The sequence below is a fragment of the Solanum verrucosum genome, unplaced genomic scaffold (genome assembly GCF_900185275.1).
Source record: "Solanum verrucosum unplaced genomic scaffold, falcon-dt-bn FXZP01000113.1, whole genome shotgun sequence".
NCBI lineage: Eukaryota > Viridiplantae > Streptophyta > Magnoliopsida > Solanales > Solanaceae > Solanum > Solanum verrucosum.
In genome coordinates this window covers 1,011,818-1,083,906 of record NW_026020105.1, presented here as the reverse complement: position 1 = coordinate 1,083,906, position 72,089 = coordinate 1,011,818, and the positions used below count along the sequence as shown (strand labels likewise).

The 72,089-nt window shown below is 35.7% G+C and overlaps 2 protein-coding genes across 2 annotated transcripts; both read right to left on the bottom strand.

Annotated features, from left to right (window-relative positions):
* Positions 1–33,556: 33,556 nt before the first annotated feature.
* Positions 33,557–38,481, bottom strand: LOC125825254 (la-related protein 1C-like). The gene is made up of 6 exons (XM_049504601.1): positions 37,797–38,481; positions 37,017–37,599; positions 36,793–36,931; positions 36,599–36,689; positions 34,850–34,921; positions 33,557–34,084 (listed from the first exon to the last, which is right to left on the bottom strand). Exons 1-6 carry the CDS (start codon positions 38,343–38,345, stop codon positions 33,788–33,790), a joined length of 1,731 nt encoding a protein of 576 aa, XP_049360558.1. The 5' UTR covers positions 38,346–38,481; the 3' UTR covers positions 33,557–33,787.
* Positions 38,482–42,605: 4,124 nt separating this feature from the next.
* LOC125825258 (la-related protein 1C-like) lies at positions 42,606–51,344 on the bottom strand. Its single transcript, XM_049504608.1, has 6 exons — positions 50,632–51,344; positions 49,867–50,446; positions 49,637–49,781; positions 49,443–49,533; positions 45,517–45,588; positions 42,606–43,222 (listed from the first exon to the last, which is right to left on the bottom strand). Exons 1-6 carry the CDS (start codon positions 51,022–51,024, stop codon positions 42,998–43,000), a joined length of 1,506 nt encoding a protein of 501 aa, XP_049360565.1. The 5' UTR covers positions 51,025–51,344; the 3' UTR covers positions 42,606–42,997.
* Between the last annotated feature and the right edge of the window lie 20,745 nt (positions 51,345–72,089).

Below are 72,089 nucleotides of genomic sequence, written 5' to 3'. Positions count from 1 at the left end.
ACATTTTGAAAGTTAAGGTGTCTTTATGCAAATACGGGACAACTTTGATTGTGGCTTTATATCTTTTCTCCTTTGTAAACTAATATTTTCTCTGAGAACATATCTTTCGGGACAAGTCCATTCCAATATTATTTATACCAAAAAATAAAATAAAATAAAATTACAACCAAATAACTAATTAATTAATTGAAACTTGTACTGAAATTTCATGTAATTAAACAATGCCATCATTATTTATGTAAATTATTATTTTTCATACATCAAATCAAACTAGTCCATAAATTCTTGTACGACTCACAACATGACAACAAGTCGTAATTATAAGTCCACAGAGAAAACTGGACGTGTCGATGTGGGAAAATGGGCAATGTTGAGAAGAAGACGTTCCACCTTCTTGCATTATCCATAAAGTTGGATTTCAAAGGTTGAGCTACTTAATAACAAGAAAAGAAAGTTATTTCCTTCTTAAAGTAGGCCTACCAAAAATATACTATACTCCCTCTGTTCCTAATTACTTGTTTATATTTTCCTTTTAAATTGTCACTAATTACTTGTCCAAGAATAATTTTTTTTTACTTATTATACCCTCAATTAATTACTTTGAAAAAGATAAAACTTTTTAAAAATCTTAAGTTTTTAATTCATCCACTTCATAATTAATAAGGGTAAAATAATAAACTTACTATGTCAATTATTATTTTCTTAATAGACGTATCATTTTAAAAATGGATAAGTAATTAAGGACGGAAGGAGTATGACATAGTAAAAACAATACAAGATATATAACAAGAGACGGCCAAATAAGTGGGACATATTGATCATGTACAAATAAATTAATTTATAGAAGAAAAGAAGTTGCTACAAGGTTTTTCAGAAATTACAGATTTACCTGCTTAAGTTACTTTGCAGATTGTTTGCTTAAGCTACTTACAACTTACAAGTTATATGTTTTATTATTAATTTGAAGAAGCTACTTAAAATTTATATGCTTGATTTCTAAAAAAAACTATGTATTTAATGAATGAATATCCACGATATGGAGTATTTATGAAGAGGCATTTATTTTTGTAATTTTCTCAATTATTGGCGCTACATGAATTGAACTGATCATTACTGTTTAGAAATTGTCCTTAAAAGGTCCATAATGTAGCTGGACTAGTATATTTTGTCTTCTTTCACAATTAGATGTATCGAAACGCAACAATCACTAGACTAGAAAGGACTTGCCTCCTCTAATTTTTATTTTTTTCCCTTTGGTGTGCGGAGTCTACACTAGAATTCCGATTATATTTGGATCATGCACTGTAAAATTTATTTGAGGGGAGCACATATAATAAGATTTTTTTTATATTCGAGACTCAAATTTAAAATATCTAACTAAAAATAAGGTGATTCAACCACTACACCACAATCGATGTTGCTGACGAGCCCTCCTCTCCTTAAAAGCAGATACTCTACCTTATTTCTTGGCTGCTTGTAAAAGCAAGTGACAAATCAATACCCAAAAAGTTTCTTTTATGTGTGTGGTAGGATGGGAAATGGCTTTCTTCAAGTTCTATATTATAGTTGGAGGAATTTTTTAGAATTGATTACGTATTTAGAATTGATTTCATTATCAGTATTTTTATCAAATTGTCTCTTACAAAATTTAAGTTCTATATTCATCTTATATGTAATTTCCTTAGTAGCACTCGTAGTACAATTTTTTTCTTAAAAAATAATATATATAAATTTTAAAAAATTTAAAAATAGGGCCCCCAAAAATATAATGCCCAAGTAATGACTTTAGAGGTCGTTTGGTAGGCCGCATTAAAACAAATAGTCCATGTATTATGTATGGTAATATTTAGTACTATATTTGGTAGGAATTCGGGTCAATGTATAACTAATTCATGGCTTAGTTATACCTCCTACATCGTATTATAGGATGTATTACTAATACCTTCTATTTGGAGGTATTAATAATACCTAGGATATAATAGCATGGAATAAGTCTATGTAAAGACAAAAATATCCCTCAAATTATTTTAATTATTTTGTTTGTTTTCTTGATTTATGTTTTATATTTGTACTAATAAATTTATTTAAATAAATTAGCTTACAAATTATTTAGAGAGAGTTGTTTGATACTAAATAAATCCAACACAAATTAATACAATATTTGAAATGTGAGTTGTTTAACATTAACTAATTATTTGTGTTTTGAACAATTTATAAAATTGCATACATATTAAAACTACAACTTGCAATTTGCATGTGTAAATGTAGATGATTTATTCAATTTTACTATTGTTTACCGTCTTTTCAATTTTAAAAGTTGATAGTTTATCTTTTATAAATTGAAAATTGACATTTTGTAAGTGATCATTTTACTAATATACAATTATTCATCCTCAAATAATTTTAAGTGGAAAATAAAGGTAAACATGACAACAAAATTGTTTTTCTCATAGCTAGTTAGAAGGCCATAAAAAATAATATGTGTCCGGTAATTATTTACCTTAACCCAATTACATAATAATTCAAGGGTATAATTGGAAAGAAATTTTTTATAAAGTTTTAATCCAAACACAAGATGAGGTGGAAAATAATGAACCAACACTGGATAAAAATAAACCCTGCATTATTAATTCCTGCACTATCAATTCCTGTATTACTAATCCAAACATTACTAATCCATGCATTATTAAACTTTGTACCAAACGACCCCTTAGCGGTCTAGCGGTCAAGACGGTGTTGACAATATAGAGGAGAGTTTGGGGTAGTGGAGGCAGCGGGTGAAATGGTATTAAGAAGAGGAGATAATGATATTAAAAGGTTATTAATGCAACTCATTTTCTATACTTTCACAAGAATAGTTATTTACCTCCTTTTTATTATTAAAAAAAAACCTTTTTTATTGATCAAATATAAAAAAAATTAAACAATTTTCAAAACACACTCATAGTATATATGAATGGGACATTGAAAGCTACACTATTTTCTACTAGTAGTATTCATATGTTTCAATTTATGTGATTAGAGTATTTACTTTTAAATCTTTCAAAAAAGAATAATATCATTTTCTATATTTTAGAAAGCAACTTTAAATTTTCATGTATCATTAATGAGACGATTTGCTATCACCAAAATATATAAAATTTATTGAAATCACAAATTTCAAAATTTTAATTTCTTTCGTAAATTTCAAATCTAATCAAATAATATTTATATAGAATTGGGACCCAAGGAATATGAATTTTTCACCTCTAAATTATGTAGTTTTCTCGTTTATTTTGCATAGACAGGAAAAGTAACTTGGTACTTGAAATGTGCTACTTTCTTCTATTTCAATTTATTTAAATGTCACTTTCTTCTTCTTCTTCTTCTTATCAATTTTTTAATGCCAATTTTTACATGATACGCATGTTTGAGATTAGAAAAATTATATTTTTTTAATTTAAAATCAGAAGATTCAATTTCTTTTATTATTTTCTAAAACTCCATACTAAATTAGAATATAATAAATAAATTAAAACAGAACAAGTAATAGAAGGGACTAAGTGCACATAAATCACAATAGAGAACAGAGTAATGGCTGATTTCTAAGTAACTATTGAAACTTTTAACACCCACAGATTTCTAAGTAGTCCAAACGTACTAAATGTGTTAAAGATGTCGAAGTCAAATTGCAAAGATTCTTCAAAACTTATGAGTGAATAAACTAAAAAACTCTTAGATTATTATTTTATGAGTTCTATGCATTGATTATTGGGTGTTTCTATTATCTCATGGATTATAATTTTTTTAGATTAAAGAAATGTTATGCAATCTGTGTTCTAAATAATACTGGTGATAACAAAAAAAAACTTTGCGAAAACAGTAAATTTCCAAAGTTTAAATCACCCAGTCAAGAACAAAAATTAATTAACAAAAAAATTAAAATCTGTAAAACGTACCAGAATTTGTATGAAACAGAATGGAAATAAAATCGAGCTCACTGAATGCACAGTGACCCATTAAGAAAATTATTCCCCTCTAGTATTCGAGGTTTGAATCGGAATATATCCTCCCAGTTTAGAACGATCTTAATCTTCAGGGTATTGATACCCAAAACTCTGGTGTCAGCGAGCCACTCAACGGCAGTAAACTACACAAATAAAATGTGTGCAAAAGAAGAAGAAGAAGAAGAAGTCAGAAATTTCGTAAGTGAAAAGTCTAAAGATTCACAAGTATTTATAGCCAAGAAGCACTGGTTCGGAAATGTTGCAACCTTTCAGAAATCACACGGTCATTCATGAAAGTGTGCAACCTTTCAAAACAGTCATCTCCAACGGCAGGAAATTGAAATAAAATGGGAAAGTGTTTTAAATAAAACGGGTTGCGCGGATCTGAGTCGGGTCGGAACATTTCGACTAATTAAAATGTTTTGGACATTTAATTTAATTAATTAATAAATAATTAAAACAAACTTTGTCCAAAAAATAATCTCTCGATCATTTTCCAAAGCCAAAGTCGTGCCGAGCGAGCGACGACGCGTGGGGGATCCCTCTTTCCAACCCTTTTAACAACTAATAGAAGTGTTTCTCTATTGAAAAACTTCAATTTTTCTTTCCACCACCAATGATGTAACACCCTGTATCCGAAACATACCAAAAATGCAGATTTTGAGAAGTTGCAGGTGCAACCCACGGTTGCCATCCACGGACCGTAGGTCAGACCACGTCCCGTGCTAGTGGTCTGTGGTTCACCACTGCAACCCCTCCCCAACCCAGCTAAAAAAATTGGCTAAGTCTCGACCCACGGTCCGTAGGTCAGACCATGGTCTGTGGTCTGTGTCCGTGGATCAAGATTCCCTTACCCAGCCTCTGACACAAACTACGGTCGACCAGCACGGATCGTCATTCGATCCACGATCCATAGGTCTGACCATAGATGAGGGTCAGTAGTAAGTTAGGGGAGAATTGTTTAGTGGGTCAACTTCAGATGGTCATAACTCTTAGCAAAAAAAGAATTATGTGTCTCATGCCCTATGATATGATAGATAATTGAATCCTCTTTCCAACGCCATCGAGTTTGCTAAAATTCGACCTCAGAGTAAAAAGTTATGCTTGTTTTAGTGAAGCCCTGTCAGGCAGAGTTGATCGACGACCCCAATCCACGGACCGTAGATTGACCTACGGCCCATAGGTCCCATCCGTCGATCACTCCGACAGCAATTAAGTCAGGGGTCTTTTGGTCTTTTTCTATTTCGTTGGACCCTAAGATACGTCGTTTAGACCCTAATTAATCATGAGGTTTTAGTCAGTTTAAGATTAGAAACATAACTAGAACTTATCTAAGACAAATCATTAATCAAAACTTAGAAAAAATTAGAGCGTAAGAGGAGAAAAGAGGTCAAGAACCCTAATTCAAGAACGCAACAAGTTTCCTTCAGTTCCAGCTCCGAAATTGAAAGATTTCTCCGTGGAATTCATCACCAGATATGTGGGATTTCACTAGTGGGTTCCTTTCGCCCATTAGGTCCCTAGAATTCAGTCAGATTCTTGATTCCATGATTACGAACAGACCTAGGGTTTCTAGAATTTCAACAGATCATCATGAATTAGTTATTTAAATGTTCCAAATCAGATTATCATGTTATTTCTCAGTTTATTGCATGAATTTCAGAACCCTAGCTATGTATTTCTTTAGTTCTTGAATTACACATGCTAGGTCAGATATTTCAGTATTCATTTATACATGCCTCAGTTTATGAATGCATCATTGTCAGATTAATTATTGCATTCTCAGTTTTGCATGTTTAATTTTGAGCTATCCAGTATTACAGAAATTCAGTCATAATGTATTAATCACTTAATCTATTGAGAGTAGCATAATACCGAGTTGGACTAGGGTTCAGCGTACCCATATAGTCCAAGAACTACGAGCCACGTAGGTGTAAGTCCCCTCTGTGGGCAACATCAGTTTAGTGATCACGCCAGTTATGCCCCTATACCTTTGGCCGGATATAATGGGTCCTCTAGATGGGGCGTATACATCGGACTCCACATTTAGCTCATGTGGTTTTATTGTCGGTTATTAGTAGCTCCCACAGTTCAGTCAGACTTTATTGCATTGACCACATTTACAGTTCATTCAGTATTCAGTCAACATGTTATAAATTGGTCATTGCATTCAGTTAGCTCAGTATTCAGTATCTATATCATGTCCAGATTATTTCATTGCTTTATTGCTTTTTTCAGTTATATGTTATTTCAGCATTACTCTATCTTGCATGCTCAATACCTTTCAAGTACTGACGCATACCTGTGCTACATTTTCTCGTGATGTAGGTTCAGGTTCTCAGCATCCAGATCACGCTTAGATCGGTTCCCAATCTCCAGTTCAACAACATCAATGGTGAGTCCTCATTATTTGAGAACAATATTCTTGTTATCTTTCAGTTTTCAGTCTTTTAGTTTCAGATTTTCTAGACTTAGCTAGGGCATGTCCCAACACTTCTAGTCAGTTTAGAGGTTTATTTCAGACATAGTTTGATTCAGCTTAGTATTGAGTTAATATTTTCTTTGTCTTAAACTCATCAGTTTTTATTTATCTCAGTTATAGTATATGGGTATTCCCCATCTTTTCATTTTTATTTATGATTTAGCTTCCACATTAGTTTATTATCTTTAGTATGCTTATGATCATGCCAGCAAGGTTAACTTGGGATCACTTGTGGTCCTAGGTCTCGTGTCCGCGTCTCGTGGGTAGCTCCAGGTGTGACAAACTTGGTATCATAACATTAGGTTTAAGTGTCCTAGGATCACTGAAAAGCCACATTAGGTAGAGTCCTTTTCATGGATGTGTAGTGCGCACCACATCTAATGAGGGGGACGCTACAAAGTGTTTTAGGAAATCTTCATTTCATTGTTACTCTTATCGTGCGTAAGGTATGATCTAAATTATATTCTAACTCGACGTTCTACATTTCAATGATCATGCCTCCTCGTAGAGATAACGCCAGGAATGCGAATGTCAGGAACGTAAACGCAGCTCCTCCAGTTGTAGATCAAGAATTATCAAATGTTGAATTCAGGAATGTCATTCAGATGTTGGCTCAGAGTGTCGCTAACTAGAACAATTAGCGGGTTCAAGCTCCTGTGAATGCAAATGGTGGATCAACAACAACAAGGGTCCGTGACTTTGTTAGGATGAATCCGCTTGAGTTCTTAGGATCGCAGACTGGTGAGGATCCCCATAATTTCTTGGATGAGATCAAGAAGAACTTTGAAGTGATGTAGGTAACTAGGAATGATCAGGTTTAGTTAGCATCTTACCAACTTAAGGATGTGACTCATATCTGGTATACTCAGTGGAAGGAGAACAGGGCACAAATGCAACTCCTATTACTTGGGATTGTTAAAGTGAAACCTTTCTGGACAGGTTTTTCCCCATAGAGTTGAGAAAAGCAAGGGCCCAGGAATTTATGAACTTGAGGCAGGGTAACATGACTGTCCAAGAGTATGGGCTCAAGTTTAACCAACTCTCCAGGTAAGCTCCTCACATGGTTGCTGATTCAGGGCTCAGATAAATAAGTTTATGTATGGAGTGTCAGACTTAGTGAAGACCGAGTGCAGGAATGCTCTGTTGTTGGGAGACATGAACATATCTAGGGTCATGACTCATGCTCAGCAGGTTGAGGGTGATAAGCTTATGGAACAGGCTAAGGAGACTAAGAAAGTAAGAACAGGTAACTACGAGTATTCCCAACAAAAATTGGGTGGTGGAAATCGCTCGCAGTTTCAGCATAAGTCTTCGACTCCAGTACCTTTATCAGCTAGTGTTCCATCCCCCAGGTTCTGTAACGATCAGAAAGGTAGGCGTCAGGCTCTAAGTCTCAAGGTAGTGTTTCAGGCACCAAAACCTACCCAAATTACCCGAAATGTAGTAAGAACTATCCGGGAGAGTGCCGAAGAATCCTTTGGGTGTGGTCTGTCTGGTCATAGATTGAAGGATTGTCCTTCTTGACAGGGTCAAGGAGGAAATAATGGTAGAGCTCAGTCTATAACTTCAGCAGCACCAGCAGGTCGCCCGACTCAGCAGGATAACTCATCTGGTACAGGTGGCGGACAGCGCCAAAACAGGCTCTTTGCTCTTCAAGCTCGTCAAGATTAGGAAGATGCTCATGATGTAATCACCGGTACGTTACGAGTCTTTGATCTTGATGTTTATGCATTGTTAGATCCAGGGGCTACTTTGTCTTTTGTAACTCCTTACATAGCAGTCCAATTCAGTGTTAGCCCAGAAACTCTTTCAGGACCCTTTTCAGTCTCTACTCCAGTCGGTGACCCAATTATAGTTAGACGGGTATACAGAAATTGCGATGTCATAATCTCTCAGAAAGTCACCTCAGCAGATCTTGTAGAGTTAGAAATGGTAGACTTCGATATCATTCTAGGCATGGATTGGTTACATTCTTGTTATGCCTTAATTGATTGTAGAACTAGGATTGTTCGTTTTTCAGTTTCCAGACGAACCAATCTTAGAATGGAAGGGTAGTAGCTTAGCGCCTATAGATCGATTCATTTCTTACCTTAAGGCCTGAAAGATGATCTTTAAGGGTTATCTCTATCATCTAGTTCGGGTTAAGGATTCTAGTTCTGAATCCCCAACTCTTGAGTCAGTCCTTGTAGTCAATGAGTGTCCAGAAGTGTTTACAGATGATCTTCCCAGAGTTTCTCCCGAAAGGGAAATTGACTTTGGGATTAATCTCCTTCCAGATACCCAGCCTATCTCTATTCCTCCATACAGAATGGTCCAGCTGAGCTTAAGGAATTGAAAGAGCAGCTGAAAGAACTTCTAGATAAGGACTTCATCAGACCTAGTATTTCGCCATAGGGTGCACCAATGTTGTTCGTAATGAAGAAAGATGGTTCTCTCAGAATGTGCATTGACTATAGACAGTTGAACAAAGTCACAATCAAGAATAAGTATCCCATCCCCAGGATTGATGACTTGTTCGACCAACTTCAGGGTGCTAGTCATTTCTCAAAGATAGACCTCAGATCAGGTTATCATCAGCTTAGAGTCAGAGATAGTGACATTCCAAAGACAGCCTTCAAACTTGGTATGGTCATTACAAATTTGTAGTTATGTCTTTGGACTAACCAATGCTCCTACAGCTTTCATGGATTTGATGAACAGAGGGTTCAAGCAGTACTTGGACTTGTTCATTATCGTCTTTATTGGTGATATTCTCATTTACTCTAGGAATGAGGAAGAACATGCAAGTCATTTGAGAGTTGTTCTGCAAACTCTCAAAGATCCCTAGTTATTTGCAAAATTTAACAAGTGCGAGTTTTGGTTACAATCAGCTGCTTTCCTTAGGCATATTGTGTCTAGTGAAGGAATTCAAGTAGATTCCAAGAAGATAGAAGGAGTGAAACAATGGCCTAGAACTACCTCAGCTATAGATATCAGAAGTTTCTTAGGTCTAGCGGGCTATTATAGACGGTTCGTGGAAGGATTTTCATCCATAGCCTCACCATTGACTAGGTTGACTCAGAAAAAGGTTAAGTTCCAGTGGTCAGATGATTGTGAGAAAAGCTTCGCAGAATTGAAAACTAGGTTGACTACAGCTCCTGTCTTGACTCTACCAGATGGTTCAGATGGTTAAGTGATCTATTGTGATGCATTCAGGGTCGGCCTAGGTTGTGTGTTGATGCAGCGAGGTAAGGTTATAACTTATGCTTCTAGATAGCTTAAGGTACATGAGAAAAATTATCTGACTTATGACCCCGAGCTTGCAGCAGTGGTGTTTGCACTCAAGATTTGAAGGCACTACTTATATTGTGTTCATGTAGATGTGTTCACAGACCATAAGAGCCTCCAGTATGTATTCACCTAGAAAGAGTTGAATCTTTGCCAGAGAAGGTGGTTTGAGTTCCTCAAAGATTATGATATGAGCGTGCATTACCATCCAAGTAAGGCGAATGTAATAGCAGATGCTCTTAGCGGATTATCCATGCGTAGTGTAGCACATGCTGAGGAAGAAAGAAGAGAGGTAGCAAAGGATGTTCACAGACTTGCTCGCCTAGGAGTTCGTCTTATGAGCATATCACGTGGTGGTGTAACGGTTCAAAATGGGGCAGAATCCTTTTTGGTAGTAAAGGTTAAGAAAAAGCAAGATAGTGATCCAATCTTGCTTGAGCTTAAGGGTGCAGTCCACAATCAGAGAGTGGAGGTTTTCTCCCAAGGGGGATATGGTGTACTTTGCTATCAGGGTAGATTGTGTGTTCCTGATGTGGGTGAATTGAGACAACATATTCTCGCAGAAGCCCACAATTCCAAATATTCTATTCATCCAGGCGCCACTAAGATGTACCGCAATCTACGGGAAGTCTATTCGCGGAATGGTATGAAAAGAGATATAGCAGATTTTGTGGGTAGGTGCCCCAATTGCCAGCAAGTCAAGGTAGAACATCAGAAACCAGGAGGTATGACTCAAGAGATTGACATTCCTACTTGGAAGTGGGAAGTGATCAACGTGGACTTCATCACAGGTTTACCTCATACTCGCAGACAACATGACTCAATTGTGTGATTGTTGATAAGGTTACTAAGTCTTCTCGCTTTTTGGCGGTCAAGACTACAAATTCGGCGGAGGATTACGCCAAGCTTTACATTAATGAGATTGTGAGGTTGCATGGGGTTCCTTTGTCTATCATCTCAGATAGAGGTCCTCAATTTACCTCCCATTTCTGGAAGCCATTTCAGAAAGGTCTTGGTACTCAGGTTAACCTTAGCACAACATTTCATCCATAGACAGATGGTCAGGCAGAGTGTACCATTCAGACCTTAGAGGACATGTTGAGATCTTGTGTGATCGACTTCAAGGGTAGTTGAGACGATCACCTTCCTCTTATTGAGTTCACCTACAACAATAGTTACCATTCCAGCATTCATATGGCCCCTTATGAGGCATTGTATAGGCGTAGATGTAGATCTCCAGTTGGTTGGTTTGAAGTAGGTGAAACAGCCTTCATAGGATCAGATTCAGTCCTTGATGCTATGGAGAAAGTGCAACTCATTAGAGATAGACTTAAGACTGCCCAGAGTCGCCAGAAGTCTTATGCAGCTGTGAGAAGAAGGGAACTAAAGTTCCAAGTTGATGATTGGGTTTTCATGAAAGTGTCACCTATGAAGGGGGTGATGAGATTTGGCAAGAAAGGAAAGCTTAGTCCCAGATATGTAGGTCTTTACCGGATCTTGAAAAGGATTGGTAGAGTGACTTATGAGTTAGAGTTGCCAGCAGATTTGGCAGCAGTGCATCCAGTCTTTCACATTTCACTTTTGAAGAAGTGTGTGGGTGATCCAGCATCCGTAGTGCCATTAGAGACTGTGGCTGTAAAATATAGCCTTTCTTATGAGGATGTACCAGTTGAGATTCTTGATCGTCAAGTTAGAAGGTTGAGAAACAAGGAAGTCGCTTCAGTCAAGGTTTGGTGGAGGAGTCAGTCCGTAGATGGAGCTACTTGGGAAGTAGAAGCGGCCATGAAAGCCAAGTATCATCACCTCTTTCCTTCTGATTTCACTCTAGCTTGAGGTAATAGTTCCTTTTCAGTTTATCAGTCATTCATGTGTAAATTTAGTCTTAGAATCATGTTCCTTCAGTTTGTACTTACATTCTCAGCCTATTTGCATCTTCTTGGAACTCAGTTCAGACAACAATTCAATTCTCAGTGTTTACTAGTAGGGATTACAACCCTTTCCCTCCATTTCAGGTAGTTTAGTCTTCATTCGAGGATGAATGGTCCCAAGGGGGAGATATTGTAACACCCCACATTCGAAACAGACCAAAAATGCAGATTTTGAGAATTTGTTGGTGCAACGCACGGTTGCCATACACAGACCATATGTCAGACAACGGCCTGTGCTAGTGGTCCGTGGTTCACCACTGCAACCCCTCCCCAACCCAGCTCAGAAAATTGACTAAGTCTCGACCCTCGGACAGGCCCACGGTCCGTAGGTCAGACCATGGTCCGTGGATCAAGACTTCTTTACCCAGCCTCTGACCACGGTCCGTAGGTCAGACCATGGTCCATGGTCTGTGTCCGTGGATCAAGACTCCTTTACCTAACCTCTGACCACGGTCTGTAGGTCTGACCGTAGATGAGGGTCATCAGTCAGTTAGGGGAGAATTGTTGAGTGGGTCAACTTCAGATGGTCATAACTCTTATCACAAAAGGAATTATGTGTCCTATGGCCATTTATATGATAGATAATTGAATTCTCTTTACAACGCCACCGAGTTTGCTAAAATCGACCTCCGAGTAAAAAGTTATGCTTGTTTTAGTGAAACCCTGTCAGGCAAAGTTGATCGACGATCCCAATCTACAGACCGTAGATTGACCTACGGCCCGTAGGTCCCGTCCTTCGATCACTCCGACAACAATTAAGTCAGGGGTCTTTTGATCTTTTCCTATTTCATTGTACCCCTAAGATACGTCGTTTAAACTCTAAATCATGAGGTTTTAGTCAGTTTAAGCCTAGAAACATAATTAGAACTTATCTAAGTCAAATCATTAATCAAAACTTAGAAAAAATTAGAGCGTAAAAGGAGAAAAGAGGTCAAGAACCCTAGTTCAAGAACGCAACAAGTTTCCTTCAGTTCCAGCCTCGAAATAGAAAGATTTCTCCGTGGAATTCATCACCAGATATGTGGGATTTCACTAGGGGATCCTTTCGCTCATTAGGTCCCTAGAATTCAGTCAGATTCTTGATTCCATGATTACGAACAGACCTAGGGTTTCTAGAATTTCAACAGATCATCATGAATTAGTTATTTAAATGTTCCAAATTAGATTATCATGTTATTTCTTAATTTATTGCATGAATTTCAGAACCCTAGCTATGTATTTCTTTAGTTCTTGAATTACACATGCTAGGTCAGATATTTCAGTATTCAGTTATACATGCCTCAGTTTATAAATGCATCATTATCAGATTAATTGTTGCATTCTTAGTTTTGCATGTTCAGTTTTTGAGATATCCAGTATTACAGAAATTCAGTCATAATGTATTAATCACTTAATCTATTGGGAGTAGCGTAATACCGAGATAGACTAGGGTTCAGCGTACCCATATAGTCCCAGAACTATGAGCCACGTAGGTGTAAGTCCCATATGTGGGCAACATCAGTTTAGTGATCACGTCAGTCATACCTCTATACCTTTGGCCGGGTATATTGGGGTTCTCTCGATGGGGCGTATACATCGGACTCCACATTTAACTCATGTGGTTTTATTGTCGGTTATTAGTAGCTCCCACAGTTCAGTTAGACTTTATTGCATTAACCACATTTACAGTTCATTCAGTATTTAGTCAGCATGTTATAAATTAGTCATTGTATTCAGTTAGCTCAATATTCAGTATCTATATTATGTCTAGATTATTTCATTGCTTTATTTTTCTTTGTTCAGTTATCTGTTATTTCAGCTTTACTCTATCCTGCATACTCAGTACCTTTCAAGTACTAACACATACGTGCGCTACATCTTCTCGTGATGTAGGTTGAGGTTCTCAACATCCAGATCATGCTTAGATCGGTTCCCGATCTCCAGTTCAACAACATCAGTGGTGAGTCCTCATTCTTCGTGGACAATAGTCATGTTATCTTTCAGTTTTCAGTCTTTTAGTTTCAGATTTTCTAGACTTAGCTAGGGCATGTCCCAGCACTTCTTGTCAGTTTAAAGGCTTATTTCAGACATAGTTAGATTCAACTTAATATTGATTTAATATTTTCTTTGTTTTAAACTCATCAGTTATAGTATATGGGTATTCCCCATCTTTTTATTTTTATTTATGATTTAGCTTCCGCATCAGTTTATTATCTTTAGTATGCTCATGATTATGCCAGCAGGGTTAGCTTGGGATCGCTTGTGATCCTAAGTCCCGTGTCCGCGTCTCGGGGGTAGCTCGAGGCATGACAAATGAGAGAGAAATGTTTTTTTTACTATTGCATAAGAGAGCTTTTCAAGTTCCTCTCTTTTCATCTTCCCTCCATTTACCATTGACTCTTGCTATATACCCAACAATCCCCCACATGAATGGGGAATTGTTATAACATAAAGGAATGCTCGGACGAGTGTGTACTTTATAAGCAAGGATATATTGTATCTGGATAAGTAGGTTTCCCATTGAACTTTTCGTAGTGAACATATGTCGGATATACTCGGTCAATCGGTAGATGCGATATCTTTGAACCGTCGAGCTTTGGTGTATACCTAGACAACCATATGTCACAAAATTAACCCTTTACCATTTATGGTTCTTACGATTGTGTTCGTTTCAGCCATGAACACCTCCTGGTTTCATGAGTGTATAGAGAATAGGCTTTTGACAACAATTCTCTTTGAAGCGGCTTACACTTCACACTCACATAGTTGATTTCTAACCGTGTCATCGCGTAGATACACTATTTGGTCAAATCTGCCAAACTTAGCAAATCATTAAAAACTTTAAGATTTATTAACTCATTAACAAGCCTTAATTTTTTAACCTCGCTCCTAAACATTGTCTTCATCATGAGAAAGGATTGAGTTGATTGACAATATAGAACCATCAGTCACAAATTTGTTTTTCTCTTTGAACTTAGCTCTTGGGATCTCCAGTCTGCTAGGTAGAGTTATCGCCATAATGACTTGTCCTAAGTCGTAAACCCATTCCCTTAGATGATCTTCCAACTGCCTCTCTCACTGGGCCTTTCGTTAGTGGATCTGATACATTATCTCTTGACTTCACATAATCAATTGTGATAATTCCATTAGAGGGCAGTTGTCTTACGGTATTATGTTTCCATCGTTTATGACGAGACTTTCCGTTGTACATAACACTCTTTGCGCTACCTATTATTGTTTGACTATCACAATGTATGCATATAGGTCCCCACAGGTTTGGGCCATAATGGAATGTCCTCTAAGAAATTTCGAAGCCATTCAGCTTCTTCATCGGCCCTATTTAAGGCAATGAATTCAGATTCCATTGTAGAGCGACCAATACTTGTTTGTTTGGACACTTTCGAAGAGACTTCTCATTCCCAAGTGTAAACACATAACCACTTGTGGATTTTGCTTCATTTGATCCGGTGATTCAATTTGCAACACTATATCCTTCAATCACAGTATGATATTTATTATAAGGCAAGGCATAATGTTGTGTATGTTTCAAATACCCCAAAAAACGTTTCATTGCCATCCAGTGAGTTTGATTAGAATCACTTATGAACCGACTCAATTTGTTGATAGCACATGTTATATCTGGTCACGTACAATTCATAATGTACATCAAACTTCCTTGGAGTTTTGACATCGTTGAAATTCAAGTACTTGAACTTGTCCAATACTTTTTCAATATAATGAGATTGAGATAATGCTAGTCCTTAAGGAGTTTTGAGAATTCGGATCCTTAAGATCAAATCAGTAACTCCTAAGTCCTTCATATTGAACTTGTTAGACAGTATGCGCTTAGTAGCATTTATATCGTCAATATCTTTACTCATTATTAACATGTCATCAACATACATACAAACAATGACTTCATAATTCGAATGTTTTTAATGTAAACACATTTATCACATTCATTAATTTTGAATCCATTTGCCAATATTATTTGGTCAAATTTAGCGTGACATTGTTTGGGTGCTTGTTTGAGCCCATAAAACGACTTAACAAGCCTACACATCTTCTCTTCTTTACTAGGAACTACAAATCCTTCAGGTTGTTCCATGTAAATTTCTTCCTCAACTCTCCATTTAAAAAGACTGTCTTAACATCCATTTGGTAGATTTTAAGATCATGCACTGTCGCTAGTGCTATTGACATCCTAATTGATGTTATCCTTGTTACTGAAGAGTATGTAACAAAGTAGTCCTGACATTCTTTTTGTCTGTATTCTTTGACTACAAGTCTAGCCTTATATTTGTCAATAGTCTCATCGGTTTTTATTTTCCTTTTAAAGATCCACTTTGATCCTAAAAGTTTATTTCCTCAAGGAAGATCAGTCAATTCCCAAGTATGGCTACTCAAAATTGATTCGATCTCACTATTGACTGTCTTTGTCCAATAAGTTGACTCAGATGAAGACATCGTTGCTTTAAATGTTTGAGGCTCATTTTCAAACAAGAATGCCACAATATCTGGTTCGAAAGAAGTGGATTTCTGTTGACGATTACTATGCCTAGGATCATCGTTCGGAAGTGTATTTTTTGTTGATTCTTCTCGTGGTTGTTTAGGTCTTTCACTTGTGAACCAAAAATCGACGGGTCTTACTGTTCACAACATATTCAATAAATACACAATCCACTATTTTAGGTCCAATTTTTACCCTCTTAGGTATAGGAACCTCTACCTTGGCTAGACATCCCCACACTTTGAAATATTTCAAGTTGGATTTCATTCCTTTCCATAACTCATATTGAATCTATTGTGTTTTGCTATGGGGTACCCTATTGAGTATCTTGTTAGCCGTAAGGATGACTTCCCCCCACGGGTTTCACGGTGAATCAAAACTGACTATCAAAGCATTCATCATTTCCTTTAATGTTCTGTTCTTCCGTTCTGCTAATCCATTTGATTGTGGTGTATAAGGTACATTAGTTTGATGAATAATACCATATTCCAAACATATCTCTGCAAAAGGAGATTTGTATTCTCCATCCCTATCACTCCAATCATTTTAATCTTTTGATTTAATTAATTCTCCACTTCATTTTTGTATTGCTTTAATGCATCAATTGCTTCATCCTTACTGTTAAGCAAATATACATAATAAAATCGAGTGCAATCTTCAATAAATGTTATAAAATATTTTTTCTCACAGGGAGATCGTATTGACTTCATATTGCATATATCTGTGTGAATTAAGTCTAAAGGTTTTGAATTCCTGTCAACAAACTTATAAGGATGTTTAACAAACTTACATTCAACACAAATTTCACATTTTGATTTATCACATTTGAAGTTAGGCAATACTTCTAAAGTAATTAATGACTTTGTAATTTACATATCCCAAATGGCCATGCCATAAATCATTTGACTTCAATAAGTAATCATAAGCAGAATTCTTATTAATATTGTCAACAACCATTACATTCAGTTTGAAAAGGCCCTCAGTGGGGCAGAAACTAGATTCTTCCTAATAGTAGGGACATTCATAACATTGTTCAAAGTCAACACCTTGTCGGATGTCATTTTCAACATTACTTTCCCAGTTCCTGCAATTATTGTTGTTGTTGTGTTCCCCATGAACAAATCTTCATCGAACTCAGCAAGATTATATATTGCAAAGACTTTTTTTGCAGAGTAAATATGTCGAGTGGCACCTGAGTCGTGAAACCAATCCTTGGGATTTCCAACTAAGTGGCTCCGAGATCATTGCACAGAGGTCATCTACATCTTCCATCTCTTCCACGATGTTTGCTTGACTTTTTGCCTTTGTCCTTGTCCTTTCTTAGAGTACGACAGTAAGAAGACTTGTGACCAGCCTTACCACAGTTGTAACAATTGCCCTTGAATTTCTTCTTGGCCTGTTCTGACTTCTGTCTGTTGAACTTCTTTCTCTTCTTGCCTTTGGTGTGGGATTCTTCAACAATATTAACTCTCATTATTGTCGAACTCCCACGAGACTTCTTTTCGGCGTTCTTGTTATGTTCCTCGATTTTGAGCCGAATTACAAGATCTTCAAGCTTCATTTCCTTGCTTTTGTGCTTTAAATAATTCTTGAAGTCATTCCACAAGGTAACTTCTCAATCACTACAGCCACTTGAAAAGCTTCATTAACTACCATGTCCTCAGCAATTAGATCCAACAGTTTTACTATTTGACATTTTATAGTTTAAAAACTTTGTGATCATAAACTTTTTCAAGCATGCATCATTTGTCTTATATTTCTTCTCAAGTGCATTCCACAATTCTTTCGAAGTTGTCATTGCATTGTAGACATTATATAAGCCGTCCTCTAAAGCACTCAAAATGTAGCCCTTACATAGGATGTCTGCCTGTAACCATGAATTTTTCTCTGTTTGTCATATCAGCAACATGCACTAGAGTTTCTTCATTGGTAAATTTCTGCAGACCCAAGAGTGGTAAGCTAGAAAATACCCGTTGCTACCATCCTTTGAAGTTCACACCAGAGAATTTTCTTGATTACTCTGCTGGTGGTACAACAGTTCGGATTGGTACATCAACAACCATCGAAGTTGTAGCTTGTCAATTGCCATTTTTGATAAATAAAAATCGATACAACTGATTCAGTAAGTAATAAATTAAATTGCAAACTTAATAGGAGTATAAAACCACGAAGGTCTTTGTCTCCACCAGAAACACATATTAACAATAAAAAAAACCCTTAAGATTGTTATGCAATTTGTATTCTAAACAATACTGGTGATAACAAAAAAAAACTTTGCAGAAACAGTAAATTTCCAAAGTTTAAATCACCCAATCAAGAACAAAAATTAATTAACAAAAAACTAAAATCTGTAAAACGCACCAAAATCTGTATGAAACAGAATGAAAAGAAAATCGAGCACACTGAATGCACAATGTCCCCTCAAGGAAATTATTCTCATCTAGTATTCGAGGTTTGAATTTGAATATATCCTCCCAGGATAGAACGATCTTAATCACCAGTGTATTGATACCCAAAACTATGATGTCAGCGAGCCACTCAATGACAGTAAAGTACACAAATAAAATTTGTGCAGAAGAAGTAGTTAGAAATTTTGTAAGTGAAAAGTCTGAAGATTCACAGGTATTTATAGCCAAGAAGCACTGGTTCCGACAGGTTGCAACCTTTCACAAACCACATGACCATTCATGAAAGTTTGCAACCTTTCAAACGGTCATGACTGCTCTTAAAAGTTGCAACCTTTCAGAACAGTCATCTCTAACAGCGGGAAATTTAAATAAAATGATAAAGTGTTTTAAATAAAACGAGTCTCGCGGATTCGAGTCGGGTCGGGACGTTTCTGCTAATTAAAATGTTTTGTCCATTTAATTTAATTTAATTTAATTAATTAATTAATAATTAACTAAATAATTAAAACAAACTTTGTCCAAAAAATAATCTCTCGATCATTTTCCAAAGTTGAAGTTGAGCCGAGCGAGCGACAATGACGACGACGCGAGGGGGGTCCTTCTTTCCAACCATTTTTACAACTAATAGAAGTGTTTCTCTATTTAAACACTTCAATTTTTCTTTCCACCACCAATGAGGGAGAAATGTCTTTTTTACTAAAGCATAAGAGAACTTTTCAAGTTCCTCTCTTCTAGTCTTCCCTCCATTTTTCATTAATTCTTGTTACATACCCAACAAGAAACTCTATTAAATATGTAATCAAATATTTGGAATAATTTGATGAGATTGTGCGCGAGTGTGAGACAAAAAATTATATCTTAAAAATGAATTCAACTAGCATAATAGGGGGAGGAAGTGGAGGATTACGTAAAAATCCAATAATTTCAGTATGAACTTCACGAAAGGGTGATATTTTAGAGGTGGGGTGGGTAGGAAGAGTATAGCCTATTCAATCGATGTTTTCTACATGTATCGCTCCTTTGAAATTCTTTTAGGGTATTATAAAAGCATGATGTTTACACAACACTTTAGATTCCTTCAAAAGGTATTTTTATGAATTTATAGTAGCTCAAAGGTGTTTCTATGAACACTTTGTTGGAAATCTTACGAAAACTACCTTCATCACAAACACTTGTACGTAATTCACCAAAGCTTATACTTCACCACGAACTCTTATAGGAATTTCTCATAGCTTGAGGCGTGTCGAAAGACACTGTCCTTAAAGATATTTCACCCGGTATAAATGTGTCCCCCAAGATTCAACAAGCTCTTCTTCTAGTATAAACTAGGAGCTAGAAACTAACAAAGATTTATTTAAAAGAAAACCCAACACTCAAGGAATTGAAGAAGAAGAATTTTGTTACTTACTAGTGATATTGTGTTCTTCTCTACTCTCAAATTAAGTAGTAACACATATAGAATATATATATATGGGAATCACTTCACAAAAAGAACAAGAAATTAATCCCTTCAACGTATAGTTTTCAACAAATATAAGAGTATTATATAGCTCATAAATATGATGATTAAATTAAAAGTAAGGTATTGTCATAATAAGGAATAATAACTCATTAAAGGCTAAATAAGAATGAATTAGGAAGATGTTACTATTTATAGTAACGTTTGAATATTATTGTCATACAATAAAGAGTCATTAACAAAGAGATTAAGAAATGAATCTTAGATAATAATATGAATATTTATTTTTGAGATACTAGAATTAGTTTTCCAACACACTTTGGGTCGTTCAATAGCTGATTTGAAGATGAGTTATACAGGTGTTAATTTTTGCACAAGTAATATGTTTAATAGCTAATAAAGAGGTAAATTATTCATTTATAAAATTAATTTTATGTTTGGCGTGCTATTTAAAACTCGCATAACTAATATATGTATAAGTTATGACAGAAATATGCATTAGTTTATACGCGATGAAAGGTGAAATAATTAAGACATTAATAACTAATTCCTATACAACTAATACATATATAAATTAATGCATACATTCCTTCTTAACTGATCTCTACATTACTATGTATATATGCATAATTATTACCAGCGTCCAAACAACAACTTAAGGATCTGTTGGTAACTAATCTGAATGTGAGTTATGTAGGTATTAAATTCTACATAAATAATACCACATTTGGTAACTAGTTAGTAGCTAAACTATTCATATATAAAATTAATACGGTGTTTGGTTTCTAAGTAAAATCCCCACATATTAATACATGCATAAATTATAAGAGAATATATGTATTGTTTTATTCAAATAACTAATATATCAATAACTAAATTTTGCATAATTAATACTTACATGACATAATACATAAATTCCTACCTAACTTATCGTTGCATTATTGATACCTACATTAACTCTAACTAATTACCAAACCACTCCTTGATAATTATATATGAAACTCACAAAACAATTACTCCATCCGTCTCATATTAGATGAGCATCTTACTAAAAATGTTTGTCCCATATTACTTGAGCACTTACTAAATTAGGATAGAATTAATTAATTTTTTTCCCATTTTACCTCTACAATTAATATGACCTTTGGAAGTTTAAACAAATTTTAAAGACCCAACATTTCTTCCAATGTTAAAACAAAGGGTAAAATGGTAAAGTCTTCCGATATATTAATGATTTCTTAATCACCGTGTAAAATTGAAAGTGCCCATCTAATATAAGACGGAGGGAGTAATAACTTAAATTTTTATCAACTTATTCACTCAAAAGTCTCAAACTTTTCAGTTTTTCTAATACAAAAATAAAGAAAAAGAAGTAGTTATCGGAGTTTGAACTAAAAAACCAACGGGCAAAAGCACAATAATATCCACTTGATAGACAAATGTTGAACAAAGAAGAAATTAAAGAGTATACATAGAGACAAATGAAAATGTCCATATTTAATTTTCAAGAAAGAAGAGACACCCAATTTGTAAGTTAAAAGTATGCTACAATACCATTCCCCTACCACCAACTAGGGGTGTGCATTCGGTTTTTTGGTTTGGTTTTACACTATTCGGTTTGGATTTTCGGTTTTTGGTTTTGTAAAAGTGTAACCCAATCCGATCCAAAATAAATTTGGTTTGGTTTGGTTTTCCTCTATTCGGTTCGGCTTTTTTCGGTTTGGTTATTCGGTTATGTCAATAATTAATAACATATATAACCAAAGTAATAATATTTAATCCCTTAAATATATTTTCTAATATAAATCATAAGTAAAACTCAAAACACAATACTTATAAGTATACCTATTATAGATGTAATTCAAACATAAAATATAAACGTAATCATCATGAAAGACAATAACCAAAAAGGGACAAAAGTGGTTAACTCCAACTTAATTCTAAGCCTAAACATTATATATATATATAATTCGGTTTTTTTCGGTTTTTCAGTTTTTATTTTTAAAATCCAAAACCAAACCAAAAAACCAAACAAAGTAATTTATTAATCCAAAACCAATCCGAAAAACCAAAAACCCAATCCAAATAAAAATTCGGTTTGATTTGGTTTGGTTATTCGGTTTAATCCGAATAATGCACACCCCTACCACCAACCACCGTTTAATAGGGTGTACAAGAATAACATTGAATAAAATATAATATATTGAGATTAATTATATTAATATTCTATTTATTCTATTTTATGTGACAATAATTCACTTGACACAATATTAAAAAAAATATGAAATTTATGATCTAAACAATTCTAAAATATTTTTGTGAACAATCTTAAGTAAATAGATTCCTATAAAAATCTATATATAAATAACATAAGTTCTGAGTTGGGTAAAGGAAATGTAAAAAATAGGAAAAATTACCTAAGTACACTACTTATTTAACCATATTTTCTAAAATTTTCTATCATTTGAAAAAATTACAAAAATTCCTACTCTCTCAAATTCTCGAATACATCACTTACGCGATGTATTCGGACGTTGAATGTCACGACCCAGACCGTCGTGATTGCCACCCACACTAACACTCCGGTGGGAGAACCATTACTACAACCCAACCAAGCAAATAATCTAAAAACTAAGGCATTTAAATCAAACACTAAGGAAAATAAAAATAGAGTTCTCATAAACTCTAACAAAAGTCTAACAATAATAACTAACAATGCGGAAGAATAACCTAGAACCTGAAAGTCAATGTACCAAAACATTCTAACAATTAACCAAGTCTAAACAAGAAAGGGATACAACCCCAACTAATTAACTAATCAACTACCTAAAACAAATGTCTAAGTCCGAAAATGGTGGACATAGACGAAAGAGAATTCCATGGCATCCCGGAAGAATTGGCTCACCCTTGAATTCGAATGATCATTGATCTTCTAAGCAAGGTCTGTCAATAGCCTCTTGAAGATTCCATGTACTCAACAAAAATAAGAGCAAGTGCAGAATCAGTAGACAATCACAGTGTATTGGTAGAATCATGCGGCTATCCCACTAGTGCAACATAAACAAGTCAAATAACATTATAATCACATGCATATATATCAACAAATACAATATTATCAACATTCACGAACAACTTCACATTTATATGTCAAATCATTGGTTCTCTCATGGAACCCAAACCCAAACAGTTAGCATGCCGGAACGTGGCAACCGATCCCATATTTATTCCGGAACGAGGCAATTGATCCCATAGTTATACCGGAACGTGGCAACCGATCCAAGTTAGTTATGTCGGAACGTGGCAACCGATCCCATTCACACACCATAATCACAATCACAAGTATATCATCAAGATCATACATTTAAGTCATGATTTCATGGCATTCATCAATTCTCTATCTCATTTACAACAAGTGTGATCAACACTGCAACATTCATTCATATACAAGTATCATAATGAAGTAAGAACAAACATACATCAAACAATCATAGAATCACAACCATCACCTACCTCGAAATATGCTTAAAACCCTAAGAAACTTGATTCTTCCCTTTCCGGATTCGTTCCGCTTGTTCTTAGTCAACAAACAATCAATATAATATGGGAATAAATAAACAATCACTAATTACCCGAATTACTAAGAATTCTATGAATCCTAGATCAAACCCATGATCCCAATTATCCAATTTAGGATAGTTTCCACCATAGAATCTATAAAAAAAACCTCCCCCATCAATATTCACCCATTCTATTACGTTCTACGGATCAAAAAAAGGATTCGGGGAGTGAAAAGCTTACTTTTAGCCTCAAGAATGGTGAAAAATGAGTATGAGTCGCCTGGGGGTCGTTCCTTAGCTCTAAAAGTCGAAAAGTACATAATGAAGTCGTTCAGGGGTTTATTAACGACTTTAATTTGCATCGGGCCCGCCACATCGGCCACCACCCTGTCACAGCGGCGACGCCAGAGCGATAAAAATCCCCGCCAAAGCGAAACAGAGAGCTATTTTAAGAACTCCAAAGTTCTCATTTCACAACACACCTCTAACCCACGACGCTCAATAAATACCTTTTACGCTAAGATCGATTTCGGGAGTTCTACTCACCCGAATTCAATTTTGTAAAGTCTTACGGATTCCTTAACGAGTTATCTAACTACTCATGTAATCAAAACCATAAATGATTCACCCGATTGTTACCAGATTTCCCTACATCTCAATGACTCCGATTTCGTCCAAATCTGGACAAGGTTGGAAAAATCCAAATACTACAAAAAAAGTTTTCTTGCCCCAAATTTTCCACCGTTGGCTTTTCTATAATGACGGGAACATGTCGTTACAATAGATATCAATTTACCCATCACTCGTCCCCGAGTGACAAACTTAGGAAAAAATAGGCTAAGCAAGGGATAGAGTAGTACCTGAATTGACAAACAACTGGGGATAGTTGTCTCGCATGTCCTCTCGATTTCCCAAGTAGCTTCCTCAATTGGACGATGCTTCCATTGAACTTTCACTAACTTAATCTCCTTGGTCCTCAACTTGCGCACACCATGATCAAGAATTGCAATCGGTTCCTCCATATATTGGAGGTCATTGTCTAGCACAATTGAGTCTCACTTAATGATATAATCCCTGTCACCATGATACCTCTTAAACATGGATATATGAAATATCGGATGAACACTCGATAAATTAGGAGGTAAAGCCAATCTATATGCTACCGGTCCCACACATTCAAAAATTTAAAATAGACCAATGTATCTAGGACGTCGACTTAGCTTACCCTTCTTACCAAATATCATCACCCCTTTCATAGGTGATAACTTAAGAAGAACATTTTCACTGGATTAAAACGCCATGTCTCTTACCTTATGATCCGCGTACCTTTTTTGTCTACTATGGGCTGCTAGAAGCTTAGCTTGAATACTCTTAACCTTATCTTGAGCATCCTTCACCAAATCAACCCCCAATGGCTTCACATCTCTAGTCTCAAACCATCCTATGGGTGATCTACATCCCCTCCCATAGAGTGCTTCGAATGGTGCCATATCAATACTGGAGTGATAACTATTATTATAGGAGAATTCACACAAAGGTAAGAACTTATCCCAATGCCCTCCAAAATCAATCACACATGCCCTCAACATGTCTTCTAATACTTGAATAGTCCTCTTCGACTGCCCGCTTGTCTGTGGATGGAAAGTTGTACTGAAAGTGAGTTGTGTGCCCAATTCATCATGTAATTTCCTCCAAAACTTGGATGTGAATTGGGTACCACGGTCTAAGATGATAGAAAGGGGCACCATATGCAACCTCACTATCTCATTCACATACACCTTAGCCAATTGTTCAGCATTATAAATTATTCTTATCGGAATAAAATGGGTTGACTTAGTCAATCTATCAACCACAACCGAAATAGAATCAAACTTCCCCAAAGTCTTGGGAAGACCAACCACAAAATCCATGGCTATTCTTTCCCTTTTCCATTCCGAAATTGGCATTCTTTGACAATTTTGACACTTTGCCACAAACTCCGCTATGTCTTTCTTCATGCCCAACCACCAACAAATTCGCTTCAGATCTCTATACATCTTGGTGACCCCCGGATGAATAGAATATAGTGAACCATGACACTCTGCCAACAATTTCTCAATCAAGTCATTACTCTAGGAACACATATTCACCCTTTGAAATTGAGCACACCATCCGTATCGAGAATGATCTTTTGTGCCTTACCAATCGCAGTCTTCTTTCTAAGTTCCTGCAAATTCTCATCTTCAAATTGCTTGGCTTTGATCTCTTCCATAAAAGTGGCCCTTACCTCAATACTAGCTAACACCTCACCTCTTTCTGAGATGCCCAATTGCATGAACTTAGACTCTAAGGTCTAAATTTCTTTAGCCAAAGGTCGCTTGGCTACACTTAAGCATACTTACCGCTTTTCGACTCAAAACGTCTGCCATTACATTAGCCTTGCCCGGATAGTATTGAATGGTCACATCATAATCTTTAAGTAACTCCATCCACCTTCGATGTCTCAAATTCAGAACATTTTGAGTGAAAATATGTTGCAAACTACGATGATCAGTAAACACTTCACACTTAACACCATAGAGGTAATGCCGCCATATCTTAAGAGCAAACACTACCGCTGCTAACTCTAAATCATGTGTCAGATAATTTCTCTCATGCACCTTCAATTGACGCGACGCATAGGCTATAACATTTTTATCCTTCATTAACACCGCGCCCAACCCATAATGAGAAGCATCACAATAAACTATAAAATCCTTACCTTCCACCGGTAATGCTAGAATATGAGCGGTGGTCAAGAGAGTTCTGAGCTTTCGAAAGCTCTCCTCACATTTTTCAGTCCATTCAAATAGTATCTCCTTTTTTGTTAGATTAGTCAAGTGTGTGGCGATAGAAGCAAAGTTCTTCACAAAACGACGATAATAGCTAGCGAGCCTAACAAAACTCATAACTTTTGTCACAAAGCTAGGCCTAACCCAATTCTTAATCGCCTCTATCTTTTGGGGATCTACCATTACCCATTCTTTTGAAATTACATGCCCCAAAAATGCAATCGATTTCAACCAAAATTCACACTTAGAAAATTTAGCATAAAGTTTTTGCTTCCTAAGAACACCCAAAATATTAATAAGATGGTTGACATGCTCTTTCTCACTTTTCGAATAGACCAAAATATCATCAATAAAGACTATAATGAACGAATCAAGAAATGGTTTGAACATCTCATTCATCAAACTCATCAAAGTTGCAGGCGCATTGGTCAAACCAAAAGACATAACAAAAAACTCATAGTGCCCATAGCGAGTTCTAAACGCCGTTTTGGGCACATCCTCAGGCCTAATTTTCAATTAATGGTAACCGGATCTTAGATCAATCTTAGAGAAAATTGATGCACCTTGCAATTGGTCAAAAATATCATATATTCGAGGCAAAGGATACTTATTTTGAATAGTGAGCTTATTCAATTGCCGATAATATATACACATTCTCATACTACCATCATTTATCTTAACAAACAAAACGGGGGCACCCCATGGGGAAACACTAGGACGAATAAATTCTTTATCAAGAAGTTCTTGGATTTGAGTCTTAAGCTCTCTTAATTTTGTCGGAATCATGTGATAGGGAGGGATAGAAATAGAGCGCGTACCAGGCTCTAAATCAATGCAAAAATCTATATCTCTATCCGAAGGCATATCAGGCAAATCATTAAGAAATACTTTCCTGAACTCAGACACCACATGAATATACTCAATGGATGGAGCCTCAATCTCAACATCTCTAATATGAGCCAAATAACCCTGCTTTACCAGTTTACTAGCCCGAATGGAGGATATAATCTTAGCTTGCTTAGGCTTGTACACCCCTTCCCACTTTTATTTTTCCCTTCCCAGAATTTCTAGAGTTACAGACTTAGTATTACAATTAAGCACAACATAATAGGGGGACAACCAAGTCATGCCTAAGATTATATCAAAGTCAATCATATCCAAAATCACTAAATCAGCCCAAGTCTGAAATCCCATAAACAAAAAAGGACAAGCACGATAAACATGGGTAACTATGACTGACTCTCCAACTGGGGTAGAAACACGAATAGGGGCATCAAGAATATCACAAATCATAGTAAACTCTAAGGAAAATTGCACAAATACATATGAGTAAGTAGAACCCGGATCAAACAACACATTAGCCATCCGATCACAGACAAGAATAGTACATGTGATCACCGCATAAGACGCCTCCGCCTCATTCTTTCCCATAACACTGAACCCTATCATCATGACGAGCCACTTCCCTGCCTGGTTGCGTGTTACCCCTACCTCCGTTACCATTACCATTTCCTCTACCTTCACGACCTCATTGATTATTTCCCTGCCCACCTTGTGGACGCCGTCAACCATTATTACCATTCTTTGTGGGTACCACTGCTCTAGATTGTTGTTATGCGGAATCTAACACACGTGGTGGGGACAATCTCTCCTCATATGCCCAGGTTCTCCACAGTTGTAACAAGTACGATCAAAAGATGGTATGCCGCCCGTCGAAGGCGCGACTCACTGGCTATTCTGAAAATTATGAGATGGAGTTTCTGAGTAACTACTTATAGAGGCGGGCATAGCGGACTAAATTGGCTTGGCTGTGAGCGTTGGTCTTCCAGACCCCTTGGAATAAGAACCTTGAAAGTTACCCGAGTTCTTTGCCCTTTTTGCCCACGCCTTAGCTTAACTGTCACGCTTCACCCCCTCCACTTTCTTAACATAACATGTTACCTCATTGAAGCTCCTCCCTGCAGAAGTCATATGAACATATAATACTTGCAACTCAGAATTCAATCCTCTAATAAATAACTGAATGATCTCCTCCTCTGTAGTCACCAACTGCGTAGCATATCTAGACAAATCATAGAACTTGGCCTCATAAGCAGCCACAGTCATACCACCTTGCTCCAAAGCAATAAACTTATCTTTCTTGCGATCCCTCAAAGTCCTAGGCACATATTTCTCTAGAAACAGAGCATGAAATTGGGTCCAAGTAAGTGGAGGTAAAGCAGAAGATCTACATTCCATATAAACTCTCCACCACTGCTCAGCCTCACCTTAAAGTTAGAAAGAGACAAACTCAACCCCATGCTGATGAACAATACCCAAATTATGAAGCCTCTCATAGCAATCCAGAATGAACTCATAAGCATCCTCATTCTCAGAACCAAGAAACACATGAGGCTTTAGCTTCAGAAACTTAGTCAACATTTCATGCTCATTACCAGTCATAACAAAACCCAACAAAGGACGGAAGAAAGCATCATTACCCCTAGTCCCACCCACCTTGGGCGCAGTGCTAGTAACAGGAGGATTAGTAGGAGCTTGAGTTGCTTGAGCAGAAAGAAGCACTCCATGACCAACCAATCCCTTTAAGAACGACATGATCTATTGAGCTAACACTGGATCGAAAGGAGGAACACATGTAGTCTCAGCCTGCACCTCTCCCTCTTGTCCCAAATCCTCAACATCAACATCAATATTCTCATATATCTCTTCATAATGGACATGAGGGTTCTCATTCATAAGAGCATTCTCATCAAGAGCTCTATTTCCAGCAGGTTCTACTCTTCCATGGCCTCTACCCCTATCTCTTTCTTTACCCCTGCCTCGACCGCAACCTCTCGCTGTAGATTCCTCGACCAGAGCATTGACGGGAGCTACGAGCCTAACGTCGTTGAATCTAGTATTAACCATCTGCGAACAGAAGAGTGAAGGAGGTTAGATACTAATTTGAATCGCCAGATACTAATTGGAATAAAATCATAGCACGAAAGGAGACAAGAGAAAAATAGAGATTTCCTAAAGTCTTATTGCCTCTCGAAGAAAAGTAAAGGGGTCCCTGTACCGTTCTGTGAGACTCTACTAGACTCGTTTTGGTACATCGAGATCAACGACCCTAGGCTCTGATACCAACTTTGTCACGACCCAGACCGTCGTGATTGGCACCCACACTAACACTCCGGTGGGAGAACCACTACTACAACCCAACCAAGCAAATAATCTAAAAACTAAGGCATTTAAATCAAATACTAAGGAAAATAAAAATAGAGTTCTCATAAACTCTAACAAAAGTCTAACAATAATAACTAACAATGCGGAAGAATAACCTAGAACCTGAAAGTCAATGTACCAAAACATTCTAACAATGAACCAAGTCTAAACAAGAAAGTGATACAACCCCAACTAATGAGCTAATCAACTAGCTAAAATAAATGTCTAAGTCCGAAAATGGTGGACATAGACGAAAGAGTATTCCATGGCAGCCCGAAAGAATAGGTTCACCCTTGAATTCGAATGATCACTGATCTTCTAAGCGAGGTCTGTCAATAGCCGCTTGATGATGCCCCATACTCAACAAAAATAAAAGCAAGTGCAGAATCAGTACACAACCACAGTGTACTGGTAGAATCACGCAGTTATCCTACTAGTGCAACATAAACAAGTCAAACAACATTATAATCACATGCATATATATCAACAAATACAATATTATCAGCATTCACGAACAACGAACAACGAACATTTATATGTCAAATCATTAGTCCTCTTATGGAACCCAAACCCAAACAGTTAGCATGCCGGAACGTGGCAACCGATCCCATATTTATGCTGGAACGTGGCAACCGATCCCAAAGTTATGCCGAAACTTGGCAACCGATTCAAGTTAGTTATGTCGGAACGTGGCAACCGATCACATTCACACACCATAATCACAATCACAAGTATATCATCAAGATCATACATTTAAGTCATGATTTCATGGCATTCATCAATTCTCTATCTCATTTACAACAAGTGTAATCAACACTGCAACATTCATACATATACAAGTATCATAATGAAGCAAAAACAAGCATACATCACACAATCATAAAATTACAACCATCACCTACCTTGAAATAAGCTTGAAACCCTAAGAAACTTGATTCTTCCCTTTCCGGATTCGTTCCGCTTGTTCTTGGTCTACAAACAATCAATATAATACGGGAATCAATAAACAATCACTAATTACCAGAATTACTAACAATTCTATGAATCCTAGATCAAACCCATGATCTCAATTATCCAATTTAAGGTTGTTTCCACCATAAAATCTATATAAAAAAAAAACCCCATCAATATTCACCCATTCTATTACGTTTTATGGATCGAAAAATGGATTCGGAGAGTGAAAAGTTTACCTTTAGCCTCAAGAATGGTGAAAAACGAGTATAAGTCGACTAGGGGTCGTTCCTTTAGCTCTAAAAGTCAAAAAGTGCATAATGAGGTCGTTTAAGGGTTTAATAACCACTTTAATTCGCGTCAGGCCCGCCACAGTGGCGACGCCAGAGCAGCAAAAATCCCCGCCAAAGCGAAACATAAAGTTATTTCAAGAACTCCAAAATTCTCATTTCATAACACACCTCTAACCCACGACGCTCAGTAAATACCATTTACGTTAAGATCGATTCCGGGAGTTCTACTCGCCCGAATTCAATTCCGTAAAGTCGTACGGATTCCTTAACGAGTTATCTAACTACTCATGTAATCACAATCATAAATGATTCACCCGATTGTTACCAGATTTCCCTACACCTCAATGACTCCGATTTCGTCCAAATCTGGACAAGGTTGGAAAAATCCAAATACTACAAAAAAAGTTTTCCGGCCCCAAATTTTCCCCCGTTGGCTTTTCTATAACGACGGGAACAGGTCGTTACATTGAGTGATGCATTCGAAACTGAGACGTGATGTATTCAAAACCGAGACACAATGTATCAAGATATTTTGAGATGTATCTGGATTTCATCAAATTTAAGAGATTTTTGTAATTTAGAAAAGAAAAAAGATAAAAATATAATTAGTTCTTAACACTATGAAATTCGTTTTAAAAATCCCCAAAAAAGTAGGAAGTGGCCTTTGTTATTGGTCAAGATGAAATCAAGGCATATCGACAATGGAATGAGTGTGGTCATGACTCATGAGATGAGTGAATGGAAATAAAAATGAAAATGATGGCTACTCTGTTGTGAATAGAAGAAGCACTACTAAAATTAGTGTAAAAATCGAGGATCGAAATTAATGGAATTCCTCAAATATTTTTAAAGAATAACTAACGTCAAATTGATGGATTGTACATCATTAGTTTGATTTGGGTCGGTGCCTAAAAATTGATGAATAAAATCGGTTAAAATTGAGAGACAACTGAAGGAGTATGTCACTTTTAATAAATTAAAAAGTAACATAGAACTTTTTAAAAAAAATCGAAGGATAATGTTAGTTTTTCAGAAATATATATAAAGAAAATGTAATTACTAGGAATAAAATCCAAGTATTTACTATGACATTGAACAATTCTCTGCTACTAAACTACACATACTCTTTAATTGAATATTTTTATTATTTTTGTTTTAATTTTTGAATGCAATTATGCGCTTCAAAAACTTATGGAGTCTTTAGGTTTAAGTAAAAAATAATAAAATTTGAGGGACTCTCATTGATTTTCTTTCAAAATAAAATTTAAATCTTTTTTATAATTTTTGTGCAGGAAAACAAATCGACAAGGGTTCATCGATTTTCATCAAAAAATAACAAAACCCACGAATTTGGTCGGTTTTTCAACTGCACCTATTGATTATAGGTTTGCAAATGGTACAGTTTAAGAGGTTATTTTATGATATTTATACCTTATCGGTGTTTTCAGTTATTTTATGATATTACCATATCGTTGTTTTTTTGGTTATTTTATATAACCAAATTAGACTTTTGAAAATCGCTCCATGATTTTTGTTTTTCTTCAATATCGGTATGGACGGTTAATTTCGATATTTCTAATATATATATATATATATATATTTATAAGTTAAAATATGCTATCATATCTACCTGTATATGATTTTGGAAAAAAAATTCCAGATATTTGTATAATTCTGTTGTTTTATAAGTGAAGAAAACAAGAATAAAGATCCATCTCATTGTATTATGATAGTGTAAAACAATATTAAGCAAAGACAACATAATTTAGATCACACGTACAAAAAGAAATCAATCAAACTGAAACTCAAAAACGGAGTCTACTTAAGTATTCAATAAAAGAAATTTAAATCATAAGAGAGAAACAATATAATTAACACTCAAAGTCCTAACACCTTCTAACTTGTAGCTTGTTAGAAGGTGTTAGGACTTTGAGTGTTAATTATATTGTCACTTCCATTATCTTTAAGTCTAAATCAATGATTTTAACAATTTGTTATTTTAAATCATATATTAGTTGATACAACTCAATATTTTTTTATTAAATTTTATAAAATATAAACCTAGCTAATTATTCGGCACAATCATAAATTTATATAAAAATAGTCTATTTTATTAAAAGAAACCTAAAAATCAGTTCGGAGCGATTTGATTCAGTCAACTTTTAAAAAAACCATTGGGCAGCGATGAAATTCGATCTCAGTACCATTTCCCATTTCCCCTTCGCTGATCACACAAAGACATTCATTAACCAACCAAAACCTTTTTACATGTTTTAACTTGTATACCTACTACTATCAGGTAAATAACAGATACATCAATAACATATCCCCAATGCACACAAGTATTTCTCATTACAAAGAAAAGAAACCAATACATCACAACCAAACATAAAGATTGCTTATTAAGTTTTGCAAGGGCAACAAATGCCTCTTTTTTGAAAAGGTATAATAATAAATATAAGAAAAGAGTCAATGGTGGTGCTATGTTTGAAACAAATAGAAAGAAAATAACAAGATAAATGTGCCCACGAGCATTCACAGCACAACAGCAGATCATTCATTCTCTCTGCTTCTCAGGAAGAAAAAAAATAATCAGAAGCCAGCAATTCCATAACCTTTACCTCCGCCAAAGATATGTAACCTAGGCCCCAAAGGCTTTGGTTTTAAAAATAATGCTGAGAGGCTGCATGGGGAAGTAGAATCAAAATTCCCCGTGCCTGTATTAATAAATAACCACGACAGACAAACAACGTAACATAAAGGAAAAGAAAATACTTATCCCAACAAAATCAAGCTGCCAGCTCAAAAGACAGTATAATCCTGTTCTCTTTTATTCCCTGTCTAATTCCTTCATGAGACGCCATTGTCAACAGCAACAGTAAAGACTAAACTCATTGATGGCTCTAAGAAGCACAATAGCCACCAACCCTGGGGCCACAAAACAGTTAACTCTTTAACTTGGATTTCCAACCGGCATTGGCTGCCAATGTTGACCACCAGCTTGTCCGGCCATCTCATTGCCAAACTGCTCAGATGGAGTACTTAATTCAGCAGATGATGATCTACTAAGATGTGCTTCGGCATTTCCATGTCTTACAGTCTTATCATCAAATGCAACACGTTGGAAATTTTCTACAAGTAAATCAGGAGTAGACTTTTGTAGAGATTGAGGATTTGACACGGTTGAATTTTGAACCGATGGCGGCAGGAGCCAATGAAACCATTCATTTCTCCGCCTTAACTTTTCACCCTGCAACACCAGGAATAAATATTTTCGAAACTGTAACAGTTTTTGAGGCAAATACTATACAAATACTCTTAAAAGTGCTCCTAGTTATGAAACACTAAATGCCTAAATAGGCCCATGCAAGAGTAGACGCAAATACTACCAAAGTATTTTCATGGTTGGGCCATCAAGCAATTTCCTAGTTCTGAACATCTCAATCAGCTCAGGACATCAGCAAACAAACACTATATAATTCAAACAGCAGCAACTGTGAACGTAGGACACATTAACAAGGATGAATTACAAATCATAATTTTGTTTCTAGAAGACCAACGTCAAAGAACATGGTGGGCAATGCATAAGGCTATTGAATTCTTAAAAATCATTTACAAGGGTAACAGACTCTAGGTGTACACAAGACTCCGTGCTCACATCTCTAACGTCTTCAACAAGTGCTCCATTATTTAGCAACACAAGCACTTCGCCAAAAACTCAAATAACACATAGTGAACCCTTTCTTTTTGGCCAGAGAAAGTAGAGACTAAGGGGTCGTTTGGTTGGGAACAAGTTTATCCTGGGATGACTTATCCCACCATGTATATGGGATAGCTTATCCCACCACTATGGTCTAAATGGTGGGATAAGTTATGCCAAACATGGCAACCAAACAAGACACAAAAATTTTATCCCATCACTATTTTCTTATCCCATGACTATTTATTTTTATCCCTCACACCAAGCGACCCCTAAAAGTCTAAAGAGACCACAAACCACATATAGAAAGGATACCTGCACTTCTACAACAGTAGAGAACCTCACAGCATTCAGTATCAATTGTATATTATCTGTCAATTCCATTACCTGCAAAAATGAAAAAAGTGGTTCTTATCTTAAAACTGTTCGACGTATTTAATTGCATAAAATGAAATGTGGAACCATAAATCGATATAAGAGTATTTTTCGGTCTTCATTTTTTTTTTATTACATTCAACTAATTTCATTTAGACTCCGTATTGTTCACAAAATTTCAGGTTTTCTTTTTCATCTCTGTTTACTCGACAATCTCCACAAGCACAAATTCCGCTTCTTATATGACCAAAATTTCTTTCACAAACCACCTATGCCCTCTATTAGAATAGGAATTCATTAAAAAAATGATTTTATTGTATAGTGTACAACCGGTATGTACAGAAATTTGGCAGGCCAAAATAGGCCAAGTTTATCACAGCAAACAAAGTTACCACAAAAAGAATGCTAAAGGCATGCATGTAAGTGAGGTTACTCTGAGATATACAGAAGAACCATTGATCTAAAAGGATATCTACAGACTTCTCCATCCACCTTCAACTCGGCCCCGAAAGTATAATCATCCAACGTATGTCACTGTGATGCAGCAAAAATTTCAAAGAACTATCACAAACAACATAATTATACAGATAGAACACCAGCTGTTGATCTCCATTTTCATCAAGTCCTCAATACATCTCTTCACTTCCCACATATTTAGACAACCCTTCATATGATTCTAAGCTGTCAATATCTTTGAGGTAAGATTGCCTTTTTAAGTTAATACTCCTTGGACAACAACAATTCAACAAAAGCAGGCTGGACCCTACAACCTACTGTGGCCAGATCACCTTGTAGCAGGGAACATTCACATATTGCACTCATTACCATCCCATCAAACAGGCACTCACTTCACATTGCACAGTTATAACATTATACATAGAAGTTAGAACATTGGTTAATCCAGCAATTTGATGTACAAACAGTCATTTCTTGTGCTGACATGACTTTCTGCTCATGATGCATAAGCATTTCAATCTAGTGAGTAGTGACTCCAACTCCAAATAATTACAATGAGCATTAATACTTGGAAAGAATATCTGGACAAAGCCCAACATGACATAAATTATACCATAGAATGATCAAATCCACTCATTTGCTTACAACTACCTGGTCATATCATGGAACTGTAGAAGAAAGAGGGACAAGATCATGCAACTCTACAAGCGTTCCACCCCGACTAGTTCGGATAATGCAGGATTTTTTCCTAAGGAAGGAGTTAATTTTACCTTTTTTCCTCCAGTAAAACTTGTAACAGAGAAAAGGCAACAACGATAAGAGAGATAGAGAATTAGAGACCGGGAGACCTCCAGTTGAAATGAACTACTAACTACCATGGCTCTCTCCCACTGATTTTTTTAATAAGAGTATGGATCTCTCTCACGGATTTTTATGCCCAAATCTTGAAAATAACCCTAAGAACCTCAAAAACAAGTTGTTACAGAAGACTAAGGAGACTCACCCTTGGCACCAGAAAAAAAGTACAAACAGAGAAGGAAACTCCAAAGGATCAAGTACAAAAACATCATATCAGGATGTCTGTCCATTAACCATGCTCAGCAACACTATTAACAATACCAGCAATAACGTGAATTAATATGTGGGGATGCTTTTTCAAAAGCATGAGCTACTAATACACCTGAAAATATTAGCCATGAACTAAGGGTCAAGAGAACACTCCAACCAACTCACTTTCTTGAAGCCTGCGATTAGTGTAACCGGAACCCATCCATGTTCATCCATGTTCTGTCGCAAGAATGTGTCCTTAATTAAATTCTCATTACTGCAACAAAATTTAGGGACAAGACGACTTTAGAATACCAATACAGTTAAGGCAGCCACTAAATAAGAGCAATTACAAGCAAATAGAACAAAGATGTATCTACCTGAAATAATAATCCATCTGGTTCACTATTCTAGTATGCAACTGGGTATCTGGAACATGAAAGAAGGGCACAGGAGAAAACATAGGCCCTCTGAATGAATCAGGGAATGGACCTGGCAAATAAAATACCGATGGAACTTCTGCATATTGGTTAAAGTATCAGTAGGGACACAAAATGGGGTTTAATAACTCAGAAAAAAGATCTCGATAAGTAAAACATCTCACTAGAGTAAACCATGGGAGGTCGATAGGGCTGCACAGGAATGGGCGTTGGTATAAAAGGTGGAGACGTATGAGGTGGGGCCCCCATATATGGCCTAGCTGGACCTCTGTGCGGCTGCATGTGTGCATCCCTATTCACCCAACCTCTGTGAGGTTTCAAATCCTGATTTCGACGTTCCTGATCACGCCTACCCCCGTAACCATTCTGATATGTGCCATCTCCACGGGGAAGTGGACCAACATTGCCCCTCCTATTTGCATTTCGTTGATGTTGGTGGTCAATTCCACCATGTGATTGAGCTCCAAATCCTCCCCATTGTCCACCATCCCTATGACTATAATCCCTTGAAGAAGACTCAACACCAGAATTACCTGTCTTCCCAGAATTATTAAGGACTGTTTCCACCTCAAAACCTTGGGCCTGCTGTGGAGAAAAGACACCATTCGCTGATGCATTATGGTTTGAATTACCACCACCGCGCTTCATAGACCTTTGGCGGCTGGGTACAACATGGTTCAGCATTGTATCAGGGTTTACATTGTTAGTATTAGCTTGCCTATGAGAAGCTGATGCCATCCCGGGGTCCTAGTATGTGCAAGCATAACCAGACAAATAAATGATCAATATATTGGACACATGATAAAACGAGAGCCAAGCAGCAGATAGAGCAAAAACAACCGCAATTAGTGCACTTCAATCCTAAGGTAGTTTGTATCAGCTATATTAATCCTCAATTCCAAAAATCAGTTAGAGAAAAGTAGCATTGAGGAATGTGGAATAACCTGTGATAGAGAAACTGATCTAGACTGAGTTTTGAGTAAATCAGAAGAAGAAGAAGATAATTTAGGTGAAGCCTTGGTGGAGTCAGAGAGAGCAGGCCAAGAGACAGCACCCATAACAGGACTAAGATCGGCTGCACCATTTGAGGGTTTATTCCAAGCCTGCTTTTTAGCCCCATTGCCGTTGGTGCCGTCACTGCTTCCATTATCGGAGTTCTCAATCTGAGCTTCTGTAGTGGCATCTAACGAAGACGCACTATCGGCTTGTTCAGGAGGCGAACAATCAGAGGAGTGAACGTCTTGCTCACAAGACCCCTGAGGAGAAAGTGGAGGTGAAGAGGAGGTCACCGCAATGGTAGATTCTGATTCACCAATGCGAACAACCTGCTTCCATGGAGAGGAAACGTCACGCGTGGCTGATGATCGCGGAGACTCCTGTTGGCGGTTGGAACCGCCGGTTTCCGATGTAGTATTCCGGTGAGAGTTATGAACCGGGCCAGTAGTAGATGTAGCCATAAAAACTAGGGTTTGTTTATACGGAATCAAAAACATCCAAAAATCGAAGACGGCTTCTAATTAGTGTTTCTATACCTGAAAATCCTTTAGTTGATTGACTATTCCTAAACAACAAATAAACAAAATATTGAATCGATCAAAATTTTCTACAGAGCCTAACAGATTTAGCATTAAAATATACCAGAGGAATCGATGAATGCAAATAAAAGTTACAGTGTATAACTGATTATAAAAACAATAAAATATGATCTTGACGATCACTGTGCTCAACACCAGAGCTCCAAAACAAACAAACAAACAAACAAAGAGCAGAGAGAGACGAGCTTTCTCTCTCCTTTTTCTCTCTCCTCCCTATGCTGTATTTTCTTCTTTGCTTAGCAGTAGAGAAACCCCTACCCTAAAGTTCTACTTGCACTGAAAAAGTACTTTCACGGTCTCCAAGCTGGCAATTAATCCCTTCGAGTTTTTTTCGCGTGAGGTATAAGGCATCTCCAATTCAATTCTCTATTTTACTCTTTAAATATAAAAAATTTTATTTTTTCAAACAATCAATTCCAATTCAATTTTCTATTTTATTCTCTAAAAATGAATTTTTTTCTCTCTCCTCAATATTATATTATTATTTCTATTTCATTCTTATTTTCTTATTTCATAATATAAATCTTTTATTTCTTTTTCCCAAATAATTACTTTATATAATTTTTAATGTCATATAAAATTATTTTTTATTCTAAATTTTTAAATAACATAAATTGCAAGAAAATATAATATAATACATAAATTAGGGGACAAATTCAAATAAAAGTGATATACAATTACATAAACACTCAATTTTCAAAATTATTACGTTACTCGTATAAATGCTCTATTAATGCATTACGGAGTTCAAAATGAGCATTTTTGTCCTTAATTTTTTTATGTCTAGCTAAAAATTGTTCAAACCGGAGATTTTCATCTATCACCATTTCTATAGTTGGAGTTGGAGCCTCTACGGTATCTTGAATAGGTGCATTGAGATCACGTTCATCCTCAATTATCATGTTGTGCAGTATAATACATGTAGTCATTATATCATGTAGCACTTCCTTTCTCCAAAAACGTGAGAGTCCTGCAATAATTGCAAAACTCCGAATGCACGTTCAATATCTTTTCGACATGATTCTTGTTTCATCGCGAAATATTTCTTTTGTTGGGAATGAGGATCACGAATAGTTTGAACAATTGTAGACCATTTAGGATATATACCATCAGCTAAATAATAACTCATATCGTATACCATCACAACTATAGTCACAACCACAATCACAATCGCAACAATTCTCGGAATCATATCCTAATTTTTTTCTGAATAGTGCTAAATCTGAAAACGACCTGCCGGATTTCTAAATTATTGTTGTGATCAATTAATTATTATGTTATGTATTGTATTTTATCTTGTATTTAAATTATTATGTTATGTATTATATTGTATTGTTATCTTGTATTTAAATTATTATGTTATGTATTGTATTGTTATCTTGTATTTAAATTATCATATCATGTATTGTATTTATAAATTAAATGTTTTCATCTTGCCATTTTAATTTTGTGTATTCTTTATAATGAAAATTAATAATAAAATAAAATTTTATTATTCACGAAAATTAGAAAAAAAATTAAAATACTATTAGTTTGAAATTAAAATAGTATATATTAAATAATATTTAAAAATATTATATTACATTTAAAAAAGAATTATGAATATTAGATATTTAATTAATAGAATTATATGTAAAATAATATGTTAATTAGAAAGTAATAGAAATAATAATAAAATAATGAAAAAGTAAAATAGAGAGTGTGAATAGTAGTTCTCCAAATTTGGAGAACTACTATTCAACTCTCTAAATTTAAAGAATAGAGGGTGATTTGGAGGTGGGTTGGAGTGTCCATTCTCTACTTTACTCTCCAAATATAGAGTATGGAGAGTAAAATAGAGGTGGGTTGGAGATGGTCTAAGGTCAAAAATAAAATATAGAATTACTTTATTCTTGTTTGAAGATATTAGCTATTTTTTAAATTACTTATTTCAATACTTATAATATAGAGATAAATTTTTTTGATCATCATGATGTTTTGGCTAATTTACTCGCACCTTAACTAATTTCATGAAATATAAGTACCATCTATCAACCAAAGCTAGGACTAGGATAGATGGAAAGAATCACTTAGTGCCGCTTTTTTTATTGTCTCTGTTGAGCTTTGGAGCTAAGACATCATGATTTTCAATCACTTCATTAACCACTAGACGTGCTCGAGATAATTAATCACATGATAACATGTTCTCAAACAACCCCTTTAGAGTCTCGTTTAGCAGTCGGATAAGAAACACGTTATTTATGTATTGATTTTCGTATTATTTATACAACGTTTGATAGGTATAGGAAGATAAGAAATAAGTTATTAAGCATGAAATGAGTTAACTGTCAAAAACACACATATAGTATCCCTATTATTTTTAGCTTCATATCTAAACTATTGAGAGTGTGAAAACACACCTAATCTATCACTCATTAGTTTGAATAAAAACACCTCAATACTGATTGGACCAAATGTGTGCACACACATGCTCAAGCGCGTTTGGCCCAAAATTTCGTTCATGTGACTTTTTTTTGTTTGCTGACACTTTTTTTATTAAGTGTCAAAAACACATTCAAACTATCTAATTATTTTTAGTTTCATACCTAAATTATTGAAAGTGCAAGAAACACACCTCAATGTTGATTGGACCTTAAATTTTTCATCCACGTGGCTTCCTTTTTTTTTTTTTTCCTAACACATTCTTTTTCTTAAATTTTCAATTGATTTTTAAAAAGTAAAGTTATGTGTTTCTATTTATATTTTTAATCGGAACTGTTACATGTGTTAGTTATGTCTTGTCACAAAAAAATTATTTTTCACGTGATAATTTTTTATTTTAAAAAGAGAGTTGATACACATACCATTACATATTACTTGAGGTATGTTTCTCCCACATCTTATAGTTTTAAGTATAAAACGAATAGTGTATTTTTGACACTTCACTCGTACACATGATATTAACTAATACATGAATAATTAATTCCTCCATAAAATGATACATAAATTCACTCATAACTAATTTTTAATATCTTCATAACTCTAACTAACTACCGCCTACCAAACGACCCCTTAGGACAAGTTTGGTGCAATGGATAAATTGAGATAATTTTGATTAAATTTTTAGTATCCTTAATTTTTGTTTGATTTTAAAGTGTGAAATATTTTATTTCAAGAATAATAGTTAGTATTGGATAAGCTATTTTTGTCTCTTGATAGAATAATAATTTTATGATAATAGATAAAATAATCAAAAAAATATATATCATCATGCTATCACAATGGTATGTCAATACACTTTGTTATATTTTAAGGTTTTGTATATCCTTATTGTCAATCTTTTGAGTTGAGTATGCCCTTAAAGCTAACGGATGAACACATAGCTTGTATTTGTTATCATTGTTCACTATCATCCTACCGTGAGCTTCTAATTCCTGAAAACAATTTACTTAAACAACCCCCTTTATCTAGGGCTAGGCTAGCTAGATAGTCGGTCAATTTATTTGAAAGTGTGTAATACTATCACCATTTATCCTTGCATGAGCCTCCATATTTCCTCTAAAATATTCACTACCTTCCATATTCTTAAGTAACAAAGAACCAATTTTTATAATCACATGAGGTTACTCTATATACTTTAAAGCATGTAAGAGTGTCATTGATTTTGCCTGAGTAGTAGTACTTGAAGGATCATCCATCTCCTTAGCCTGCCTGAGCTTGTATGATATCTCTTTTATTATTTCTCACACAGAAACTTCAGGGGCTTCTTCATGAATTTCCTATTGATGTTTCATACTTGTATTATATGAAATCTTTTTACATGTTTAACTTGTATAGCAGTAAGATAATCACGAATGATTCAATAAATCAACAGCACACAAGTATATATAGTTTCCTTACATAAAGATGCTTATTAAGTTTTGGCAAGGGAAATAAAAAGGTATAAATATAAAAAAAAGAGTCATCAATGGCGCTATGTTTGAAACAAACAGACAGAAATTACAAGATAATCATGTGCCCACAAGTCTTCACAGCAGATCCAGCAAGACCATTCTCCCTCCTTATCAGGAAGATGAAAAATCAGAAGCCAGCATAGCTTTCAGTAAGCTTCACCTCCTCCAAAGATAAAGTGACCTAGCCCCAAAGATTTTGGTTTTAAAAAATAATGCTGAGGGGCTGCATGGGGAAGTAGAATGCAAAATTCCCCCTACCTGTATAATAAATAACCATGACAGAGGAAAAACATAACATAAAAGGAAAACAAAATACTAAATCCCAAACAAAACAAGATATACATCCCAACAAAATCAAGCTACAAGCTTGCTTAAAAGTCATTATAATTCTATTCCCAATTCTGTTTCTTCTCTTTTATTCCCCGTCTTTTTCCTTCATGAGACGTCGTTGCCATCACCAAATGTAAAGACTAAACTCATTGATTGCACGAAGAAGCACAATAGCTTCCAACCCCTGGTCGACATAAAAGTTAACTCTTTTAACTTGGATTTACAACTGGAACTGGGCATTGGATGTGAATGTTGAGCACCAGGTTGTCCAGCCATCTTATTGCCACACTAGTTAGATGGAGTATTTAATTCAGCAGATGATGATCTACTAAGACGTGCTTCGACATTTCCATGTGTTACAGTCTTATCATCAAATGCAACACGTTGGAGATTTTCTACAAGTAAATCAGAAGTAGACTTTGGTAGAGATTGAGGACTTGACACGGTTGAATTCTGAACTGATGGCGGCATGAGCCAATGAAACCAGTCATTTCTTCGCCTTAACTTTTCACCCTGCAACACAATGAAGAAATATTTTAGAACCTGTAACACAGTTTTGAGGCAAATACTACCAGGGTATCCTAATTCAAGCATATCCACTATACTTTTCTTCTTTTTTGATGACCGTGGTGTCTGAGGCTCTGAGCTAGCTTTCACGCACCTCAACTAATTCCATGGGATACTTGTCACCAGGGGTAAATCTAGGTAGACCCTAGGGGGTTCACCCAAACCCTCTCGTCAAAAAATTACACTATATATATAACGTCAACTTCTGATTTTAATGGTATATATATTAAAATGAACCTCCTAAAAACAAAGTACAGGCTTGGCTCAATGATTAAGTGGTTCAAGATATGCCCCTAGGTCGCAGGTTCGAATCCCACGGGCAACATTTTTTCCCTGTTTTTAATGCTTTGGAAAATGGAACTTTTGGGCTTCGACCTTTTTCTTCTTTTTCATTATTTTTTCCTTTTATTCCATTTCTTCTTTTTAATTTGTTTTTGTTTAAATTTATTAGGCACATTCTTTTTATTTATTTATTTTATGACAAGGGAAACCCGCAACCGCTATCATTTGGGTGCGCACAGGGTAAAAACCCCGTTCCTATGCTATTCGCAAACCACACAGGAGAGGTAACCCGCACCAGGCAAGCCTGGTGCGACGAGCTCGACCCAGAAGGCAAACCCCTTGCTTTCGTTGGCAAGGGGTTTCGAACTTGAGACCTCCAACATGGAAGTCCCAAGCTCAAACCACTGGACCACCCCGAAGGGTTTTATTTTTTATTATTTTTATATCTATTATTCATGTTGTTTCAACATAACTCTTTTTCATATACTAACTTGAGAAAATCTTTTAAATATGATGAATTATATTTAACTTGAAATAATTTATTTTTTTAAAAAAAAGGTAAATTAGATGTAATTGAATGAAGAAACTTAAATATCGTCAACATCCCTTTTAAAATATTAATTTATAGAATTCATGAAATTTCTTTTATATTTTTAGTTCTATTTTAGAGGGATGGAAACTAAACTTATTTGATTTATTCGTTATTTGTCTTTTTTACAAATTATGACTAACCTAGTAAATTGAACTATATGAACTAAAAAAATTGACAATGCTATTTATTTATCTTCTGAATATGCATTATAATATTATAACTCTATTCTTAGACACTTTTAGAGAATCTTGACGATTTTCATAGTTATATGTAATTGAATGGATATTAATTTAAAAAATTTAAAAAGTGAAAACTAAAGTAAAACATTACAAAATAAAAGTATAAAAAACCACAAGAAATTTTAAGAATGCTCGATGGAGCATGATAAAAGTAGAAATAAATGTTTAATATGGTATGATAAAGTAAGTTAAATTTAGCATGATAAGGTAAATATATTTCTTCCCCGTCTCGCTTCCTTTTTCATCATTTAATTTTCACGCGTTTTAGGAATTAACTTATGTAATACAGTCGATCCGCTAAAATTCTTATCAATGTATTTTTGTCCTCGATATCTTTAATTAGTTTAGTATTTACTTTTATGAACCAATGAAATATTTATGATTCTTGTACAAAGAGCATGCCGAGGGGCTACTACGCTCACCGCACACTTGCATTACTACCTGAACTTCTTCTTTATACTTTGAACCCCCTGAGCAAAAATACTGGATCCGCCACTGCTCGTCACCTCCCACAAGCAATAGGTATCAAGTAACTCTGTCCACCAAAGCTTAGGGCAAATGAGAAGAATCACCTAGTATTTTTTGTCTCCGTTGGGATTTGAACTTAAAACCTCATGCCTCTCCTAGTTATGAAGCACTAAATGCCGAAATAGGCCATGCAAGAGTGTAGATGCAAATACTACCAAAGTAATTTCATGGTTAGGACATCAAGCAATTTCCTAATTCTGAAGCACTAAATATCTCACCCAGCTCCGGACATCAGCAAACAAACACTATACAGTTCAAACAGCAGAAGCTGTGAACATAACAAGGATAATACAACCCATAATATTGTTTCTAGAAGACCTACTTCAAAGAACATGGTGGACAATGCATAAGGTTATTGACTTCTTAAAAATCATTTACAAGGGTATCGACTCTAGGTGTACACAAGATTCCATGCTCACATCTCTAACGTCTTTACAAGTGCTCCATTCTTTTATAACACAAGCACTTCGCCAAAAACTCAAATAACACATAGTGAACCCTTTTCTTTTTTTTTTTGAAATTAGTGACCCCTTTCTTTTTTGCCAGAGAAAGTACAGACAAAGTCTAAAAAGACCACAAACCACATATAGAAAGGATACCTGCACTTCTACAACAGTAGAGGACCTCACAGCATTCAGGATTAGTTGTATATTATCTGTCAACTCCATTACCTGCAAACATGAAAATGTGGTTCTTATCTTAAAACTGCAACGTATTTTATTGCATATAAATGAGATGCAGAACCCAAAATCGAGATAAGAGTATGTTTTGGTCTACATTGTTTTATTAAGTACAACTAATTTCATTTAGAATCCGCATTGTTCACAAAATTTTGGGCCTTCTTTTTCATCTCTAATGACCTGACAAATTCCGCTTCTTATAGGACCGAAATTTCTTTCACAAAACACCTATCCCCTTCTGTTATAACAGGAAGTCATAAGAAAAAATGGATTTGACTGTATAGTGTACAACCATTGTGTACACAGAAATGACAGGCCAGAACAACCCAAGTTTTTCACGGCAAGTTACCACAGAAAGAATGCTAAAGGCATGCATGTAAGTGAGGTTGTACTGAATTATACTGAAGAACCGTTGATCTAAAAGGATATCCACAGACTTCTCGGTCCACCTTCCACTCAACCCTGAAAGATTAATCATCCGGCGCCACTGCCTTTGCAGCAAAATGACAAAAAGAACCATCACAATAACATTATTATACAGACAGAACACCAGATTGAACCAACATCATACAGTCCAGTGCAAACTCCTATACAGATCAGAATTCTTTATATCATCTTAGAATATCAGGTAATCAGCGCACTAGTATGTCAGAATACTTGAGTTAGTGTTAACTTCATCCCTCATCGTTGAAATATAAGATGTGAATTATATCGCATTATAAATAAGTGTCTTGTATTCCATTTTCATCAAGTTCTCAATACATCTCCACTTCTCACATATTTAGACCAGTGTTGTCAAAGGCGCGCTTTAAGCGCGCTTAAGCCCTGAAGCGAGGATCAAAACATGTTGAGCTTCGCCTCGCTTTATGTGCACTTCAATGTCGTCATCAAGGTTCCAAGGCAAACTTTTCCTTGCCAACGAGCCTCTTCTGAAGAAGTGACACTAAACAATTGACATTTCACTTTATCATAAAAAAATAATTTCTTTGGTCATATATATTTTTTTTTTGATGAAATAAGTTGTTGTATTGAGAAGGCATCAAGGAGGTGCTTGAAAGATTACAAATCAAATGGTTATAACTCCAAACAGTGCAAAAAAACAAGATCTGGAAGTTGAGAACCAAAAGCAAAAGGCTCAAGGCTGCTAAGGCGCTTAGAGGGAACTGATAAAATCTAGAAGGGGATGAATGATGCTATCATTTACCGGGGAAAGGTTGCTCCAGCTATAAATTCTTTGGTCATATATTTGTTATTAGTGTTTATGATTATTAGTCTTGGACTAAACATATATATTTGTATTTTTTTCTTCCTTTGCGCCTTTTTCATTAAAGCACAGGCTTAATTTGCACTTAAATCCCCAACGGACCTTAGAGTTTTTTTGCACTTTTCGTCATTGATAACACTGACTTAGACAACCCTTCATATGATTATCAGTTGCGATATCTTTGAGGTAAGACCGTAAGATTACCTTTATAAGTTATACTCCTTGGACAACAGAAGTTCAACAAAGGCAGCAAGGACCCTACAACCTACTATGGCCAGATAACCTTTAGCAGAAAACATTCACTTATTGCATTCATAACCATCACATCAAACAGGCAATCATAATAAAAGCATTTTGTTTAAGTGGCTCTGGAGATTAGCAGGATGAAGGAGTAGTCTGGATTAAAATAATTGAAGAAGTCTATGGCAGCAGACAAGGCTGGAATCCCCCCTTCAAATGGTCTATACACTAGGGAAAGAGATCTCCACATTATTGGCAGAGTTTCAACAATTTACTAGATTGGAGGTGGGAAATGGAGTGAAAATAGATTTTGGACTGACTTATGGACTGGTGATGAGTTCTTTTTTTTTTTTTTTTTGATGACGAGGGAAACCCGCAGCCACTACCCTTTGGGTGCGCACAGGGTAAAACCCCCACTCCTATGCAATAGCTCGCAAACCACATAGGAGAGGTAACCCGCACTAGGCAAGCCCGAGCGACGAGCTCAACCCAAAAGGCAAACCCTTGCTTTCAGTGATGAGTTCTTGAAACAAAAAGTTCCTCTTTTTTTAAGTTGTTGCAGTAACATAACAAAGATGGAGTTGTGACTGATTTTTATTCCAACACTGGTGGCAGATGAATTTTGGAAGGAATCTGAAAGATTGGGAAATTGAAGATTTTTGTCAACTACTCCAACTCAATTATACCCACATTGATCAGAGTAAAGGGGATTTACTAGTATGCATATCTAGTAAGAAAAAATCCTTTTAGGAATGAAGTGTTATTGCCTTCCAATGAAGCATACAGGATATTGGGATACTAGCTGGCCATGGAAAGGGATCTGGATTCTGGGGAACTAAAGCTCCTACTAATTGGTTCGATTGCAGCATGGGGAGCTTGCCTTAGTCGGGATAATCTTCAGAAGAAAGGTTTTGCACTAAGTAATATATGTTACTTATGTGAAGAAGAGTTGGAGACTGTGAATCACATTCCTATGCATTGCAGAATAGCTAGACAATGTTGGGAATTTCTTTTTCAGTATTTGTGGGATCTCTTGGATCATGCCTCAGAGTATGAAGGAATTATTGGAGAGTTGGCAGCACCAGAGAACACATAAAACTTTGAAGGAAATTTGGAGAATTATACCTTAGTGCATATTCTGGACTATTTGGCTAGAAAGAGAAAGAAGTAACACTTGTTTTGACGGGAAAAAAGACCATATTTCTAGAGTTCAAAACTAGTGTTTATATAATTTGTTTTGTTAGAGTAAAAGTAGTTGCATTGATATTTGATAATATAGATCAATATATGGACTTTCTGGAGTTGCTAGGGAGATGCTGTAATTGACTGTATGGATATTCTCAAATCTTCTGTAACTCTTGGTACCATCTTGGTACTTAGTCAACAAACCTTTACCTTATTAAAAAAAACATTATATGTAGAACATTGGTGAATCCAGTAATTTGATATGCAAACAGTCATTTCTTGTGCTGACCTACTCATGATGCATAAACATTTCAGTCTAGTGACTTCAAACTCCAAATTAATACAATGGACATTAATACTTGGAAAAAACATCTCAACAAAGCCCCATATGACATAAACTATACCATAGAATGATCATCCATCCAATTGCTTACAACTACCTGGTCATATCATAGACATGTCGAAGAAAGAGGGACAACACAAGATCATGCAGCTCTACAAGTGTTCCACTCCGCTAGTTCGGATAATGCAGGAAATTTTTTCCTCCCCAAGGAAAGAGTTAGAAGTTTTCATTAATTTGACCTTTTTACTCCTGTAACTAACAGAGGAAAATCAACAACGATAAGAGAGATAGAGAATTAGACACAGAGAGACCTCCAGTTGAAATGACTACTAACTACCCTGGCTATCCCCCACTGTTTTTCTTAATAAGAGTATGGATCTCCAGCTGATTCTATGCTCAAGTATGTCCTATTTTTTACTAATTTTATTATTGTGTTACCAAATCTTGAGGATAACCCTAAGGATTTCAAAACAAATTGTTACAGAAGACTAAAGAGGCTCACACTTTGCACCAGAAAAAAAAGTACAAACAGAGAAGGGAAGTCCAAAGGATTAAGTACAAAAACATCAGTTCCAGATGTCTGTCCCCCTTGTCTCCCCCTGTTTGAGGAGAAGATACCATTGGCATTTTCTAAGCCATAAAAAAAAGAGCAAAGACAATTAACCACGCTCGGCAACATTATTAAGATTTAAGAGTTACCAGCAATAACTTGAATTAATATGTCGGGATGCTTTTTCAAAAGAATGAGCTACTAATACACCTGAAAATATTAATCACAAACTAAGGGTCAAGAGAACACTCCAACCAACTCACTTTCTTGAAGCCTGCTATTAGTGTAACCGGAACCCATCCATTTTCATCCATGTTCTGTCGCAAGAATGTGTCCTTAATCAAATTCTCATTACTGCGACAAAATATAGTAACATTAAGACTTTAGGATACCAATACAGTTAAGGCAGTTACTAAATAAGAGCAATTACATGCAAATAGAACAAAGACATATCTACCTGAAATAATAATCCATCTGGTTCACTATTCTAATTTGCAACTGGGTATCTGGTACATGAACGAAGACAGGTGGCACAGGAGAAAGCATAGGCATTCTGAGTGGATCAGGGAATGGACCTGGAAAATAAAATACAGGTGGAACTTCTGCATATTGGTTAAAGTATCAGTAGAGACACAAAATGGGGTTTAGAAACTCAAAAAAAAGATCTCGAGAAGTAAGACATCTCACCAGAGTAAACCATGGGAGGTTGATAGGGCTGCACACGCATGGGCCCAGGCATATAAGGTGGAGACGTATGAGGTGGGGCCCCCATGAATGGCCTAGCTGGACCTCTCTGAGGCTGCATGTGTGCATCCCTATTCCCCCAACCTCTGTGGGGTTTCCAATCCTGATTTTGCCGTTCCTGATCACGCCTACCCCCATAACCATTATGATACGTGCCATCTCCACGGGGGTGTGAACCAACATTGCCTCTCCTATTTGCATTTCGTTGATGTTGGTGGTCATTTCCACCATGTGATTGAGCTCCAAATCCCCCCCATTGTCCACCATCTCTACGATTGCTATCCCTTGAAGAAAACTCAGTACCATAATTACCTGACTTTCCAGAATTATTGACTGTTTCCACCTCAAAACCATGTGCCTGTTGCTGAGAAAAGACGCCATTTGCTGATGCATTATGGTTTGAGTTACCACCGCCGCGCTTCATAGACCTTTGGCGGCTGGGTACAACATGGTTCAGCATTGTATTAGGGTTTGCATTGTTAGTATTAGCTTGCCTATGAGAAGCTGATGCCATCCCAGTGACCTGTAAGATCCACACATTTACATATAAATGAGCTTCTGGAACTATTAATTGATACATAGGTTGTTCTAGCATGTGCAGAGAGAAAAAACAACAGCAATTAGTGCGCTTGAATCCTAAGGTAGTTAACATCAAGTATATTAATTCTCAATTCCAAAAATCGTAGCAATGAGGAATGGGGGAATAACCTGTGTTTCAGAAACTGATCCATTGGACAGAGTTCTGAGTGAATCAGAAGAAGAAGACGATTTAAATGAAGCCTTGGTAGAGTCAGAGAGAGCAGGCCAAGAGAGAGCACCCATAACAGGACTAACATCAGCTGCACCATTTGAGGGTTTATTCCAAACCGTCTTTTTAGCCCCATTGCTGTTAGTGTCACTCTCAAACGCACAACCGTCCACTTGTTCAGAAAGCGAACAATCAGAGAAGTGAACTACTTGTATATTAGATTCTGATTGACCAATCTGAGCCCAGGGCGAGTAAACGCCACGCGCGGCTGCTTCTGATCGGTTAGACTGCTGTGGAGCAGTGTCAGCGGTAGTATTCCAGTGAGAATGATGGTTAATAGTAGATGTAGCCATTAAAACTAGGGTTTGTTATCGGAATCAAAAACTTTCAAAAGTGATGTCCCTAATTAATCTCGAATTAGTGTATCTATACTTGAAAATCCGCTGATTGACTATTCTTAAAGAAGAAATAAACAATACATATATCAAATCGATCAAAATTTTCTACTGATTAAGCATTAGAATGACATGAGAGAAATCGATAAACGGAAAGTAAAAGGTTAGAGGAGAGTATAAACTAAGCAACTAACGATGGTTTTGCCGATCAGTCCAGAGAGAACCCGTCTCTGTGTCTCTCTCTATTTTCTTCTTTGCTTAGCACTAGTGAAAAACCCAACTCACATTTGTTGTTGTTGTTGTTGTTGTTTTTGATGATTCATCAGAATATATTTACCAACTACCCTAGTCTTTTGGCAAGGACGGGCCTGTTTGGCAAATACCTATTTTGAAAAAGTATTTGGTTAATTATTTTTAAATGGAAGTAGAAGTAATTTTTCTATGACATAATACATAAACATGACATTTAACTTGGTTTCAGTGGACAACTATGACCTCTAACTTTTAGTGCGCACAAGTAGACATTTAAACTTGTATAATTTGAACAAGTAGATTCATGTATCCTACATGGCATAATACACGTAGGACACCACGTGGGACACGAAATTGTCACGTAGGGTACCATGTAGGATGAATGTGTCTATTTGTTAAATTTTATACAAGTTTAAATGTTTACTTGTGCACACCTAAAGTTAAAGGTCATAGTCGTCAGCTGACACCAAGTTAAAGGTCATGTTTATATATTATGTCTTTTTCTATTCATATATATATATACTAGTCATGGGCATGTGCACTGCTGGTGTGAGTCATGCTAAGTTGTCTCATTCTCTCTACATTTGTAAAGCAGTCTTGTCATGTGTGTGCATTATTATTGATGTAGTAGAAGTGAACGTTGTGTTAAATAGTCTTCTCATGAGTACATGAGTTATTATTGATCTTGTAAAAAGATAAAGATTAATTTATGCATTTAATAATGTGTAGGATATCTATGTGGTAAATTATGAACGACAACATCAACTTAGAGTCTGTTTGGATTGGCTTAAAAGTTGATCAAACTTACTTTTAAGTCATTTTTAGCTTTTGGAAGTGTCAATAAGTTTAAAATGACTTTAAACAAAAGTTAAAAATCAAAAGTAGGTCTCCCCTACTTTTTATTTTTTGACTTAAAAGCTATTTTTTAAGTCAATCCAAACGGGTAGAAAACGCACACTCTCAATAATTCAGCTATGAAACTCAAAAAAATTGGAATAATTAGGTATAATTTTTTATCCTTTTAGCTCATTAAATTAATTGTGACTAACAAAAGTGTAACGACCCGAAATCGTCGTTATTTAGGAGAAGCAAAATTCGGGAAAAATTTGGGCCCTTGTCCCGCCATAGCGGGCCAGATGCCGCTAGGGCGGCAGTGCCAAGGCGGGATAGGCGAGGAAGAATATAAATTATGAGAAATCATAATTTCTTCATCTTTCTAAAATACCTAAATAAGTCGTAAAACACCCTAGAAACCTCAGAAAAGTTGCTCTAAGCTTGGAAAGGAATGAGAATGAGATTTCTAGCGTGAGGATGGTGATATCTTGCAGATTTTTGGCCAAATTCACCATCACGAATCCCAGAAAACAGGGAATCGAGGTCAAAAACTTCGTGCAACTGCTTGGCGTCCAAGTAGGCTAGGTTTTATGAATTGAGTAGTTTAAATTTGTGCTTACTACGTAATATATGTGAATCGATGGTAGGATTTATGTGTAGGCATTCGTGCACCGAATGATTATTGATTTAAACCCTAGAAAGAAGCCTTAGACGATGAATTAGGGTTGAGTATGGTCGAATTAGGGTTGCATGATGTGTACTGATGAATAATCCATTGTAGGTGATGGTTGTGATTCTATGTTTGTGTGATGTACGTTTGTTCTTCCTTCATTATGATACATGTGTATATGAATGTTGCATTATTGATCACACTTGTTGTAAAGAGATAAATGAATGATGGTTACCATGAAATCATGACTTAAATGCATGATCTTGAGAATATACTTGTGATTGTGATTGTGGTGTGTTGAATGGATCGGTTGTCACGTTTCAGCATAACTAACTTGGATCGGTTGCCACGTTCTGGCATAACTAACTTGGATCGGTTGCCACGTCCCGGCATAATTATGGGATTGGTTGCCACGTTCCGGCATAATCATTGGATCGGGTACCACATTCCAGTATGCTAACTGTTTTGGGTTTGGGTTCCATGAGAGGACCAATGACTTGTCAAAATTATGTATTTTGAGGAAATGTAAAGTTGTTCATTGTTCGTACATGTTGATGATATTGTATATGTTCGATAGGTGCATGCGATTATATGGTGGTGTTGACTTATATATGTTACACTTAGTGGTAAAGATTATGACGGCTTATATTTGATTGTTCTGTGTGTTTAGCGAACTTATAGGGTATAATGGAAGGGTAAAGTGTTCAAGGGGCGAGGAATTGATAGTAAGGATTGTTCGTGTGTCGTAATGGTAGGAAGTAGAGATAGTGTATATGATGAAATATGCGTAGGTGGACTTTACCTTAGGGAAAAAGATTGGATTTAGTGGTAAGGAAGTTTGATGTAGTGTACTATGTGACCATGGTTGAGTAATGTGACGAGGGAGTAAGGATACGAAGTGAGCGGTTAGTTGGAATGCTTGTGGGTGTAATTGGGGATTTGCTAATTGTTGACATCCAATTTTGACCGACCTTTAATCCTTTTGGGAATGCTATTCGATTAAATACGTATTTTAAAATATATTTCGAGTTTAAAATTTTAGTCGATTTTGTCTAAAAATTATATATTTTAGTATGTATACTTTATAAAAAATTATTGTAAATATTATTAAAATATTTTAAAATTATTAGTAAAACTCGAAATAATTATTTTATTCAAATGTTTTAAAATTTAAGTGATTTTAATTATATAAAAATATTATAATATATAGTATTAATTTTATAGTATGTCCTTAATTTCCCTCCAAATCTTTTAAATGTTAGCCTATTATATTCTAATTCCTTTCAATTCTAATTTAATTTCAAATATAGCCACCTATTCATTTCAATTTTAGCCATCCTACTCTAATCAATTTCAAATCCTCATTTAATCTCATTTGTCTATCCTTTAGTTAAAATGTAATATCAAATCTTAATCGTCCATCTTATTCGATTCAACGGACAAAATCAAAGCTCCATCTCTTGCCTTTTAATATCTCAAAGACCAAAACCCCTAATTTTTTCTAATTTCTCTCCTCTCTCCTTCTCCAGCCGTTAACCCCTCTCTCTCTTCTCTTCCTCGCTCCGGCGACTAGCAACAGCTGCGACCAGCAGCAACCCTGGCGACCCTTTCTCTCCCATCGCCTCTTCTCATCTCTATCATTCCCCTCTCCTACCTCCTTCTTCTTCGTCTGACCAGTAACCGGCGAGGACCACCGCGCGACTGGTGAAGCTGCCAACGAGTGGCGCAGCTCCGGCAACCAGCAACAACATCCGACCGGCGAGCCTCCTTCTCCCTTCTCCTCATTTTTCCGGCGAAAGCCACCAGAGGTAGTCACCTCTCTCTCTCCCTCTCTCCCTTCCTCTTATTTTTTCTCTCCTCTCTTCGCAGGACCACCAGCAGCAAGTAGCCAGTGAAATGGCACAACCAGTGTGACAGCAGCCAGGCGAGCGGAGCAGCAGGCTCCACCAGCGGAAACAACAAGCTCCGGCCAGCGAGCTTCAGGCAGCGTCGCCTCTTTCTCACTTTCGGCGAAGACGAGAGAACAGCAACGCCAACAGCCGCGAAAGCCAACTCCGACCAGCAACCATGCACACCAACCGGCGAAACAACAGCAACTTTGACTAAGGGAGCTCCGGTGAAGTACGAAATTTGGATCGGTGGAAGACGGATCTCAACAGATCTGTCTTCGATATTTTCTTTCAATCAATTATTATTTCATCTACTCAACTCTATGTCATTCCTATTTTGATTATAATTTCTTATGATTACTTTAAATTGCTTGATGCTTGAATGATAGAAATATGTTCATGATGTATGCATAAACTTTTGGATGGATTTCTGATTGAACTTGGATTTAGTATTAACTTGCTAATCGTTCTGAGATCCGCTGATTATTTTCAATAGTTGGTCTAAATCTAATTTTTATTGTCCACTAATCCTAGCATATTTTACTCCTTAATTGACTGTGCATCGTGTGAAATTAGAATCAGAATAATTTGTTTAATTATGGGGGAGAATGCTTTGGGTGATTAGTTATCTGATTGTAAATTTCAATTATAGTAAGGTCCAATGTAGTAGCTTCCTGGTAATTCTTATATTTTGTTAGTATTATGCTTGATTTTTTTTTCCATCTATAATCTATAGAGTTATGGTTACATGCCGAATCAATTTGATTAGTTGAAATCATTAGCTTTAGATGTTGTTGATCATACTCAAAATATTTTAGGCTGTGAATATTTGTTTGGGGTTGTAATTTTAGTTTATCCTAAATAATTATGTTTGCATGCTTGATTGTATCAATTTACTGTCTAAAATTATTCTTTCCTTGCTTGTTTTACATGGTGCATTATGGTTAACTGATTTTGTTTACCTTGATTAAAAATGGGGCTGATTTCTTACTTGGCTATATTTGGTAAAAATAACTATGATTTGGCTTTTCTTTATTTAAGGAAATATAATATTACTCTTCCTAATTTTATTCGTGTCCTATTACGATGCCCCCTCTCTGCTATATAAAATCAGGCCCTCCTTTATTTATTTCCCCGCCCTTACATGCGAGAACAATGAGAAGCAGTCCAATTTTAAAAAAAATACTACTCTCTACTTAAAAGAAAGGTTTTCCAGCGAACATTCAAAGTGCTTTCTTTGCTGTGTTGCTGTTTCGGTTGGATTCTTGCTAATACTTCATTGCTGAAATATTTTTTGCTTAATTGGTTAGTTCTCTTCACTAACGTAATTTTGTTTTGCATTGTCGCATGATTGTATGGTTGAAATAAATACAAGGAAGCATCCGAGTTAGTTTCCTTATTCCTTTCTTTCTCGATGTGTGATTATATATTCTCAACAGCTTGTTTGAATTCTTACATGTCTGTATGTTGCTTGTGTACATGAAATAATCAATATTATGTGTGTATCCATATAGTTAACTTTATCACTTTGCTATATTAAATTGTCTCTTATGTGTTATTACTTGCCTGTATTTTTCATTGTACTTAAACAGATTTAAACTTAATGGTTCAAGATGTTTGAAGAGTCGCCTAGAAGAGTTTTTCGGACGAGACTATTATGTTTAAGTTTATTTTAATGGTGTAGATATTATTTATTTATCTTTGATTTGTAATATTTGTATAACTTTAAAACTCTACTCTATATATGAAGCATTTGGGGATCGTCTAAGGGGGAGGGAATTTATGTGCTACTTGTTACTTTATCATCAATTATTTGCATAAGAAATCATGCATTTAGGTTGTGTGATGATCTGAATATTCGCATTCTAATCCTCCTCATTTAGATCTAACTAAAAAAGTAAATAAATAAATAAAATAAATCTACATGCTATTAATCACCTTTTGGCTAATTACTCTAAAATTAATTATATGTTTGACTAGTGCACTGTCTATTATTATTTGTTTATTCATCTAGTATGTGATATATTTTATGTATAATAATAAATATTGTGTATGCCTCCCGTCCTACTTTGTGCTAAATCACCAATGTTCTATTCCTAATAAAAACAAATGGTTAGTTGATAATCTGTGCTTTGCATTAGCAATCTTTCTTAGATAAAATGACTATAGGTCAATTAAAGTTTTCAAACATTATTTGGGGTCTAGACAATCATTCCTATAGGTTTTTGAATATTGTTACATCTTTATATAGAAAGTATGCCTATAGGTTCAATAATTAATTTCAGCATATTCACTTAGAAATCATGTTTATAGGATCTAACTAATAACATCAATGTTAATAAGTTTAAATAAAACAGCTTGTTAAAATCATACCCTGAAAACTTCAGCATGTTAAATAACTAAAATAAATACGCTACATTCTCTTCTAAGTGTTAATTAATTTCTGCATTTGTAATTAGGTTTTGTCATCTTAAAATTAATTCATAAACTATTTCAACATGTTTTAAAACTAAAATTTGTTGTACATATTTGCTGCGCGGTTAAATCAACCCTTCAATTAAAAAAAAATCTACACACTATCCTGCCACTTAGATTTAATTATTTTCTGCATATTTTCCTAAAATCTGTTACTTACTGCCCTAATTCAAAACAACTTTAAATATTAAATTATGCATCATAATTAATTGTTTTGCCACTAAAATCAGCTACTGATTAATTTCCGCATCTAATAAGCTGACTGCTTAAAATAAATTTCTGAGCTAATAATAAAACATGCTACTGCTCTAGAAAATATTTTCTGCATTTTGGATAGTGTTCTGCCGCTTTAAGATCGTTTAATAAATTAGTGTTTGCATACTGTTATGAAGGCCCTATTTCAAATTAATTATTAATTAAATCAGTCTTTGGCCCTTGTAATATTTTGTCTGTTTTAATGTTATAATATTTGTTAATGTATTTGTATGCACACACTTAGCATGCGACCTTTTTAACAATTACTTGTGTTTGTCAGCATGTTTAATAAAATCTAGAGGCCAATATGAGACTCTACGTGCTAAATGATCGTCCTATTTGTTTGATTTGGTGTTTAGGGGGCCTATTTAGAAGCATATATTTTATGTTAGTCTAAAACCACCCTACTCGTAGTCCATGCCTCTTGGACATTAAATAGGGGAACTAGGCACCTTTTAGGACGAAATGCATGTGAAAGGTGGGGTAGCGGTAGTTAGGCCCTACAGATATGATGACATTGCCTCGAGCCGTAAAATGACAAACATTTGTTTTGTCTATCCCTATATAGAAGCCGAGCGCTGATCCGTAAAGTCCTTTAGAGTCTCCCTTTCCTTTTGTCCATTTATTTGTTTATAATTATAATTGTTTGGGGTGGCTTAAATAAAATATAAAAATTGTTTGCTTATTTACTTGTGCATTTTATGTCTCATCGTTTATCTCTTTATTAATTGTTTAATATTTATTTGTTATTATGTTATCACTTAGTTTTGCATGCTTAACTAATTAATTAAAATAACTAAGGTGCCCTTAATTGTGTAATATTATGTTATCACCTAGTTTTGCATGTTTAATTAATTACATAAACAAATGAGGTAATCTTAGTTGTTAAATATTATGTTATCACTTAGTTTTGCATGCTTAATTGATTAAACAAATAAATGAAGTAATTTTAATTGTTTAATGTTATATCACATAGCTAGCATAATTAACTAACTAAATAATAAATTTGTGGATCTGAAGGGATGCCTAACACCTTCCCTTCAAGATAATTTGAACTCTTACCCGATCTCTAGTTGGTTGACCTTAGTTAGACTAGTTTAGGTTAGATAGGTGCCCTAACGCGCCTTAATTCGTTAGTAGCGACTCTTGAATCAACCCAAAACCCAAAAGAGTTGTTAGGTTGTGCATCCGAAAGAAAAGTCCGTTTTTGTGAAAAAATGAGGCGAGACAGAATGACGACTCAGTTGGGGATTTTAGGTTCTAACCATTACGTGTTTCATGCTTATGTAGGGATTACTTTATTTGGTTATTTCATTGTTTGTTGGTTATTAGCATGTTAAGTTGTTATTAGTTTCCTTATTTATTGCGTATTTTTCATGTTCCACCCATTTCCCTCTACCTTATTTGTTTATTTTCATGCTTTGCTCTTTTCCTTTTTCCTTTTTGTGATTATTTTCATGCTTAATCCCATACATCTTTCCTTATTTGTTGTATTTCCTACATGTTTATATGCGTATTTCTGTTTATTTATTCATTTATTTACTGTTTTCCTTTAAACTGTCTATATGTTACCGCTTTCAACCTAAATGTTAAATGTTACCGCTTTGATAAACTGGCATTCCACTCATACCTCCCCCAATTGGGACCCTCTTCCTTTTTTATTTTGTTATTGTGATGTTGTGCCTTTGCACCTCTCACAACTACTCTATTTCTCTTCAAACACCCAATTATAGAGAGTCGGCATATGCGTGGACGGAACAGATAGTTTTACTATCGGGAAATCACGAGCCTTCTCGCATAGAATCCCTTTCAAGTCCATGTCAAGTCAACTCTTAGAAAGTTTACTTAGGTCAAACATGATGCATAAACCCTAGGTGGTTTGACCCTTGGTGTCAATCCATATAATTAGTAGTCACCCTATCGTCTAAAGGGTCCCAAAACCCTTTAGACAAATTGCATATTTATGTGTCAATGTGATCACCATAATTAAACTAAGCCAAACATTGCCAAAACGGAGTTTAGAAGTCGTTTGTTGTTTTGTTTGCAGAGTCATGGATGCTCTCAACTTCCCAAACCCGCAAATGGTTGTAGATGGAAACTACAAGCTAAGAAACTGGTGGATTGATATTTAGAGAGACCGCGAAAGAGAAATCCGTCATTTGTTTGGCAGGCTTACCTACCTAATCTTTGTCATTCCAAACCCTCACTTGATTAGGGCCTTGCTCGAATTTTGGGACCCTGTGAGGATGGTCTTCAAATTCGTGAATTTTGACTTGGCGCCAACGATTGAGGAGATAAGTGGTCCCATCGACCTGCCATACCACGCGTGTGAAATGATGGTACCATATAAGCCATCATCGAAAGAGTTTCTAAAAAGTCTGGGAATGAAATCAAATCCAACTTTGCCTTCTTTAGACCTTGGGTGGATTCATTTCGACTTTCTATATTCACGCTTTGGGCGAGAGGATAGTTATTACTTTTTCAGTGATGAGTTTGAGTGCTCCGTCGAGGAATGAGAAATATATCGTCTAAATGCCTTTGTTATTGCCCTATTAGGATCCCAGGTTTTTCCTAAGATAAGGGGAAGGATTGACACACGCTTGGGTTATGTGGTCCGAGATTTAACTCAAAGAGAGGGCGAACCTAGGAAAACTATATTGCCCATGATCCTGACAAAAATAATGAGAAGTCTGTCGACATGCGTTAACGACAGAATATTTTTCGAACGATGCAACATTTTGTTGCAATTATGGGCTATTGAACACTTCCATCTACGGTTTGACGCGGTAGATATCTTTCTTGGTTATGGCAACAAGATTAATAATCATCTAAGAAGAATGATAGCTTTCACCGCCCCTGTTGGATTCGTGGACTGGTAGATATTTTTGATAGAGCTCGAAAGCGGCCGCATCCAATGGAAGCTCCATTGGTTGTCCACCCCTCATGCGATAGTAAGAGGCGACGACCGATATTTCATTGAGCTTATTGGCTTAAAGGGCGTTCAACCATACGCTCCTCTTCGAGTACTCCACCAATTTGGGCGTACTCAAGTAATACCACTCCGGTCTGACATGAAGCAGTTTAAGTATGAATTTGGATTAGATAAACCACAAGTCCACAACATACTTCGAAGATGGAAGCGGGTGTTGACAATTCTTATGGGTGAACACATGCCTTATGCACACGTGAGCATTACATATGAATCCTAAAAGAGGTTAACGACAAAGAATTGAGTGGTGAAAGTTACTATGGGCTCACTAATGAAAGGGAAAACATATGGGCACGCAACGTGTTAAAGATCGGACATGAAATCATTCCTTATACAAGAAGTCAATTGACGCCAAGCTCTTGGAACCGATATCTTCAAGATTTCAGATTTTAGGATGACTTTCCCATTATTACCCCATTTCCCTTAGTTTATTTCAGATTTTTGTTTTTCAATTATAATGTATTGTTCAAATTTTATAATAAATAAAGTTTGTTTATTTCCTCTAATCTAAACTCCAAATTGGCAGAGAAGACTTGAATTAATTATTATACATCACTTATATGTCGTCTTAGGCCTACCTATGGCTCAACGAAGCTCCATGCATTTAGGGCGTTTATCTTAAAACAATGTGTTTGTTATCTCAATTTATGCAACACTCTAACTTGGGTTTTCTTTTGCTTTTACTTTACCCCTCCCGAATGGTTGATCGGTAGACTATGGTTTACCACACGCGATCAAAGGACACTCTCTCTTCTCTTCCAAATGAGAACCGCAAAGGGAAGATGAAAGTGATTAATGAGAAGGTTATGAGTAAGACTATTGAAAAGAAACATCCTTCAGACGAGTTGGTCTCAAGCCTGGAAAAGAAAATAAAGGAATTAGAAAAAGAAGTGTCTGATATGCGCGGGTGGGCCATGTTGTTACTCTCTGTCGATTCTACTCTGGAGACAAACATAGATAAGCCGCATGTCACAAGTCAAGCCACTCTCCAAGATAATCCTCAACCCACTCACCCTACTTCTCAAAATCAACCAAGCTCCATTCAAATGCCTCCAAAGAACACTCACTTTCCAAATTACCCATATCCTCCTCAACATTATGCTTATGCTTCCAAACCTCCATGTCTTACTTCGCGTCTGCCGAATCCTACCTTACAAACTCTTCAATATCAAACACCTCTACACCCAGTCCCTTGGTATTGTGCGCCGCTCATACCATATCAAATTCCTTCATATCAAATGCCTATTTATCCTGTTCACAATGTCAAAACCCTCACTCAAAAACATATTCGCAAAAATCAATTCAATGTTGAGAAGAGGCCTATCAAAATTTAGACTCCTTTGACTGAGCCTATAAATCAATTCTATGAAAAGTTGAGGCTTGCAAGTCACATCGCTCCTATCAGTGAAATAAGGATGAATACACGTGCAAGATGGATTGAACCCTCTAAGGTTTGCGCTTATCACTCAGGGATGAAGGGTCATACCACAGAAGAATGTTGTGATCTGAAAGACAAGATTCAACAATTGATTGATACCAAGATCATATACTTGGAGGACTTCGCGCCAACAGAACCCCAACAGTGAACATGTCGAAGTTCATTTGAAGCAGTTTCCAATAAGAGGCTTGCACTGCTTAAGTTTATGTTTTCTACATTCAGATACCCATAGTAGCATATGGGCAATAAAGTTGGTCAGAATCTATCATTCAGTTGTTGCTCAAGAATGTTCCTTTTAATGTCTCGAATTATGCTCTATGTATTTGGAACTACGTCAAACCTGATTCCCGTTTAAGAGGGGATGCGTAGGCGCTCATATAGAGTTCGGTCTTATCATAATAAAAATTTCATTTTCCCCTATTAACTGTGTAACTGGGGCAGAATTTTTGAGAGAGCCTTAAAAATTTCATCAGAAGGACATTTTCTTGCAAGTGATAATACTGGGGCAGAATTTTTGCGGAGAACTCAAAAATTCCTTCAAAAGTATTTCTTTGCGTAAATTAGTAACTGGGGCAGAATTTTTGAAAGGATCTACAAAATTTCATCAAATGGATCTTTTCTTGCAAAATCTCAATACTAGGGCAAAATTTTTGCAGGGAACTCAAAAAATTCTTTCAAAATCATTTCTTCCCGCAAATCAGTAATTGGGGCAGAATTTTTGAGAGGATCTAAAAAATTTATAGCAATCAAGCTACAATCTACAACAAAAATCAGAATAACAGAAGTTCTACACTGGGGAAGAGAATTTTGAGGGGACCTCAAAATTTTTAACAACACTTCGAAGGACATTCTAGCAGACGTCAAAAGAGAACTGTGCCAAATCAGGGATACAGATCAACCTCCCCTTTAACTAACTATTTTTATTTGAATGCAGAAAAGACAAGTACCTATAACAAAAGGCGACTTCAACATCGCCTGATTGCTTAAGCAAATCGCCGATAAATGACACCCCATCCTTCCAATCAGACGGAGGGAGCAAGCCAATTTACGTCAATCCAGAATAATCGCTAGTCAACGACCTCATGTCCTTACTATAGGACAGAAGGTCAAGCTAAAATACTCCGAGCTCAAGAATCACCAACAAATGGCACACTATACTTCCAACAAGGCTAACAACCAAACTATTGACCCCAAGTCACCAGTCAAATGACACGTTATCCTTCTAATATATGAAGCATCAAGCTACTATATATTGAACCCGACAATCGCCATTCAATGGCAACCTTTCCTTACTATAGGACGGAGGGTCAAACTATAATACTCCGAGCTCAAGATTCGCTAGCAAATGACAATCTACACTTCCAATAAGACGAAGGTCCGAGATACTTATGCCCTCAATCAACTATTACGCTTGTGCTCGAAGATCGCATGTACTCGATACTACATTGAGCCCGAATTACAATATGCCCGAATATTGCATATGCTCTTAATCAATTATTACATGTACTCGAGATTGTATTTGTGCCCGACATTGCATGTGCCCGAGATTAAATTGTGCCCCAAATTGCATTGTGCCTGAGAATTGCATTATCCCCAAGAATTGCGTGTGCTCGAGGATTATATTTGTTCAAGATTTGCATTGTGCTCGAATTGCATGTGCTCGAAGATTGCATTGTGCCCGATAATTGCATTATTGCATGTGCCCAAGTTTGCATTTGTGCCCGAAAATTGCATTATGCCCGAGATTACAGTGTGCCCGAAAATTGCATTATGCCCGAGATTACATTGTGCCTGAAATTGCATTGTGCCCGAGATTTGCATTGTGCCCGAGACTGCATTGTCCCCAAAAATTGCATGTGCCCGAGGATTGCATTATTGCATTGTGCCCGAGATTGCATTGTGCCCGAGATTGCATGTGCCCGAGACTTCATTGTGCCCAAAAATTGCACGGCCCGAGATTGCATTGTTCCCGAAGATTGCATGTGTTCGAGACTACATTGTACCCGAAAATTGCATGTGCCTGAGGATTGCATTATTGCATATGCCCAAGATTGCATTGTTCCTGAGATTGCATTAAGCCCGAGATTGCATTGTCCCCGAAAATTGCATGTGCCCGAGGATTGCATTATTACATGTGCTCGAGACTTGCATATGCCCAAATAAATTCAAATCAAGTCACAAGTATCAACATATGCCCGAATTACAGATACGCTCTCTTTACTCATTACTTATGTTCCTAAGGCGTCATGGTCTAAAGGCATCATCTTTCATGGCCTGCGGACATCATATCATGGCCTAAGATTTAGTTTCTGTTTATCATGATCTGAAGATGTCATAGTCTAAAGGCATTATTTTTTCATAGCCCGCAGACAACATTTTCATGACCTGAGGATATAGTTTTGCGTATCATTGCCCTAGACATCATTTTTCATAGTCTTAAGGCAAACATCATCGTCGATATGGGAAATTACATCATGTTTACCTTTATCGTTCGTTTGAAATATTTGTTCTAATCATATTACAAGCTATAGATTTACAGAGACTGATATTTTGCAGATAAGACTTTTTGTTTTCACCTCTCGGCTACAATTATCGTGTTTACATCTATCGCAACGAATGCCCTATCAAACTCTTTGCTACTCGTATCACCGTTTTTCACTTAATCCTTGGCTACTCATATTACCTCCTCTTCATCGGATCCTTCGCTCTTAAACCAGAAATCTCTCTGTCATGCCTTTCTCGCTACTCGAATCCTATCCAATCAAGCCAATATCGTTCCCGTTTGAATATCGTACCGCTCTTTCAATTTTTAGGAGTTTCATTTTCTCCTAAATCTAGAACTACACACGACCTTATTTAAGTACAACCAGAGATATTTAGGCGACTTAAAAATCCAAAGTCTCGGTCGTACCCTTTTCCAACTCTATATCATTTCATTTGATCCCCACTGACATCTCCATCAGTCAGACAAAATCGGCTACTACGTCAACGTTGGTTGCCCGACAATTCATCATTCATTCCCAAACAACCAAGGGGCAGCTATTGACACCCAATTTTGATCGACCTTTAACCCTTTTGGGAATGCTATTCGATTAAATACGTATTTTAAAATATATTTTGAGTTTTAAACTTTAGTCGATTTTGTCTAAAAATTATATATTTTAGTATGTATACTTTATAAAAAATTATTGTAAATATTATTAAAATATTTTAAAATTATTAGTAAAACTCCAAATAATTATTTTATTCAAATGTTTTAAAATTTAAGTGATTTTAATTATATAAAATTTGTATAATATATAGTATTAATTTTATAGCATTTCCTTAATTGCCCTCCAAATCTTTTAAATGTTAGTCTATTATATTCTGATTCCTTTCAATTTTAGCCATCCTACTCTAATCAATTTCAAATCCTCATTTAATCTCATCTATCTATCCTTTAGTTAAAATCTAAGATCAAATCTTAACTGTCCATCTTATTCGATTCAACAGACAAGATCAAATCTCCACCTCTTGCCTTTTAATATCTCAAAGACCAAAAACCCTATTTTTTTCTAATTTCTCTCCTCTCTCCCTCTTCAACCACCGCCCCCTCTCTCTTCTCTTCCTCTCTTCGGCGACTAGCAGTAGTTGCGACCAGCCGCAACCCTGGCGACCATCTCTCTCCTCTCGCCTCTTCTCTTCTCTCTCCTCTCGCCTCCTCTCCTCTCTCTCCTTTCCCTCTCCTCCCTTCCTCTTCTTCGTCTGACCAGCAATCGGCGAAGACCACCGGTGACTGGTGAAGCTACCAGCGAGTGGCGCAGCTTCGTCCACCAGCAGTAGCAGTCGACCGGCGAGCCTCCTTCTCCCTTCTCCTCCTTTTTTAGGTGAAAGCCACCTGAGGTAGTCGCCTCTCTCTCTCTCCCTCTCTCCATTTCTCAATTCTTTTTTTTTCTCTCCACTTTTCGCAGGACCACCAGCAGCAAGTAGTCGACGAAATGGCACAGCCAGAGTGACAGCATCCAAGCGAGCGGAGCAGCAGACTCTACTGGTGGAAACAACAAGCTCCGGCCAGCGAGCTCCAGGCAGCGTCGCCTCTTTCTCTCTTCCGGCGAGGACGAGAGAACAACAACGCCAATAGCCGCGAAAGCCAGTTACGACTAGCAACCATGCACACCAGTTGGCGAAACAACAACTCTGACCAAGCGAGCTCTAGTGAAGTAAGAAATTTGGATCGGTGGGAGACGGATCTCAACAGATCCGTCTCCGGTATTTTCTTTCAATCAATTATTATTTCATCTACTCAACCCTATGTCGTTCCTATTTTGATTATAATTTCTTATGATTAATTTTAAATTGCTTGATTCTTGAATGATAGAAATATGTTTATGATGTATGCATAAACTTTTGGATGGATTTCTAATTGAACCAGGATTTAGTATTAACATGCTAATCGTTCTGAGATCCGCTGATTATTTTCAATAGTTGGTCTAAATCTAATTTTCATTGTCCACTAATTCTAGCATATTTTACTCCTTAATTGACTGTGCATCTTTTGAAATTAGAATCAGAATAATTTGTTTAATTATGGGGGAGAATGTTTTGGGTGATTGGTTATCTGATTGTAAATTTCAATTATAGTAAGGTACAATGTAGTAGCTTCCTGGTAATTTTTATATTTTGTTAGTATTATACTTGATTTATTTAAAAAAAAATCATCTATAATCTATAGAGTTATGGTTACTGGCCGAATCGATTTGATTAGCTGAAATCATTAACTTTAGATGTTGCTAATCATACTCAAAGAATTTTAGGCTGTGAATATTTGTTTGGGGTTGTAATTTTAGTTTATCCTAAATAATTATGTCTGCGTGCTTGATTGTATCAATTTACTGTCTAAAATTATTCTTTCCTTGCTTGTTTTACATGGTGCATTATGGTTAACTGATTTTGTTTACCTTAATTAAAAATGGGACTGATTTCTTACTTGGCTATATTTGGTAAAAATAAATATGATTTGGCTCTTCTTTATTTAAGGAAAAATAATATTACTCTTCCTAATTTTATTCGTGTCCTATTACGATGCCATCTCTCTACTATATAAAATCAAGCCCTCCTTTATTTATTTCCCCACCCTTACATGCGAGAACAATGAGAAGCACTCTAATTTAAAAGAAATATTACTCTCTACTTAATAGAAAGATTTTTCGGCGAACATTCAAAGTGCTTTCTTTGTTGTGTTGTTGTTTCGGTTGGATTCCTGCTAATACTTCATTGATGAAATATTTTCTGCTTAATTGGTTAGTTCTCTTCACTAGCATTATTTCGTTTTGCATTGTCGCATGATTGTATGGTTGAAATAAATACAAGGAAGCATCCGGGTTAGTTTCCTTATTCCTTTCTTTCTCGATGTGTGATTATATATTCTCCACAGTTTGTTTGAATTCTTACATGTATGTTGCTTGTGTACATGAAATAATCAATATTATGTGCGCATCCATATAATTAGCTTTATCATTTTGCTATATTAAATTGTCTCTTATGTGTTATTACTTGCCCGTATTTTTCATTGTACTTAAATAGGGTTTAAACTTAAAGGTTCAAGATGTTTGAAGAGTCGCCTAGAAGAGTTTTTCGAACGAGACTATTATGTTTAAGTTTATTTTAATGGTGTAGATATTATTTATTTATTTTTGGTTTGTAATATTTGTATAATTTTAAAACTCTACTCTGTATATGAAGTATTTGGGGATCGTCTAAGGGGGAGGGGATTAATGTGCTACTTGTTACTTTATCATCAATTATTTGCGTAAGAAATCATGCATTTAGGTTGTGTGATGGTCTGGATATTCGCATTCTAATCCCCCTCATTTAGATCTAACTAAAAAAAAAAAAAAAAAAAAATCTACTTGCTATTAATCACCTTTTAGCTAATTAGTCTAAAATTAATTATATGTTTGACTAGTGCACTGTCTATTATAATTTGTTTATCCATCTAGTATGTGATATATTTTATGTATAATAATAAATATTGTGTATGCCTCCCGTCCTACTTTGTGCTAAATCACCAATGTCTATTCCTAATAAAAACAAATGGCTATTTGATAATCTGTGCTTTGCATTAGCAATATGTCTTAGATAAAATGACTATAGGTCAATTAAAGTTTTCAAACATTATTTGGGGTCTAGACAATCATGCCTATATGTTTCTGAATATTGTTACATCTTTATACAGAAAGTATGTCTATAGGTTCAATAATTAATTTCAGCATATTCACTTAGAAATCATGTTTATAGGATCTAACTAATAACATCAATGTTAATAAGTTTAAATAAAACAACTTGTTAAAATCATACATTGAAAACTGCAGCATGTTAAATAACTAAAATAAATACGCTACATTCTCTTCTAAGTGTTAGTTAATTTCTGCATTTGTAATTATGTTCTTCCATCTTAAAATTAATTCATAAACTATTTCAGCATGTTTTAAAACTAAAATTTGTTGTACATATTTGTTGCACGGTTAAATCAACCCTTCAATTAAAAAAAATAAATCTGCACACTATCCGGCCGCTTAGAATTAATTATTTTCTGCATATTTTCCTAAAATCTGCTACTTGCTGCCCTAATTCAAAACAACTTTAAATATTAAATTCTGCATCATAATTAATTGTTTTGCCACTCAAAATCAGCTACTGATCAATTTCCTCATCTAATAAACTAACTGCTTAAAATAAATTTCTGAGCTAATAATAAAACATGCTACTGCTCTAGAAAACATTTTCTGCATTTTGAATAGTGTTCTGCCCCTTAAGATCGTTTAATAAATTAGTGTTTGCATACTGTTATGATGGCCCCATTTCGAATTAATTATTAATTAAATCAGTCTTTGGCCCTTGTAATATTCTGTCTGTTTTAATGTTATAATATTTGTTAATGTATTTGTATGCACATACTTAGCATACGACCTTTTTAACAATTACTTGTGTTTGTCAGCATGTTTAATAAAATCTAGAGGCCAATATGTGACTCTACGTGCTAAATGATCGCCCTATTTGTTTGATTTGGTTTTTAGGGGGCCTATTAGAAGCATATATTTTATGTTAGTCTAAAATCACCCTACTCGCAGTCCAATGCCTCTTGGACATTAAGCGGGGGAACTAGGCACCTTTTAGGACGAAATGCATGTGGAAGGTGGGGTAGGGGTAGTTAGGCCCTACAGAGATGATGACATTGCCTCGAGCCGTAAAATGACAAACATTTGTTTTGTCTGTCCCTATATAGAAGTCGAGCGCTGATCCGTAAAGTCCTTCAGAGTCTCTCTTTCCTTTTGTCCCTTTATTTGTTTATAATTATAATTGTTTGGGGTGGCTTAAATAAAATATAAAAATTGTTTGCTTATTTACTTGTGCAATTTATGTCTCCTCGCTTATCTCTTTATTAATTGTTTAATATTTATTTGTTATTATGTTATCACTTAGTCTTACATGCTTAACTAATTAATTAAAATAACTAAGGTGCCCTTAATTGTGTAATATTATGTTATCACCTAGTTTTGCATGTTTAATTAATTAAATAAACAAATGAGGTAATCTTAATTGTTAAATATTATGTTATCACTTAGTTTTGCATGCTTAATCGATTAAATAAATTAATGAAGTGATTTTAATTGTTTAATGTTATATCACATAGCTAGCGTAATTAACTAACTAAATAATAAATTAAGTGACCTTAATTGCTACTTGTAACCCCCACATAAATTGCATGAGATACGGCCGGGACCCATATTTGTGGACCTCGAGGGATGCCTAACACCTTCCCCTCAAGGTAATTTGAACCCTTACCCGATCTCTGGTTGGTTGACCTTAGTTAGACTAGTTTAGGTTAGATAGGTGCCCTAACGCGCCTTAATTCGTTAGGTGGCGACTCTTCAATCAACCTAAAACCCAAAAGAGTTGTACGTTAGGTCGTGCATCTGAAAGGAAAGTCCGTTTTTGCGAAAAAATGAGATGCGACACTAATGTGTCAGAACGAGTAGGCTATGATCAAGTACCTGGTAGGTAGGTTGATTGAGAATGATGTTAGTAGTCTGAGTACTAGTGTATATTGGAGGTATTTCAAGAGCGGATGAAGGTGGAGAAGCGAGTGGTTTATTTCATGATCTTACTAGTTGGTTTCCTATATTATGCGGTGGGTGTCGGGTTAACCGACGATGCCTACCAGTACGTGTGTTTGTACTGATACTACTCATACTATGTCTTTTGACATAGTCTGGTTGCAGGATCGGTGAGGTTTCATTAGGTGAAAACGAAGAAAATCTCCAACAGCTTATATTCTTCCTTCCGCATGGTGGGAGTTGTGTCTTTTAATTATCATGTCCAGTTGTACACTTAGTAGCTCTTGTACTTGTTTAGACTAGATCCTTGGGAGTATTAATTACTTTACAAGTCTTAACTCGAAATTGTTTTAAAGGTTTTTAATAAAGAATTTTGTTAGTATGTTATTTCCGTTTATTTAATTTTCCGCGTGTTTTAAGTTGTTGGGATATGAGGGTTCTCCTACTTAGGTGGTAATATGTAGATGCCCACACGGCCGGTGGGTTGGGTCGTGACAAAAAGTTTGGACCAAATGTTAATCAAAACAACACCTTTGTAATTAAGTGTATTAATTATTTATAATAATTTTCTCTAGTTCAACTAAAGTGAATGTAAGAATTGCTTGTTATAATATATTATAGGAAAACGTTAATTTAGAGTAATTGTATATTTGGTACAAAATTTCTTAAATAATTGCCTAATTAAAACTCTTTATGTTGATGATTTAGTCAACCCATCTTTGTTAGCCATATTACTTGGATTCATAATATCTACATGGTTACCCTTCTTTAGGAAAGCAATTATTAAATTTTAAATTTTAAATATGTAATTTAATATTTAAATAATTTAATTACATGTTAATTATCATCCAAGATCAAGTGCCTTTTTAGGATAAACTCAAATTCAATTCATCTCATTAAATTTCATATCATTTTCTAAATTATGATAATCTCTCAAAATTTATTAACTTTTTATTACAATGTGAATTTCAAATATTATATTTGGTAAGAACAGTATGAAAACAATCTATTTAAAGGGTTTTCCCCTCTTGTGAGAAGCAAACTAAAATAAGTTAAGCTTCTTTATTCTTAAATTGCTCTAAATTTTCTTTCTCAAATGGCTTCTGCAAAACTAGATTTTATCAAGTAAGCTTTTATTCGATGTCCTTTCTAGTTTTTGCCATTTCTCTTCTTTTTTCTTAAAACAAGTTTGATGATGTTTATATGGTATTTTCGATTCTTAGTGAGATGACCAAGAAAGTAACCGACGCATTTGATCTCAAAAGGGAAATACTTGACTTGAAATATGAAGTGGAGAATCTATTGATCGAGAGATCAATTTGCTCTACTGCTACTGCTGAAGAAGAACAAATGAAACTTCTCATTAAGTATTATGAGGAGGGTTACCAATTGAATGCAGAGGTTAATTTTCATTTCATCAAATATTCATTTATGAAATGCGCTAGTTAATGGATTACTAACTTTATGTGGTTGTTTCTTTTGCAGCATGATAATTGGTTAAGTTTTCTCAAATTTTTGAAGACAATAGCTTGTGAAAACTAGTGTTGGTTGTGAAATTTTTTAATGAGATTACATTTTACATACTTATTGCTTTAGCAGCAAGAGAAAAATGTTGGGTATTATTAAAAATAAATTTTAGCTTTCTCTTTAGAAATTTTGATTGTACTGAAATGCTCTTGATGAAATATATTATGATTTTCTTATGATTCAGTTTGTATTAAGATATATAAAGTCAAATAAATAAAAAAATACTATAGCAGAAAAATTCAAATTCAAATAATCATTGAAAGAGACTGATGTTTGATAACATTGTTTCGCTATGGATTTATTATATTTCTGAAAAATAATAATTCAAAGGACTGATGTATTTTGACAAAATATCAACAACTATTATTTCTGAACTCGTAATTTGCAAATAAAAAAAATAATTCACTGCTAAAGTTTAAACTCATCAAGTTGATATTCTTAATCTACCGATATATAATTATCAATATAATACATAAAAGGAAAGAAAATCATAAGTCCATTGTTCAAATGTTTGTACTCAACCAATTCGATGTTTCCCATATTGTATACAACAATTTTTTGTCTTATTTCGATTATTATAAAAGTAATTTTTAACATC

Excerpts from the sequence above, each read along its gene's own strand:
- LOC125825258 (XM_049504608.1), bottom strand. The coding sequence starts at position 51,024 with ATGGCTACATCTACTATTAACCATCATTCTCACTGGAATACTACCGCT. Across the intron at positions 45,589-49,442 it reads TAATAGCAGGCTTCAAGAAA|GTAATGGAGTTGACAGATAA; the intron begins GTGAGTTGGTTG and ends TCATGTTTGCAG. Across the intron at positions 43,223-45,516 it reads CTACTGTTGTAGAAGTGCAG|GGTGAAAAGTTAAGGCGAAG; the intron begins GTATCCTTTCTA and ends ATTGTGTTGCAG.
- LOC125825254 (XM_049504601.1), bottom strand. The coding sequence starts at position 38,345 with ATGTTTTTGATTCCGTATAAACAAACCCTAGTTTTTATGGCTACATCT. Across the intron at positions 37,600-37,796 it reads GATCAGTTTCTCTATCACAG|GACCCCGGGATGGCATCAGC; the intron begins GTTATTCCACAT and ends TGCACATACTAG. Across the intron at positions 34,085-34,849 it reads CTACTGTTGTAGAAGTGCAG|GGTGAAAAGTTAAGGCGGAG; the intron begins GTATCCTTTCTA and ends CTGGTGTTGCAG.